Consider the following 72089-nt stretch of genomic DNA (forward strand, 5'->3'; position numbering starts at 1 on the left):
TAAATAATTACAACACCACCTCTGAAAAGTCTCTAACTTCCCTTCTAGATTTTCTGCTTTTATGAGGCAACAAGGAAATCTAGACTAAGTATCTCACTGAATTCTAAATTTCTCTTCCTAGTCACCCCCTGAGAGAGATTTTTTAGAAGTTTTCTATACCTGAGGGCATGAAATAATTTCTTTAAACTAGACTGTAATAGGGAAGCAAAACAAAGAGAATAGTTCCCTGGGCAGATACTAAACTGAAAAATGGGCTATGTGTACAGAACAGTCACAATCTAGATGGCTGACGCCATGCTTTCATACCAGAGGGTAGCTGCATTCAGAAGACTCAGCATGGTCCTATTTCAAGACATTTACCCTGGACAACATTAATAGGCTCATTCCTTGAAAAAACTTTGTTGCTTGTTGTTTGGAGTAAACCAAGGACTCTCTTTAATGGCTTTGCTTTAAATAGCTTGATCAAGGGCATCTACAATAACTTAAAGAAACTAGGACACTTTGAGTTTAAATGAACTGATCTTAAACATGTTTTCCCTTTTCTGTAGCATATGTGTCTAATGGACATAACTCTCCCACTCCACCACTTCCCTGCTTTCCATTCCACCCACCTCTTCCTCACCAAGACAAAGGAACTTTGCATTTACTTCATTTATTCTATCATTTCCCACTTAACTTTTGCAAATTTCCAGATCCTGGCAAATATTCCATATTTTGTATTTTTCATCTTCCTATTTGATTTGTGTTTCTATCCAGATGAGAGTGAGTGATGAGTGAGGATGGAGAGTTATTTCCTTGCACTCTTTTCATGACTCTGGAAGGAGGGAACAGCATATAGTGGTTGCAGGGTGGGGAAAAAAAAAGGCACAAAAGAATAGTTTTGGTTTGAGATGCTGGTAAATACTGAGATTTCCAAAGTGTAATGTCTGGTTTTTTTGTTTGTTTGTTTGTTTTGTTTTTTTTTAAGTTTCATTGTTACCATCCATGGAAGTTCTGAATGATAGACTCTTCATCATCTTAAGTACCTAGAGCTAGTTCTTGCAGCATGTTAGAAAAATCTTTTTTACTTCAGCCTTAGTTCTCTCTTTTTAAAAAATATTTTGTTTATTTATTAGTGAAAGACACAGAGAGAGAGAGAGAGAGAGAGAGGCAGGGACACAGGCAGAGAGAGAAGCAGGCTCCATGCAGGGAGCCTGATGTGGGAGTTGATCCAGGGACTCCAGGAGCACGCCCTGGGCGGAATGCAGGTGCTCAATCTCAATGGTTGAGCCACCCAACGCAGCCTTAGTTCTCTACCAGACTTGGGGTATGCTCCTGTACCCCTAAAATGAATTCTTTTCTAAGTTTTTAGGATTATTTGTATAGTCAAAGAAGACTGAAACAAGGAAATCTCAAAGTAATTAAATTATTTTTCTTAAAAGATTTATGTATTTATTTGAGAGAGAGAGAGAGACAGCACACAGTGAGCTGGGGGGAGGAGCAGAGGGAGAGGAAGAGACACAGACTCTCCACCGAGCTGGGAGCCTGATGAAGGGCTTGATCTCACATCCCTGAGATCACAACCTGAGCCAAAATTAAAAATCAAATGATAGACTGAGCCGTGCAGGCGCCCCTGAAAGTAATTAAATTCTAATGATAGAATGTGAGAACTTGTGGAATGGGGATTTTTAAATAACTGGATTCCTGCAAATCACTTCACATCACTTAGGTAAACACTTACTCTGTCTACATGTAGGTTGATGTCTCAGGTTCCACAGTCCAAACATATAACATAACAAATTTACGTTTAAGGTGTTGACATTGTCCAACACTGGGAAATGTATCAGGCTCCAAGCCTGGAGTTAGAGATTTAAGAATGAATGAGGCATAGTCTCTGTCTTGCATGGATCGAAGCCTAATTAAATTGTAACCAGAGAGGGGAAGGCAACATTTAGTGAAGGTCTAGCTTGTGCTGGGTTCTGCAATATGTCCTCTCACAAAACACCAAAAATCACTAGGTATGATACATATGTGCTATTCTTAATTCCCGTATTCAGATAAAGTATTTAAGACTCAGGGAGATTCAATTACTTGTTTCTAGCTTTATAGCACAATGATGAATGACTTAGGCTAAATTAAGGAAATCCATCGTCTGTGGGCAAAAAAAATATCAAAAGAGAAGAGTTAGGTTTTCAGAAAATCTTTGAAGAAAATGAAAATATTGCTTAAGGTCTTTAAAATCTTCTATTTCCAGATATCAAATATCTATTCCAGATTTATACCTTGGGAATCAGCACATGATACAAACCAGGTTCCTACACTGCCTTCGAGCTGGTTGTTAAACATCTGAAGAGCACAGGTTACAGGCTGCATAGAGTGTTGGATTGATACCTATTTCTAGATATCAAAATGTTCTGCATGTAAAGGCTTAAATGGCTGCATTTATAGTCAAAAACTATGCTTAATTATTGTGGGGAAAAGGAAAATTTGTTTTAAAAATTCAAATCTTATTTTCAAACAATATTTCATATTAAGAATAATATGAACATATGGTTCATAACAATATTCCATCCATATTTCCACAATACTTGGAAAATTAAAAAAAATTTTCCAAGAGGATTAACTTGTGGTTCTTTTGCATAACAAATATAATATTGGATGTGATAACACTGGAAAGCAATTTTCTAAGTAACAGTCAATTAATTAGTAATGTCCAAATATTTAAAGCTATAAGTCAAACTATTACCCTGTTAAGTAAAACATATTTTAGCCTTCTATCTTGACAAATAAGACTTAATATAACAAATAAATTGTATGTATGAAGTTACATTATTAATATAACTGAAAATTGGCAAATATCAAAGATGATTGATTTATTCTGTGCTTGCTTGAATGTTCTGATGATGGGCTAGTAATATTTGGATGAGTGATCACATAAAAACATATACAATCTATAAATTATTATAAGCTTAATGCATAAGAGTTATTTTTTTTTCAGCAAAATCATTAATTTATATAGTTTTTTACTGGAACATTTTGAAATTAATTTGTGTTATTTTTGCTCAGATTATGAAATTTTCTTATGCAAGAATCTGTTGCATTCAAGCTATCAGAGAGGAAGGATTTGACAGGCTAATTAATTTGTCCTTTTAAATCTTGCCCACACTCCAAATCAAGGTCTCTCTCTAACACCATCAGAAACCAAGTACAGAAAACATTATGGTGTTGTCATCTTTTGTTTAGTAGACAGAGGCAAGAGATATGGAGATAGGCTGGCTATCTTAGTCACAAGAAGGGATGATTAGAGTTGCAGTTAGTGGTGTGCTGGAACCAGCTCATATGGGCTTGAGAAAATTCATTCATGGCACCTCTCTCAATTCTGCGATCAGTGACATCACTTTGAGTCTGAAACCTGCCATGGTGGGAGCATTTATACCTTGGGAATCAGCACACGATACAAACCAGGTTCCTACTATGCCTTTGAGCTGGTTGTTAAATATCTAAAGAGCACTGGTTACAAGTTGCATAGAGTATTGGTTTGTGAGTGATAGAGGTGAGCGCGTGCCCTTTAATAAATTTATTTTGTGCTTGGTTTGTGGTATTCAGAGCATTCTGAAACACTTGCCACTCTTGCCTGGGTCTAAGGGCGACTCTGATCTCATTAGGTTGTTCTTAAAGCTGTCATTTCCTGTAATTCTCTAAACCAAAAAAATAATTTTAGGGCGATTATGAGTTTTCCTCTCAAAGGAGACTATAAATTTTATCCATACGCATCCAATAACAAAATAAATCTATGTGTTGGACACCACACTGTGAAATAAATATCCTCTCCTAGTCTAAATTGATATAATTTTCTTAAATCTGTTTCTTCTTTTTCATGGTTACTAGAGAGATTTTATGTTACTGAGCATTGATCCATTAGAAAGTGAAATATTTCTGGATAAAAATCTTAAGGAGGTATGTGTGTGTGTGTTACTAAAATGATATTAATTAACTCTTAGAAAGATGGATTGTAAACTTGAAAAGATTCTTGATTAGAGGAAAGAAAAATACCGATAAAAAGAATATTGTAGGAAAAATAGGACTGGTCAGATTAGCTTTGTTATATTGCCCTTATGTAGTACGTTAAAAAGTGGAAAAGTTCACCATATAACTCTTGTTTTAGATAATATAAAAAAGACAAAATAGCTTGGTTGCCAGGAATCCAGCATGGTAATTAAGGACTGATATATAAAGCATAGAAGGAATTTGTGTAACTACCTAACACAAAGCAGATCTTCCAATGTAGAATTATTTCCATCTTGTTCTTTATATAATAAGTATGCTTAGACCAGAGCCCTGTCAACTCTTATAACATTCTCAACTATTCATACATTTCCCTCCAAGGCAAATAGATTAGTAATTCATACTTGGGCTTCATGAAAATACTATCATAAAAAATATCCTGACATATGTTGACTATCAAAGCTAGGTACTGTATCTTTTCCTCCTAGAATGAATTCAACTCAGTTGATTAAATGTGCTAAATATACCGTAGAGTTTACATTATAAATTAATTTAGTTCAAAATGCTTTTTTGTTTATGAAAATAAGCTGGGATAAAATTATGCTCTATGTTTAAACATTGGATATGAAGTGAATGTGTTCTCAGTTTTGAATTGGAGATTTGTTTTCATAGTTGAGCAGGAAGCTATTACTATTCTATGAGAAGCAGGCAGCTTATGAGGAGTATAGATGCTAAGGAACATAACAGAATATGCATTTGTTCCTTGGTTTCCAGGGTAGGATAATGCAAGGAGCTATGTAGTTGTGAGTTATAATGCCTGTTTACACCTTACTTTCCAATGCCTATTTGCTCAACTTTCTATCATCTCAGTCATTTTGGGGATAAATTACTTGGTCTAGTGACCAGGGACTTCAGGAAGGACTCTATCACTGGCTTCACAGCATCAAGTTCCAATCAGAGCTCCCTATATGGCATCCCTTCCACTCACGGGCACCATTTCTATTTGTCTGCCTACTTTGTCCTTTGTATAGCAATGCCATATTGCTTAGTGTAAATCTCTACCTGATTCTTGAGATGATCATTGTGCAGGGCTCATAACTTTAGCTTTTTCAAAAAGGAGGCACTAGAGTAAAGAGTGACATGTGAAATGAGCTATGATTTAGAAAATTTCATTGCAAGCCTTTTCTAGCCCTAAATATATGATAGGACTGAGGTTGAGAAGGGGTAAAGTACAGCTGCCTTAAGTGGAATAAAAAGAAAAGAGGTAGTGGAGAGAAGGCACAGGGCCAGTGAATAGAGAAAAGAATCATGAAAACAGAACTTAACAAGAAATCTTGGTCTATAGTCAATGTTTCATGACTGAAGAGGTATCATTTAAGATTATAGAAAATTGGGGTACCTGGGTGGTTTAGTCAGTTGAGCGTCAAACTCTTGATTTTGGCTCAGGTCATGATCTCAGGGTCTTGAGATTGAGCCCCATGTTGGGTTCTGTGTTCAGCTTGCTTGTTCCTTCTCTGTTCCTACCTCTGCTTGAGTGCATGCGGGTGCACTCTCTCTCTCATATGAAGAAATAAATGATAAAATAAATAAATAAATAAATAAATAAATAAATAAATAAATCCAATAAATAAATAAATAAATAAATAAATAGAAAGTTCTTTAAACTTTTAGACCTTATTAAAACTATAGAAAACAAATCCGTGTGTAATCTCATACACTACTTCTTATATATCTTAACTCCTTCCTATTTGTCAGTAATAAAATAAGAAAATGTGTTTATCCTGAATATACTATTTACTTATTTATTTAAAGATTTTATTTATTTATTCATGAGAGACACAGAAAGAGACAGAGACACAGGCAGAGGGAGAAGCAGGCTCCCTACAGAGAGCCTGGTGTGGTATTTGATCCCAGCACCCGGGATCACGCCCTGAGCCAAAGGCAGATGCTCAAACACTGAGCCACCCAGGCGTCCCTGATTGTACCACTTATTGATATTTATCTCCTGACATCTTCCAGATAAGATAGGACTGGATAATCTGCTCATGAGGTCCAGGTCTTTGTAGTTGTTTGTAGTGGCTGTTGTAAGGGCACAGTCCAGATCAGTTCTTCCCAAGGGACACTTCATTCCCCCAGGAGCATGGGAAGCTGATGGCTGTCACCTATGTCATTCTGTGAGAATTGCCCCAGGCCAGTGAGAGGTATTCACTGCAGAGCTCACAGCAACTCCTAGCCCTTCACTCAGGGCTCCTGCCTTCCTCCCCAGGGAGCTCATATCCAGTGAAGGTCCAGGCTTTTTTATACCATTGGACAACACAGAAGGGCCACAGCTCCAGAGCTCCGTGTGGATTTGGTCTGGGCCAAATATTTGTTGAGATTCTATCACGTTTCACTTCCCCTCTCTGCCTGATCTCACTTCCTTCACTGCCTCAATACATGGCAATCCTAGAAAACCACCCACACCCAAATCTCTGATTTGGTCTGATTTGCCGGGTGAAAAGTTGCTCTTATATGGTTTGGTGCATTCCTGCTCACTGGGACTGACCTTGTTGTTCTAGTCACCTGCATGGCTGCAGTGGGGCTAAATCCATAAGCTCCTAACATCACAGCTTTTTAAAAAATATACACACATCTATAATCACTGCTCCTAAAGTGTGGCTGTTATATTCAAGGGGCTTTGTCACAGGCTGAGGCAAAACTAGCTCTTCTCCAATCTTTAGGTACATAATATGAACTGTATTTACCCAACCTTATGGTGACTTTCACTTTGGAGCTCTTTATTTTCCTTCTTACCAGCAAACCTTAGATCAGACCATGAGAATCCATTGTAGGAGAAGGTCTAGGGTAATATAGAGCCACCAAAGAATAGATGTTCCAGGTCTTAATCTTTTTCTTCTGGAATGTTCTTTGGGTGTTATTAAGATATACTGAATTCCCCTTCACCATTATCAAGCCTGTGAATTCAAAGTTATTGAAAGAGATGGTCTCCGCTAAGCCACAAATGATCCTGATACACTCTATTCAAATCATCATAACGAAGAGGGAACATTCAAGAGTTGGAGAAGAAACAAAGAAAATTTGCTCTGAGGTAGGAGCGGATTTTTGTATCCATCTAAGCAAAGAACAAGCTTGCAGCATCCTTCACAAAAAATAAAATAAAATAAAATGAAATAGTATATAAGCTCTCCTTTCTATTAACCTTTACTCTAAAGGGACGCCTGGGTGGTTCAGTGGTTGAGCATCTGCCTTTGGCTCAGGATGTGATCCCGGGTCTGGGGATCAAGTCCCACTTCGGGCTCCTTGTGAGGAGCCTGCTTCTCCCTCTGCCTGTGTCTCTGCCTCTCTCTCTGTGTCTCTCATGAATAAATAGAATTAAAAAAAAATTTACTATAGAGACAAAAGATTAAATAAATGTAGTATTAATGATAAGACTTAAATTACTAATAATGGGAATTGCTTTGCTTATCAGTCTTTATTCACTGGAAATCTAAAAGCTTTTCCTTGACAGCTTTAATGAAATGTTTATAAATTTTTCTTTCACAAACAATACACATATTAAGACATATTATTTTTTTTTTCTGAGTCTAGTCCTTTATATAAATGTTTAATAGTTTTCAGATTTTGTGATTCTGGAGTGTTGGTATATCTCTCCCCATCCCCCATCTTTCATTCCTTGTACCACTTGTAATGTCCCTGGGCTTTGCCTGTCAGCTTGCTTAAACAGCTACCTTCTAAGCCCATATAAGCCATTGGACTTAAGTGTAAAGCTTTTTCTTATTTTCTTTTATATATTCTAAGGTTTTAATGTAAAATCTCTACTCCTCTATCATATAATTTATCATTTTTAAAACATTGGTTCTCTCTTTTTGGAATTATCACCCGTAGAAGAAACTTGTAATTTTAAGCAACTTGCCTATACTGGAACATAACTTCTTGTGGATGTCAAAAAAATGTAAAGAAATGAATGAATGTACACTGGTATTTCACAAAGAAGGATTTTTTTTTAAAGATTTTATTTATTTATGATAGAGAGAGAGAGAGAGGCAGAGACACAGGCAGAGGGAGAAGCAGGCTCCATGCAGGGAGCCCCACGTGGGACTTGATCCTGGGACTCCAGGACCACACCCTGGGCCAAAGGCAGGAACCAAACCGCTGAGCTACCCAGGGATCCCCATAAAGAAGGATTTTTAAAAATTATTTATTTATTCATGAGAGATGCATAGAGAGAGGCAGAGACATAGGCAGAGCGAGAAGTAGCTTCCCGCAAGGAGCCGGATATGGGACTCAGTCCTGGATCCCAGGATAATGCCCTGAGCTGAAGGCAGACTCTCAACTGATGAGCCACCCAGGCATTCCAAAGAAGGAATTTTTCAACACATACATGTCTTTTCTCTACTTTGTGTGCATGTTGTTAATTTCGTGTGAAATACTCTTTCCTATTCTGTCTACCTGGCAAAATAAAAACCTGCTTATCTATGACTATTTCTTTGGAGCTTTCCTCACACCCTTTTATTTCCCAGACTTTCTTCATGATTTCTGCATTGTGTAGATGTTATTATGATGGCAGCTTCCTCTTACATTACTTACATATTTTTACTTGTCTTTGGGATTTTACTTGACTCTGGGATTCTTGAAATAAAAATCTATGTTCTAGTCATCTCTGTATTTCCAATATGTAGCCCACTGCAAAGTGTAAATAAGATGATCAGTGAATGGTGGTGAACTCTTGACTAATAGTCTAATGAAGATGGTAATTGAGTCAAGATGGCTTAAATACTCATGACAACAATGGGAAGAAGTCATTCTGAGTTTATTCATAATGAATATCCTTATTTTAAAAAATCCTACTCAGATGCTTATCTGATTGAAAAATAATAATTGCACTGTTATTAATAAACCAATACTTTTGTACTGCATTTATTGTTGCAAACCCCTATCCAAAAATCTGTCTACAGAAAACATTAATTTTGAAAAAGCTACTGAAAGAAAAATGGCAAATTATTGAATGGATAAAATCTAAAAACCCATCCCCCACATGGGACAATATCCCCCCGCCACCCCCAATTTATTGAGATTCAGCTTTATTGTGAATGAACCCTGAATCAAGGATCCATGTCAAGGAGCAGAAAAAGATAAAAGAGCCCATCAAAAAAAGTTCCCTGGCAAGTGGGAGGGAGGGTATAGGTTAGGAGCCCTGGTAAGGAAGGAAATGTTGTTCTGGTCCTAGTGGCCATTTTTGTCAATGATTCGAACATTGAAGGTTGGTAGATTCAGGATAAAACATTTCTGGAGCTATTCCCTAAGAAATTCCACTGCCCTCTTACAAGAGATAGTTGGTAGGTAGTATTGGTCCAGAATGCTGAGAGTCAGGAAGGCACAATAGCCATGGGTTCCAAGGATCCTTGGCCAATACTGCCAGGTAGCCCATGTAGTAGAGTGCTGGACCCTCATGTTCATCATAGCTGGCCAGGAGGAGATTGACACGATATGGGGTCTGACTCCAAAGACAGTCAGGTTTTGGCATGTGAAATTGAAATTAGCTGCTGCTAAGGGAGACCATTCATAACTATTTTGCATCTTACGAAGTTGCACATTTCGCTGAATATATTCTGCAAACTGTACAGGTGTCTCCAGCCTCACCGACACATAGGAGTAAGATTTCTTCACTCCTCTTAAACATCTTGTCGTGATTGTCCTTTATCTGGACAATACTGCTAGTGGCCACCTGGTTGGAGGTGAGAAGGACTTAATCGGAGACTCGGATGAGGTATTCTATAGTGAAGGACAGAGTGTGGGACCCACCAGCTTCTTGGCCTCACAAGTGAGATATGACAAAGGACACTATTATGCTCAGGAAGAGGAATAACATTTATTTTTTTCAGATGTTAATGCATTCCTGTACCTAGAAGTAATAGATTTGTGCATATCGTGGCTCTTGTCTGCTCAAGGCTTAGCTATGCACCATGCTTTGCTTGGCATTCCTGCTCTTTCAAAGGGAGGATAGATTGCAGCAGGAGAATTAGAAGCTAAGAAACTGACAACACATGTTTGTCTTTTTTTTTTTTTAAGATTTTATTTATTTATTCATGAGAGACAGAGAGAGAGAGAGGCAGAGACACAGGCAGAGGGAGAAGCAGGCTCCACGCAGGGAGCCTGACGCGGAACTTGATCCTGGGACCCCTGAGACAAAGGCAGACCCTCAACCACTGAGCCACCCAGGGGTTCCACATGTTTATCTTTCAATGGGATTCTAATCTCTTAAAAAATAAACCTGGGCTTCATCTTTATGATAATTCTTTACATGAGCCACGGGCCAAAGTTTCAATCATACATCCCTTTTTAGTTTTAATGAGACAGTGTCATGTGTTTCATGGTAAAATTCAGGAGATTCTTGCTTAGCTATCAAATTTATTCTAACTGAATGATAGAAATTTATAACTGGAAACAATGTTTGTATCATTAAACTAACTTTCTTATTTTATAAATGAGTAACCAGAAATCTAAAACTATTTAATGGATGACACAGGATTATAGAGATGGAACCAAGGTCAGTGCTCTTTCCACTATACCAAGTCGACTTTATCATGTAAGATTTATTTCCCTTTAAACACCGAGAAAGGCTATATTCTTTAGAAGCTGGTGTCTGAATTTATTAATTATTCATATTATGATCAACATCTTACTTTCCCCTCATGTAGGCAGAGCAATGTTTCCTGAAGATGTCCATATTCTCATTCTTAGAATCTGCGATTATGTATCTTACATGGCCAAAGGTTCTTTGCAGATGAAATTAAAATTATAAACCTTAAGACACAGACTTTATTGGGTGGACTCAATGTTATCCACCAGGCTTTAAAAGTGTAAGAGGAAAAAAAAAATAAAAAATAAAATAAAATAAAATAAAAGTGTAAGAGGAGGACAGAATAGTAACTCAGAGTGATGAGATAGAATAAGAGAAAGGAAGCATTTGAATCCCCAGAAGGGTACCATTGTTGGCTTTGAAGATGAAGGGAGAAAGCCATGAGCCAAGGTATGCAGATAGTCCTCTAGAATTTGTAAAGACAAGGAAACAGATTCTCCCATAAGCCTCCAGAAAGACCAGAGTCTTGCTGAAATCTTTCAGCCTTTTAAGACATGAAGCAAAGGAACCAACCAAGTTGGTTGGTCTGGCCACCACATTTGTGGCAATTTGTTACTATAGCAATAGAAAAATAATATGTTCTTCTTTATTCGTCATCTTCATTTTCATAATCTCTTTATAATCCTCCTCCTCATCAATTGTCATCATTACCATTGTTGCCCACTTTTATTGAGTGTCCCTTAAATACGAAGCCCTGGGCTTAGTGTTTCAGATTCATTGTCTCTGATCTTTCAACAATCCTAGCAGGTAGACATGAACTCATCTTGACAAATAAGGTGACTGAGTCAAGCAATTTGTCATAGGCCACAAAGAAAAGTATAGGATCCTCCTGGAGAGCTACCACTGGATGAAGAATTATTTCAACTTTGTAGATGAGTAAAACCTATAATACTGTATTATTTGTTTCCAATATAATTTCCTTATGAGGGGAAGAGACAAAAAAGATCTTTTAAATTGTTAAAGTGATTCCTAGGCAAGTGATTGTCAGCAGTTTAGCTGTAGAGAAAGAAAAAGTGTGTATATACAGACAAGAAATTTAAAAAATGTTTTAACCATAGATATCCAAATGAACATAGTATTTTGGGTGATCATATTGCATTAGAGTGTACATTGTAGTAAACATTCCATCTACAAGCCTAGAGATGATTGATTATCTTATGTGATTTTGCAAGAAGCTTTGCTTCTTAGATGCAGAGATTTTCTAATGTCTTCATTAATTGATCTAGTATTAAGTTCAAATTAGCTAAGCATCACTATGTGTTTACATTATCTGAATTAATTGGCTGAAAATATGTATTCTGGTCTCCGAGTGTGGAAACAATAAAAAATATGAAGGGAATGGATGCTTATTAACTACCATTTGCTGCTATGTTCTAAATCTGTAGATTGCAGGAAGGCTTGGAGACTGCATGAGTCTGTGCTATGGCATTGTGGTACCAGGTGTAAGGTGCAAGCTGGAACCCAAGAATGCATGACAGTGTTAGTGGAGTTTTGAAAGGGGACTTGGTGAATATTCTAGAAATCAGGGAAACTGTAACAGGAAAAAAGTAAAAGACAGAAAAAAAGGCTTATAGAAACACACCCACACATGCACACACCCGCACAGAGTGATAAAATAGATCTAGAAAAAATAGATCTAGAAAAAAGATAGAAAAAAGACTAGAAATACTTAAAATTGAAGTGTCAGGAAAGGTACTTGTAACTTCAAAAAAAATTTTTTTTAAAACAAGTTTGATGTGTTAGGGTACAGAGTTTAGGATGAGGTAAGTTTAAAAACCAGAAATTTTAAGGTAGTTTTTTATGTCCCACCTCATTTTTAAAGCATTGTCCTTACTTCATATAAAAATATCAAACCAACAGCTAACTAACATTTATGTAGCATTTATTGATAGAAAAGCTTAATTGTTTTGGCCATTAGTTGACACTGTTAGTGAACAAAAGAGCTGGGATTTGGCTTTAATTCTTCCTGATATTCAAGTCTATTTGTTTTGAACCACTACACTGAATTTTTTTTTTTTAACACATGTAGAATGTATCCTTGTATCTGGTCAGGATGATTAAAGACTTTCATTTTTTAAAAAAGATTCTATTTATTTATTCATGAGAGACACACAGAGAGAGGCAGAGACATAGGGAGAGGGAGAAGCATGCTCCCTCTAGGGAGCCTGGTGCAGGATTTGATCCCAGGACCCCAGGATCATGACCTGAGCCAAAGGCAGATGCTGAACCACTGAGCTACTCACTCAGGCATCCCAAGACTTTCATTTTTGTTCCGAAATTCTGGGTCTGGGTCCTTGAAGAACTCAAGAAGAAAAGGAGCATAGGGTCATGCTCTTGCTATCCTCAAGAAAGATGGATAAGATTCATGGTCAGATTCCTTTTTTCAGATTTCTCTTGGAAATCCAGACACCATGTTTTTCAATGTCTACATAAAATAGAAAGTAGGGTAGAGGAGACTGAGAGTTGCCACAAATATCAATTCTTTCATTTGTCTTTAGTAATAGAACATCCAGTGTTAATCTGGATGCCAATGTTTGTACCTTTTGGGCTTTTGTACCCTCCTTTGCTGCTAGGTTTATGTGATTTATGTGATTATGCTTGAGACAAAGAGGAAAGTTGGGTAGAACTTCTAAGAAGGCTCTCAGAAGAAGGAAGCTAGAACATTGGAAGGAATACCACGTTGGTCCTTCTGCTGTTACTTTTTTCTGCTGTCTGGAGCAGGCAGGATGACTAGAGTTCTAGCGGTTATTTTGTACCATGAGGATGAAAGCCAGAATTAGGATGATGGAGCAAAAGGCTAGGTGACTTCTTGGTTACACCAGTACTGGGCTTTCTATACCTGGACTTGAGAGAAATTGAGTTGATGACATTGAGACAATGCTATTTTGGGTTTTCTAAAAGAGTCAAGATAATATAATCCCACCTGAAGACAACTGCTGTATGAATCTGAGTCCTCATAAAAGCAGACAGGATTGGACATGTAAAAGATTTATTGTGATAAAACTCAAGGTCTGTGAAGAAAAAAAGTGGGGAGGAAGCCCTGGAAAGAGAAAGGAAAAGAGCAGGGGCAAGCAGAGTCTCACTCTGCGGGGCAGTTCTACAAAGAATTTGGCCAGAATGAAGCTGTCCATCTGGGAAGGCCTGCTTCCCTCAAGCAAGTGTCTTCCTGAGTATCCCTCACAGTCACAGGCCTGCGGTGTATCCCAGTATTTGGCTTGAAATAGTGAGTGCAATGGTAGGTTCAGAGCTCAGAAACTAGGCATTTGCATCACACTTTCCACAGAAAAACTAGTTGAGGTGCATTTTCATGGCCACCAGAATTATTCAATTTTGATTATGGCTGTTTATGTACTCCTCTTCCTCAAAAATATTCTTAGAGATGGGAGTGGTGGCAAACTGTCTCAAAACCTTTTAATTGGGACAACCCTAGACACTGTCTTGGTGGCATCCTGTTAGTAGCGTTCCTCAATGGTTGGGGTACCTGTTGTAGGCTGAATCCATTTTGGAGGTGAGAGTGAGAAAGCACACATCTGTGGTTTCTCCCAGTTTGGAAAGTAAATGGGAACTCTTTTTTTTTTTTTTTTGGAACTCTTAACATAGATTCAGCCACAGCCAGTCCGAGGCTGGATGGTGGAGAATACTGGTCTCACTCCGGTTACATCGAAGTGTGCCCAAGGCCACAATTCAGATCGACCACCAAAAGCAACATACTGCCTAAAACGTCAGATCCATGAATGCACTACAAAGGCTATAAATGGAAAATGTGCTTTTCCTATTGACTTGCTTGTATAAATAGCTTAGAGATGTTTTCCAAGCGCAAATCCCTAACACTTTAAAATTTTTACTTCACCCAGTGGAAAGAAAATACTCATTAATGGAGCCACAAACTTCAGCTTTTTGGCAGGAATTTTCAGCTCATTACATGGTAATTAATACTAATCTATATGCTAAAAAAGCAAAAAAACCCACCTTTTTTTTTCTTTGTTCCAATTTTTATACTGCTGTTCTGCTAGACAGCCAATAAAGCTAAAACAGAATCCTGTGTGTGTGTGTGTGTGTGTGTGTGTGTCTGTGTGTTTTAAGAGGCTATAATGCAAATGAAAAATTTCATGCTTAGAATGAAGAGAGCTATACATTTTTAGGGTCTTGAAAAAAGTTTTTTTTTTTTTTTTTTTTTAGGATTTTATTTATTCATAGAGAGAAAGTACAAGTAGGGGGAGAGGCACAGGGAGGTGGACAAGCAGACTCCCCGCTGAGCATGTGGGGCTAAATCACAGGACCCCGAGATCATGACCTGAGCTGAAGTCTGACAACTAACTGAACCACCCAGGTGCCCCGTTATTATTTTTTAAATCACTAGGGTCTCTACAATACATTGCAACAACTTTAGACCCAACAACTAATAAAAATAATGCAAATAATAGCAGGAATCCAAAGTCTCTTTTAATTCACTTTTTAGATATGGCTTTATTTGGATTAGATTAATGAATCATGTGATCTCATTGAGATTGCATTTCATATGCTATGTGGTATCAGATATGTCAGGCTCATTGTGGAGTTTAAAAGCATGGTCTCTGATGATTATTCTAAGCTACATCACACAATAAATAAGAAAAAAGTAGCCTGTATCTTAAAAATATGAAATATAGAATGGTTTTTTTTAATGTTTTTATTTGCATTTCTGCACTCATTTTTTTTTTTAAAATACTGTAATAGCTTGGAAGAGAGGAGAGAAAAGATACAGCTTTCATTTCCTTGAGATCTCAGGAAATAACACAGTGATGAATAAAAAAATGATTAAGTAAACAAAATATAATGATAGGAGGAGGATTGGTTGGGAAGGAAATAAGCTTTAAACATCACTATGAATGAGGTACTGGACATTGCATTTATTGTGAATTAAAATTTTGTAGATTTGAAATGATATGACATGCATATTAAAATTTTATTTTATACAACATTGAAATGGTATAAATCCTCCCAAATTAAAAATTCTTGAAAATATTGCATATCAACAAAAGTTAAGGAGTTGGTAAAATGTGTTCTTGCTATTGACATGTTGTCTGGAAACGAAAATATATTTCATCCTGTATTAAGATTACATTTGTTACTGGATAAATTTGCATTATGCAAAGTCTTCAGAAATATGTCTCTTTCAGGCATTGTGACTGTTAATCATTGGGTTTGGGGAACGCCTACCTGAAACTCAGTTATGCCCAGTGAAGCTCCTCAGCCCACTGAAAGAGATGGAGAAGTACATAGATGAGTTGAGTAAGGTAAAATATGAAATGACTGAGGCATGCACAGGATGTTTCCAAAGTACAGAGAAATAGAACTATCATATAGTACAGTAACTTCACTTATGAGAATAAATCCAAAGGAAACAAAAACACTAACTCAAAAAGTGTTGTATGTGTGCACTCACTGCAAGCAATTCTTTTTATTTGAATGGATTTTAAAGCAGTAGGTAGAGTAACAAAGGAATATGAAAATCACAAACTGAACGGACCACTTTATGTATTCAGAGAGGAGCCACCCGTCACCACAAAGGAAATACCAGTGTAAAAATCAGCAATTCGGAGGTTGCAGTATTTAGTATAGTTACTGATCAACCTTGTGCAACCACTACCAACAAAGTGTGTTGTAATGCATCAAAAAACAATAAAATTTTATTCTCTAATGGTTATCAATAAAAGAAGTTCAAACGATGGAAACCAAAAAAAAAAAAAAAAAAAAAAAAAAAAGAAAATCTGCACCATGTTCATAATGTTATTTACAATAGCCAGAACATGGAAACAACCTAAGTGTCTATCAAAGGATGAATGGATAAAGAGATGTGAGATATATATATATTATCTGTGACAACATGGATGGACCTTGGAGGCATTATGCTAAGTGAAATAAGTCAGACAGAGAAAAACAAATACTGTATAATTTCACTCACATGTGGAATCTGAAAAAAACAAAACAAAACAAACATAGAAAAAAAGATCAGACTCATGGTTACCAGAGATAGAGGGTGAGGGAGGGGGATTGGAGGAATGTGGTCAAAAGGAACAAATTTCCAGTTAGAAGATAAATAAGCCAAGGAAGAGAATGTACAACACGAGGACTGCAGCTAACATTGCTGTAGGATATATAGAAAAGTTGTTGAGAGATCAATTCTAGGATCCTTGGGTGGCTTAGTGGTTTAGCCCCTGCCTTTGGCCCAGGGCGCAATCCTGGAGACCAGGGATCGAGTCCCACGTCAGGCTCCCAGCATGGAGCCTGCTTCTCCCTCTGCCTGTGTCTTTGCCTCTCTCTCTCTCTCTCTCTCTCTCTCCCTCTGTGTCTTTCATGAATAAATAAATAAATAAAATCTTAAAAAAAAAAAGATCAATTCTAGGGACACTTGGGTGGTTCAGTTGGTTGTGTCCAACTCTTGGTTTCAGCTCAGGTCATGATCTCAGGGATCATGAGATGGAGTCCTGCGTCAAGCTCTGTGCTTAGTGGGGAGTCTGCAGGAGATTTTCTCTCCCTCCAGTCCTCCCTTTGCTCTCTTTCTCTCTCAAATAATAAATAAATCATCTTTTAAAAAAGGTAAAATCTAAGAATACTCATCACAAGGAAATTTGTTTCTTTTTTTCTTTTTATTATATCTCTATGAGGAGGTGGATGTTAGCTGAATCTATTGTGGTAATCACTTACTAACATATGCAAATAAAACCATCAAGCCTTAAGCTTATACAATGATATATGTTAATTATTTCTCGGTAAAACTGGAAAAAAAAAACCATGGAATGGAGGAGATAGTACTAAGTCAGAGCTCAGAATCTGGGAACCATAACTATAGATATGTTATTTAAATCCATGGGTAAGAATAAGATTTCTCTAGGAATGAGAAAAGAGCTAAAGAGAGAATTTTGGGAAACTTGATCTTGAATGGAAAGAGAAGATACCGTCTTAGAAAGGAGAAGAAATCAAGAACTTGGTAATATCTCAAAAGCTAAGGGGGAAGGAATATTCCAAACAGGAGCTATTGTCTGACAATTTCAAAAGTCACAGGAAGACCAAGTAATACCAGGAGTGAAGAGCATTACCTGGTTTTTAAAATGACAGCATTGGTATTGCTATATCTCCACTTGATGGACGAACAAACATAGACAGGCTCAAAGTTTAATGATAACTTGGTAAGTGCAGAGAGTGACAGAGGATAGATTTAAATTTAGGACTGGGTGACAGCCCACGCTGTTCCATCTGCTACTGTCCAGTCCCATGACAAGACACAGACCTCTCTGCAGACCAGATCTGAGTCTCACTTACTCTTCTAGGTGTCACTCAGCCTACTTATTGGATGAAGTCTTCTTTAAACACAAAACCCATCCTGGGTTCCCATCTCCACTTTCTGCAGTACACCTACTGCTGCACTTTGACTTTGTAAAGAGGTATGCTAGCTTTCTGAATAAGATTTTTTAATTTCTCGAAGCCAGAAAATTATATATATATTTTTTCAAGATTTTATTTATTTATTCATTAGAGACACAGAGAGAGAGAGAGGCAGAGACATAGGCAGAAGGAGAAGCAGGCTCCGAGTGGGAACCCTGATGTGAGACTTGATCCCAGGACCCCAGGATCATGACCTGAGCCAAAGGCAGAGGCTCAACTACTGAGCCACCCATATGCTCCGAGAATTATATTTTAAAGTGTAGCTATACCAAGCCATAATTTGTGACATAATTTCAAAATCCCTATCTCGAGATGGGATTTAGATTATAAAAAAAGAAATCTCACCCCAGGGGATTCTAAGGACTATAGAAAAGGAAAGGATATATATATATATATATATATATAGGCAGAGGGAGAAGCAGGCTCCCTGTGGCAAGCAGATGTAGGACTTGAACCCAGGATCCCAGGATCATGACCCAAGGCAAAGGTAGATGCTCAACTACTGAGTCATCCAGGTGCCCTGGGAAGGGGGAGTTTTAGTCTCCATATGTTACCTGCATATTAAATGAGTTTTGTATTTTCTGCTTAATGACCATTTTCACTGAATCCTTATATTAGGAGAGCCTTCACTGTGATGGTGGTTGTAGAGTGAAACATGATCATTCCCTTAAACATTTCTTTTCAGTAAGTGCTGGGAAGAAATAGCAATTGTTTCTTAAAGCCAGTGACCTGGCTTCAGTAAAAATCACTATTTATAGATGCAAATATAAGAAGTTGTTACTCACATATACTGATCCATTCAAGGTGTATTCTCTCCTCAAGGTATTTATAGTGACTTGGGCAAAAATGAAGGGATTTGAATACATTAAAGTTCCAGAAATCCTTTGCAGTTTCTTATGCAAATACTTTAGCAACTTATAACTGAATCATCAGTGATTTCCTGGAAGTGGGCTTTCTTATCCCCAAAAGCACTTATTGGTATGAATTATTACCACTACCAATTATTGTGTGATTTTAGGAGATAGGTTAGGGTTGAAGGTTCTCACAAGACATTAAAATCATTAATAAGGGAATTCTTTGATGAACTTTCAATGCAGAGTAAAACAGATGTAACCAAAGTCAGCTTCAAGTTTGCAAAGAATTTCTAGAGAAAATTTCTTTTGAAGTTTATTCCTAAAGATGAAGTGGAATAGGATATAATTGTATGGACAAGTGAAAATTCAAATGTAACGGTTTTTCTTCAAGATCTTATTGCTTAGTGAAATTGGCAGGCCATAAAAAGCCTTCTGAGTAAAAATGTTTGAACGTATTATAAGCTCAGAATTATTTATTCTCGGCATCTTTATAGATGAGGAACCTGAGGCCCCAAAGCAAAGAACACTGGGTCATGTAGCAAAGCACTTAGCAAACCACGGAACCTCTACTCCCAAACTAGAGGTCTTGCAGTTAATTAATTTAAACCTCCATGTTCCTCAGGAGATTGGGAATTCTTCCCAGCTTGAAAGGCACCGTTTTTCCATCATCTTCGAGAAGCTCTTTTACTGAAATTGGCAAAATCACTTAGCTACTTGGACTGCCTGGGAAACACAGTGTGAATTTTGATCTTTAAACATTTACTTGGTTTCCCTGGGAAAGGGGGAAAAAGTGACTTTAGCCTTCTGTGTTAGCTGTGGGTATGAATTTAACTCCACAATATGGGGTAAGAGTTATGTCATCTTATCTTGCGATAAAATGAAACTTAATTTGTTACAAGCCTCCATCCTCTCGGGCTGGCAAGAAATTAAATATCAGTCATAATGGGATACTATTCCCCACTGGTGAGAGTTAAGTGAAGGTTTGAAGCATCTTAAGCAATGTAGAACATTCACTGAAGTTCCCTTGATTCCAACCTCCTCCTACCTCTTTCTTGGTCCTTAAGAAACTGTATACCAGGGTGGTTTAGAGAGCAGATATTCCAGAGCCAGACAGCTAGACCTCAAATTTCAGCTCTTATCTTTTTTTAAAATGATTTTTTAATTTATGTGAGAGAGAGCGAGAGCATGGGTGCGGGCAGGGGCTGGGCGGGGGGCAGGAGCACAGGGAGAGAGAAACTCTAAGCAGACTCCATGCTGAGTGTGGAGCCTGACAAGGGGATTAATCTCATGACCCTGAGATGGTAACCTGAGCCTAAAGCAAGAGTCAGACACCTAATTGACCCACCACCCAGGCGCTCCTCAGCTCACATCTTAATAGCAGTTATAATAGGTTGAAAGATAACCCTCAAAATGATATGCCCATGTCCTAACACCCAACCCTGTGAATGTGCCCTTATTTAGAAAAAAGTCTTTACAGATGTCATTAAGTTAAAAATCTTGAGATGAGATCACCCTGCCCTCGATCCAGTGACAAGTGTCCTTAGAAGAGAAGACACAGACCGAGGAGAAGGCCGTATGAAGGCAGAGGCAGAGACTGAAATGATGTGGCCACAAGCCACGGGACTCCTCGGAGTCACCAGAAGCTAGAAGAGGCAAGGAGGGAGGGAGCCTAGTCTTGCTGACACCTTGATTTCATACTTCTGGAGTTGTGATGTGACTGAATTAATTTATGTTGTTTTAAGCCTCCAAATTTGTGATCATTTGTTACAGCAGCCACAGAAAACTAACACAGGGAGGTCACTGTGGGCAAGTCAATTACCTTCTCAGTGTCTGTTTCCTTATGTGTATCACGAGAATATAGTATTAATACTTACTTTATATGTTGTTATGAGAATAAATAAGTCAGTCAACTGCTTAGAATAATATCCCAGAATAGTTAAGAGTCCTGTGAGCATTAGTCTTGTGTTAGTTCATGCAGATCACTAATGATAAGCTCATTTTCCAACGCCGTGTGGATTCTGGAGAACCTGTTTATCTGCCTCTGCTATGCAAAACTTGAGGAAAGGGTGGTTTATGGGCTCCAGGGCTCTATCACCCTGAACCCACTCTCTCTAGGTGCTCCTATAGACCTCCCCATCTGAATATGTGGGATCTTCTTTGGTAACGTGGGAGAGCAAGTAGTAGGTTGGAACTACAAAATTGACATGTTCCCTTATAGTCTATAAAAGCATAATGCTTATCTTTCTTTCCTGGGGCAGAAAAGTTAACATCCATCCGTGTTTTCTTACCAACTGACTAAAGTGTACATATTTAAACATTTTAATTTTTTTTAATCTTTTTAAATTTTTATTTATTTATGATAGTCACAGAGTGAGAGAGAGAGAGAGAGAGAGAGAGAGAGGCAGAGACATAGGCAGAGGGAGAAGCAGGCTCCATGCACCGGGAGCCCGACGTGGGATTCGATCCCGGGTCTCCAGGATCGCGCCCTGGGCCAAAGGCAGGCGCTAAACCGCTGCGCCACCCAGGGATCCCCATTTTTAAACATTTTTAAACAAAAAAAAAGTAGCCAGTGGTGCCTGCATGGCTCAGTTGATTGAGCATCTGACTTTTGATTTTGGTTCAGGTCATGATTTCAGGGTCATGGGATCGAGCCCTGTGTCAGGCTCTGCACTCAGAGCAGATTCTACTAGAAATTCTTTCTCTCCCTCTACCTCTGCCCCTCCCTTGCCTCAATAAATAAATAAATAAATAAATAAATAAATAAATAAATAAAATCTTAAATAAAAACAACAAAGTAGCCATTTTCCTCTAAAACTTGATCATATTTTTGCTTCTGATGGAAAAGGGTGGTTTCTTTCTAATTTGTCTTGCTGTTCTGGATGGTTTATTTAAATTGTTACTTGATTGAGGGCACTGGTTATATCATGCATCTTTGTACACACTGTATTATCCCTTGCACATGGTGAGCACAATCAATATGCAGTAAACGATTGGCTATGGAGCTATTCAATTGTAATGCTTCTGAGCTGGAAGGCATAAAAATCTTCAGAGCTTCAAAAAGAGACTGATTTTGTTCCCTGAAACTTCAAACAGAAAGTACCCTTACCACGAACACGCACAAAATGATTTAAAAAACTTCTCTTGACCATTTAAGTCATCACCAATCCTGCAGGACATTGATTTTACTTATTCAAGTATTCCATCTGCTTGCAATGTTCCTTGCTTCCTTGGCCACCTAGAAACCCCCTATTCAACCTTCATGTCCCAAGTCAAAGGTCATTTTTTCAATAAAGTGTTTTTGGATGTTTCTACTATTGATTCTTGTCCCCGCCATTGTTACGGCGCTCGTCACATGGAATCGTAATCACTTGCACTTCTGTCTTCTAGGCTGCATTCTTGTAGAGGGTACTCTGCTGTTTTCATCTCTGTTCTACTAGGATAGACCATAGTGCTTGATGTAGACTTGCTCAGTGTTTCTTGATTGACAATTGGACAACATCAATGAATGCATAGATATGCAGTGTTCAAATGGGGTTTGCAAGGCCTGCCAATTGATCAATAGCGTTATGACAGATTAGATCAGAGTTAGGGAGATGTTTTATTTTTCTGTGACTGTCTTAGCTTGGTGGACTCCACTCATTTTAGTGAAATGATTCTGCTTTGTTAGCACTGTTTGAGTTACCAACAGCTCATCTTCTCCTTGTACCTTTTCAATTGTTCTGTGACATGGTAGGATCCTCTGATTCCTCTAATTCACTTTACTGATCATTAAATTTCTATACCCCCATTCAAGCATCTTCAGCTGATTCCTTATTCTTATTAAATACTGTCTAAACCTTTTTCATTGTACTGAGTACAAGAATAGAAGCAGGAGACCTCCTAAGGAGCCAAGGAAGATAATAGTGCTTTGGAGTAGGTAGTGGCAGTGGAAAGGAAGAGAAGTGGAACTCTTTGTTATATATTATAGAGGCAGGGCTAGGAGATCATGCCAAGGGATTAGGTATGAAAGAAAGAAAACAATTATGGGAAATTCCTAGGTTTTGGTCTGGGCAACTGGGAGGAAGGTGATACTATTTAATGAGCTGGGGAAGACACAAAGAGAGGTTTTAAAAATAATTTTAATGTGTGCATGTGTTGTGTGCATGCATGTGTGCATGTGTGCGTTGTGAGGTTGAAAATCAAATGAATTAACTTTGGACAAATTAACTTTGCAAAGCATAATAAATTGGACATTAGAGATATCAGGTTGGCAAAGGAACATACCAGTTTAGATCTCAGGTATGATCTCAGAGGTAAATACTGAGTTTGGGGTTCAATAGCACATACATGATCTTCAGTCTGGGCATGTTTGAGATCACTTGGGGAAGGAATGTGGACGGAGAGGAGACAGTCCCTGGACTAATCCCTGGATCAGTTCCAAATGCAAGTGACATTTATTATCAGTTGTTTCTAGTGTGTTTCTTTTGTATTAGTAATCACTTCCAAAACCTGAAACTTCTATTTTATAGGATTCCCAGTCTCAGAGAGTTCAAAAGAATTACACATTCCATATAATTTAGTACTGCTTATTTTGCCAAAAAAAAATTCCGTTAAGATGTGCAGTTATTCCTTGCCATTGCTTTATGAGAGGCCTTAACTTCTTAAGAGACCTGTAATTTTCCTTTTAATTTCTGATGTGAAGAGTCTGTCAATAGATCTTAATCTGTTAATTACTGCAGCTTTATACTGGTTGCAACTTGCTAAAAAACATTTAAATTTGATGCCGTTACTGGAAATGTGCTATATGTCTTTTTACACTTTCCTGTTCTCAGAGCATTTATAAAACCAGCAACCAAAGTTTCTTACTCAGGGAGTAGCACAAATTTGATAAAATAAGGCACGATTTGGGTTTTCAACCCACTATCAACATCCCCCTAAAAGCTGGCATGGTATGGCACAGCAAACCCCAAACTTCTCAACCCCACACTGATTTCTTGTTGAGACATAAAAACTGGAGTTTATAAAAATTGGCTGAATACTACAATGCTCTTATACACATTTATTTGATAGAGACCCTTTAGGGACACACACACACACACACACACACACCCAAAACGCAACACATGCACAAATGGTTAAATGCCCTCTGTTTCCCATGCCTGTTTTCTCCCACTACTGTGTAATAAGTCCATTTACGGGACATCTATGTAAAAGAATATAAACTTAGTCAATATCCTTGACAGCTAAGCCTACTTTGGAATGTCATCACACTCACTGACACCAGCAATGCGTAGGAGAAAAAAGAACTGGCTCTAAGTCTAACTTTTACTCGCAGCTCACACAGAAGATGCTTAATGCCTAGCCATGCCTTCTCCTTGCCCGTAATAAAGGTCTTGCTGGGTTCTTGCCAGTGCTGCTTGGTCCCACTATAAATCTTCTAATGCCACCATAATGCTTTATTTTTCAGGTTTCCTCCTGATCTTCTTCTCACTGTGATTTAGCAGAAAAATCCACACGCTGCCAAATGATCCTATACAATTACAGGATTTATGGGGTGCTAAAACAGCCCTTGGGCAAGGCCATCAAAGGAAAGGAGCTATTCATTTATTCTGTCGTTTGTGGGTCTACAAAAGGAAATGGTCAAAATGGCAACTGTTTATGACCAAATCTAAAGAATTTAAGCAGTTACCCAGGACAGTCTGCCGAGTAGGAGGAAACACAGGACTACACAGAAGTGTGAGGTGTAGCTTACAGTTTTCTCTCGGTGGATGGACTTTCTAAGACATTTGGCGCATTCAAGCCAGGGCACCCTTGTTCTGTAGATGAAGAGCTGTTCTTTTATCCTGTCTCAACTTCTCTACTGGGGAGAAGATGTGAATGAAATGCAGATGTTTAGAAATATAAAAATCTCATTTGCCATGAGTAGTCAGACTGGGAAGAAAGCCAATGGAATCACTAATTCTGTTTTCTATTTGTTTCGTTTCATGAACGCTTTTAGAGATAAGAATGCAAACAATTATTAAAGACTTTTAATAAATGTTAGTTTTTTGGAGCAAAAGTTCCTTTTTAAATAGTTGAATGGAAAAATCTACTATCCTTAACCAAATCTACTGTTGTCTAATTATGTAGATCAGAATCCATGGTGATTAGAAATTATCTTTTTTTAAAAATATGTTTCCATTGAAATGAGAATACTCTGAATAATTTGGCTTGACTTTCATAGTGGTGAGGAAGCTAAGGCTGTCATTTTCCCATTTTCCCTGATTCATCACAATCATGAAGAATTGCATCATGAAAATCAAACATTGCACCAGTTCCACCAACGAGCATGACTCAGGTCTGCCAGTCAGTTTTTTGCTCACCATTATAGCCCCGTGACTTAGTACAAGGTTGAGGGGTGGGTGGCATTATTCTAATCTATTCTGCTCATCTCTGTCCTACTATTCTTTTATGTTGAAAGGTACTGCAAAAGAGTGGACACCCATGTATACCCAGCTGTCTACCATTAAAGCCTGGGATGAGGACATTGTTGGATGGGGTCTCAGGCTACACTGTAAGTCCAGAAAAGTTATGAATAACATTGATGGAGTAAGATTGGAAGAGCCAACAAAGAATAACCCACTCCTTACAATCTTTTTCAGGGGGGACTTTCTTCAGACCAGTTCAAAAAGAACTCTGCCTAGCTTTCTCAACAAAAATCTGTACAGAAGATTATTTAAAGTCTTCACCAATGTCTCCAATGAATAGAATGCTAAACTCCGACTTTTTAATGTCCTATCCTAAGGAAATACCATGTCTGAAAGGCATTCATGTATGTCTTACTGTGACCCTACACATTTCTTCCCAGGCTTTGTGGCTAGTGGTGGAAGGTGGCTGGAGCCAAATGCAGAAAGTCCAGGTGCTAGCTTTGTTCATTCCCAGGATCATTAGTGTCTGCAAAGCCTGTGAGACTGCATAAAGGGGATTGCTTTTCATGTAATTTCTATTATTTAAAAAAAATGTCCTCTTCCGTGCCAGTTCCCAAGCCTAAAATTGAGAGGCCTTTCCAAGGACTTTAGGTGCTTGTTAGAAAAGTAGCTGAAACATGTTCTTTTGTTTCTTAGTTAAGTCAGTGCTGACAAAAAAAAAAAAAAAGACATTAATTCCAACTCTTAGTGAGCAGTACTTAAATCAAGAAGTTGAAAAAGCTACTTGAGCATGGCATGCAGTGATAATAATAGCTCTTACTTTATTAAGCACTGCAGTGTGCTTTACCCCTCAGCAGCAGTCAAGAATTAGGTGTTGTTTACTCCATTTTGTGGACAAGAACATTGAGGCTCGGAGAGGTCAAGTAAATCAACGAGAGTTCTCTGGTTTGTAAACAGCTGAGCTCACATTTGTAACACCCGAGCTTGGGTTCTCTTTAGTAGGACTTCGTGTCTCTTAGGTCTCCTATCTGACCCTAATTCAAATTGAAATTAAAAATTGAACAACAAAAAATCAATCTATCTAGATAAATATAAGTAGACAAGATGGGATTTTCAAATTACAAGACTCTTCAGCCAGGTTTTTGTTTGTTTAATTATCTATATAATTGTCTTAATTTATTACTCAATTCTGCCTGTGTAAAATTTAGACACTGTGAAAGTATTATCCACTTTCCTTAGGGATATTGTGGCTACCTGTGAATTCATAATTTAAGCAGCTAATCGGTATTGGTTAGGGACTTCTGTTCCTCCATTTATACTCTCTGTTGGACATTTTCAGATAACCGATGTTGCAGTCTAAAGGTTTTTTATCAATAAACCAATACATGAGAGTGTATATATTTATATACTTTTTCCCCTTATCTCTCTTTGCTTCCTTCTCTTTCTTCCTTCTTTTTCTTCTTTCTTCTTTCTTTCTTTCTTTCTTTCTTTCTTTCTTTCTTTCTTTCTTTCTTTCTTTCTTCTTTCGTTCTTGTAATGGCTCTTGAAACTTCCTGCTGAACATCAATATTTTCAGGGATTGTTCCAGCTTCCTTTCAGGTCCCTTGGAGAATGCACAAGTTGGCCATGATCTCAGCTGCTCTCCCTCCAAAGATGGTAAAGAGTTTCAGATGAAAGAAGTTCAGACTGTACCTCTGCCAAAGAAAATAAATCCAGTATCTCTCTTATGGGGTTGTTTTGTCAAGCTCCATAAGGGAGACTGTATTAAGATTACATTAAGTTTTCAAATACCACTAGAATTAAAGTAATGATAAACTTTCCCATTGTTTTTGGATCTCATAACCTCTTCAGGTGATATGTGAAAGCATGTCAGAGACTCTTCTGTGGCCACCTCAGTTTCACAGGCACATGCAGACATGTGTCTCTCTCCTTCACCACCCTGACCCCACCATTTGTTACTCTCAGGAACTCTGTCTTTTTAGGACCAGATTGTGCTTTTGGGCTCTAGAGTCAAATGCTCTCAATAGGATTTTGACAAATGTTTTAGATTTACTGTAGAGAAATTTTCATCTACTTAGGATTATCAGTGTTTTAGTTTTCTATTGTAGTTCTTACAACCAGTGGTACTATTATGAAAACATGAAAGTTAAAAGAAAAATTTAGATTTTTAAAACCTGTGTTGTCCAAGAGTCCCATCAAACATCCACAATAAAGCCTTTATAGATATCCCAAGAGGGATTGATGGCTCATATATTTACTTCCATTGTATATTTCATTTTTTATGCATTATTCATCAGTTATATTTATCTATTCTTTTTTTCTCTTTACCAGTAATCTGTACAAAATAATTCAATCAATGCTTTCTGAAGAATATATGTTGAATTAATTTAAGGGGCAAGAATGAGTGGATGCATGTATGTAAAGATAACATGTAAATAATTGATACTATATGGAACAAGAAGTTACTTGCTGGAATTTATCAAAAGTTACTTAATTTTTTAAGAGACAGTAGAACTCTCAATAAATATTAATGTGGGACCAAAAACAGGTTAGCATTAATGCAAATCAAGAATTCCATCAACTTTCAAATGTCTACATCAAAGGAACAGGAACTTGAAAGTTCAAACAGAAATTCCTAGGTTTCTATGGACTTAAATTGTGACACAGATATCATTGGTAGGAGGTGGTTGGTGCTGAAAAGCTATTTAGGTAATTAAAACTTTCTTTGTCTAGTAGCAAGTAAGTTGAAATTTCATGTGTCTGTACTGAGGAACTGCCTGTAATCAGGTCTGGGCTCATGGTCTTCATAGATAAGCTCAGGATTCAAAATTTGAACACAAAATAAAACAAAATCCCCAAAACCTCAAAAGACCTATCAGAGACAAAAAACAAGAGACAAAAGATTTATCTGAGATAGTAAAAAATGTCCTATTATTTTGTAAAGCCTGCTGTGTCTTAAAATTGATAATGATTAGTAAATTTTAACTGTAGAAAAGAAACAACTGTTCATTGGATGCCATTTATGGGTCAAGTACTATGGTCCTTTGCATATTCATAATACTAAAAGTTTATATAAACCTTACTAAGGAACTAAGATTTTCTAACTGCTTTACATATATTCGCTCCTTAATCTTTACCACAATCCTATTAGGGCTCATTATTATCATCCCTATTTCATATTAGAAAAGACTGAGGCATAGAGAAGTGAAAGAACTTCCTAGGGTCACAGAGCTCATAAATGACAGAGCTGAGGTTGTATTAGTTACCTAGGGCTTCTGTACATAGTAACACAAACCAGGTGATTTAAAACAACAGAAACTTAACGCTCACAGTTTGGAGGCTGGAAATTCAAAATCAAGACGTTGGTAGGATTATACTCTCTTTGAAACCTGCCCAGGAGAATCCTTTTTTGTTTCACCTGGCTTCTGATGTCTGCCTGTAATCTTTGTCGTCCTCTGGCTAGTAGGTAGATGCAACATTGCAATCTCTGCCTCCGCCATGGTCACATGACGGTCTCTTCCTGCTGTGTCTGTATCCTTTTTTTATAACAACATTAGTCATATTGGATTAAGGGCTTCACCCAGCTCTAGCATGACCTCCTTTTAACTAATTACATTTGCACCAAACTGATATCCAAATAAGTTCATATTCGGAGGTAACTGGGAGTTAAAATTTCAACAGATCTTTTCGGGTATACAATTCAACACATAACACTCCCCAAATCTACACTCGTTTGTTTGTTTTTTTTGAAATGTTGCACCCTGCTATGTTTTTTTCCATGATGAAAAGTTTTCCATTGCAGTTCTTTACGAAGCTTTGTCATAGATTTTTGTATTCTGAGAAGAGTTTAGGTGGATGAGAATTTTTAAAATATATTTTATCCTTACGTGAAATACAAATGAAGAATACAGTGACTCTATTCTTACTTTGTTATTCTTATAAAAATTTTTCTTAACGATTTTATTAAGTAATTTGAGAGAGAGAGAGAAAGAGAGTAAGAGAGAAAATACACAAGAGCACACACAGAGGGAGAGGGAGAAGCAGACTCCCCCTTAGCAGGGAGCCCAACGCAGGGCTCAATCCCAGGACCCTGAGATCAGGACCCAAGCTGAAGGCAAACAATTAACCAACTGAGCCACCCAGACACCCCTCTTAAAAAAATTTGAATCGATTTTTCCTATTGCTTCTCTCTACATTTAAAAATAGGTACCAAATTAGGCTTTTATTTTTTAATGTCTAAAGGCAGTGGTTATCAAGTGTTTGTCACCTTAGCCCAGCTGGTGATATGGAATACTCCAAAATGAATGATGGCAGCTCACTACAACAGTGACTGACAAGTGGACCAGGGACATGAGAAGTGTCCTAGTCTCTGTAAGGGAAGCATCTTGAGAAGAAGTTTACTCCCTGAGTGATCTTGAATTGTCTCCCTAAGGGGAAGCCCTCCCTGTCACACCCATCCTCTAAACCTGAGAATAATTATTGCCTTAAATTTGGTGCTCTCGTCTAAAAAGCCATTCTCATTTCATGTGAAAAAGTGGAGAAAAATATCCACTTTCCTTCTTACAGCAGTTACCTCTTTCCTTACATTTACATACATGAATTACTTTTCAGCCTAGAAAAATTTTAGGCAAGGGGTGTTAAAATGAAAAATGTTTTCACAAGATTTCAAGAGTCAGCTAAGAATCAGTGAAAAGCAACCTTGAATAAGGAACAAAATAACAATTTCATGCAATGAGCACATCAGAAACACTTTTAATCTAGAAAAATGCTCCAAGCTCTCCAGTGTTCTGTGTGCCTTCTCCTGTATTTTCACAAAATTTTGCATTTAACAGAACCCTATTCTCCACTCTCTCTACTCTTCATCCTTTGATGGTGTTCCTGTTTCTGCCCAGTGCATTATCACAGTAGGCTTGATACTGGAATCCCTTCTCTTCTTTCTATGCTCTCTGTATGCACAGCCTGTTATGCAACCCCCTGGAATCAGACACTCTCTATATGCCAATTTCTCCGAACTCTTTTTCTTCAGTCTTGAGCTATCTCTGGCCACCAGACTAGGTATAGGAAGCTCTCTTCTTGGTATTTCTGCTTGTTCGTTTCTAGGCATTTCAACTTAAATGAAAGCAGCATTCTTGATTTTCACCTTCTCCCACATGGTTTATTCTTCCAGTTTTCCCAACTCAGAAAACGACACACCTGTTTTTACCCAGATGGCAGCAATAGCCTCCTCACTGGACCTCCTGCTTCTAATAATGTTTCCCCTTTAGTCCATTTCTCCCTCAACAGCCAGCCAGGGAGATCTCTGAAAAAATGTAAATCGACGATGTTCTTCCTTTGAGTAAAACCCTCCAGTGAATGATTCTTTTTTTTTTTTTTAAGGTTTTATTTATTTATTCATCAGAGAGAGAGAGAGGGAGAGAGAGAGAGAGAGGCAGACAGAGAAACAGGCTCCATGCCGGGAGCCTGACGTGGGACTCGATCCCGGGTCTCCAGGATCACGCCCTGGGCTGAAGGTGGAGCTAAACCACTGAGCCACCAGGCTGCCCTCTATGAATGATTCTTTATCACACTAACGATAGAACTCAGACTTCTTACCTTGTCTATAAAATCCTAATGGCCTGCCTCTCTTTACCTACATCTTTGACCTCATTTCTACTATATGTCTCTTGTCCACTATTCTGTAGTCCCTCTAACCATATTCATTGAACACTAAGCTTCTTTCTCTTCTAAGCATTTATACTGGGTCTTCTGGATCTTCATCTGGGTGGCTGTCATTCAATCCTCTGCATATAATCTTTCTCAACTCAATGTAGACTTACAGTGACTCTCTACCATGTCACCAGGTTTGGATTCTCTCCAGCACTTCTTAATACCTGATAACTTCTTATTTATTTACTTTTTTTTTTTAAGATTTTATTTATTTATGAGAGAGAGAGAGAGAGAGAGAGAGAGAGAGAGAGGCAGAGACACAGGCAGAGGGAGAAGCAAGCTCCATGCAGGGAGCCCGATGTGGGACTCAATCCTGGGTCTCCAGGATCATGCCCTGGGCCAAAGGCAGGCACTAAACTGCTGAGCCACCCGGGCTGCCCTCTTATTTATTTACTTAAAGGAACATCATACACATTCTAAAATATCAAGTTTTAAGCCTAATACATGCTTTTATAAAATCCCAGAGGGCTATTTGGTAAGGTGTGACAATCTATAATGTCCTAAGCTTTGTGTTTTAAATTTTCTATTTCTTATAAAGTTATAAAATAAATTTTGTTTTTATAGGACTAAACTTTAAAAATTCACTTGGTGTGTGTTTGTTCTTTGTTTGTTTTAGAGAGGGAAGATGGATAAGGCAGAGGGAGAGGAAGAGAGAGAATCTTAAGCAGGCTTCATGCCCGATGTGGAGTCCGAAGCAGGGCTCAATCGCATGACCCTGGGATCATGACCTGAGCCAAAATCAAGAGTCGGCTGCTTAAATGACTGAGTCACCCAGGCAGCCCTCATTTTGTGTTTTAAATCTTCAGATAAAATCAACATATATTTGAATACCTACAGTATATCTTTGTGTTCCTACTATTGCATATCGAGCCCAACAATGGGTTAACTCTAAAATTCATAGAAATGTTTTCTTATCTTTCTTATTTATTTAATTTCATTTTAAAATAAAATTGTACATATATTTAAGGTGTAGATGTGATGATTTAATATACATATGCTCTGTGTCATAGATTTTTGTATTCTGAGAAGAGTTTAGGTGGATAATTAGCCTATCTTCTCACATAGTTACCATTGTGTGTGTGTGTGTGTGTGTGTGAGTTGAGAGCACCTTAAATCTATTCTTAGCAAATTTCCAGTATTCAGTACAGCTTCTGTTCTTTCGTATCCAGCAAGGGAGATTTTAAAAATGGTTGCTCAAAGGATACTTGGCTGGCTGGCTCAGTTGGTTGAGCCTTTGACTCTTGATCTCAGGGTCATGAGTTTGAGCCCTACACTGGCTGTAGCGCTTCCTTAAAAATTTTTTTTAAACGGTTGGCTCAAAAGAGATTAAGGTGTTCTTTAATATTTCATCCCCAAAAGGAATAATTGTTTAAGCGAATCTTTCCCTTTCTTTAAGGCACATCCCATGTGGCAGGCTTGTGTATTTATATACACCAATTACAAAAGATGTAATCACTGAGGTGAAATAAAAAGGCATTTCCAGGCTCTTCCAAATATCCTTGTTAGATTTGCTTCTATAATTACAGATGAGACTCAGGGAAAGGGCATCTAGCAGTGGATGGCCATCATTTCAGAGACGTGCAGAGCGTCCTACTCTATAAATTTTAATTCTGTGTCTGAAAGCAAAGGGGGTATTTATATTTAAAAAAGAAAACACCTGAAAGAATAGTTCAAACTCCTAGACATTAGAAAAGGATATTAAATATTCCAGGGAAAATGATCAATAATGAGGCAGTTAAATACACTGAAAGAAATGCTGCCTCTGAAGCCTCAGGGAAGAAATTGAAACCACATCTAAAACCCACAGGAAAAAAAAAAAGGCACTAGCCGGGGAAAAGCACCTGGCCCCAACAATGCAATGAGTGAGCTCATAAAAGCAGCGGGCAATTATGTAGCTAGTACCCTGTAAAATTTGTCAGTGCACATGGAAAAACAGAGGAATAGCCAGAAGCCTGGTACAAATCAAACAGTAAAGTCTGCTAAATAAGGGAGAACCAAAGAGCAAGCAAGGATCACAGATCAGGCCCGGGAAAGCTTCCTTACTTCCCATCAATCCAGCCACATACCTCAAATGCTTCAATAAACTATTTTAAGCACAAGATGTACAAGATAGTCCCAGGAGGAGAAAGGAGAAGTAGGGCGACATTTTCAGAAAGAAAGCAAAAGTAGCAAATTAACTGCAGCAACAGAGGTGGAATCATCTGGAAGTCTTTGTTATCTTTACATGACTGGGGTTCAAGCCCTCCATCAGGAGGACAATTTTATAATTAAGAAATGGTTTGGAAACTCTACCATCTAGCCCACTCCTCCTCCTCTCCTCATAGAGCCAGTACAGAAGTTCTGGATTATAGAATGCAGAGTGGGAATTAAGGTTGACTTCATGCAGATGATGCCAAGTACACTGTTACATGGGAACCCATCCCTGTGTTGTGAGAAACAAGGAAGGAGTGGCAGAGAGAATGACTAAAAAACTGTGCCTGGCACAATTTATCGATCGATTGGATGAAACTGATTAATTTTCTTTTATTGGGTACTCACTCAACTCATTTCCAAGTTTACATTATTATAATTAATGCTACCATAATTTTGCCCTCGTGTCTGTTTCCCCACATTCAAAAGCCTATCTTAAGGGATAAATTCCAAGAAGTGGAATTTATAGACTGAAAGACATTAAATTTTTTGAAATGTCCTAACTTCTCTCCTAACTAGGTCAGTATCTATTCATAATGCTGCCCACTGCCAAATGTCAGAGTTTTCCTTTTCTCCTGCATTCTTGTAATACTGCATGTAATCATTTGAAAAACTTATTTTTCTTTTAAAAAAATTTTTTTTGACTTATTTATCCATAAGAGACACAGAGAGAGAGGTAGAGGCACAGGCAGAGGGAGAAGCAGGCTCCCTGCAGGGACTCCCACGTGGGACTCAATCCTGAGACCCCAGGATCAGACCTTGAGCAGAAGGCAGATGCTCAATCACTGAGATACCCATGTATCCTGAAAAATGTATTTTTCTTATGCAAAAAAGTATTAACATTTTAAATTTAATTTGCATTTCTTTTCATTACTCTTACATTTATTTTCTATGTCAATTGGCCATTTTTTTTAAATATAGGAGATGTTCTGTTTCTTACTGATTTGAAAGTACTCTTTATAGGTACTTGAAGTAATTGGAAACTTGTTAGAATTTGTGAAGATTTTGGTGGGCCCCTGAAGCAACAATAGCAACATATTATCTGTGATTTAGAAGTGTGCTTCTTGGGAGCTCATTTGGGTTATCACTGCACCATGGGTTATCACTGCACCATTGTACAGTAATAGTGGCTGTTACAATAAAACCCACTGGTTCATAATAGAGTAGTTGAAAATTCCTAAAATCCTTAATTGCAACATTAAAATATTAAATAAATGAACGTAGCTGGCATTTTATTTCCACTGAGGAAATATAGATGTTAGAATTGCAAAAATTTAGAATTATCAAAGAATTAACAAGGAGACTCTGCTTTTTCAGAAATCATCTTCGTGGATAAATAGAAATGAATTTAGATTAGCATATCAAGTCTGAAGTGGAACAAATTTCATCTGCTGATTTCTAAAAAATCATTTTCACAGGTACATCAAAGGTAAAATTCATCATTTAGACAGAATCCTGGATTAGGAAAGGGGAAGACTGACAAAATTGTTTATGTTTTGCCATTCCAATGGAGGGATAAAAATTACCAAAGTTGTCACTTCGGTCATTTGTTTGGTAAATTGTTACCAAAAAAGTTAAGAAAGATCTATTATCTTAAGGATTACTAAAGGGTTAATTGTAGTTTCCTGAGTATCAAAGGCATGATATTTTATTTGAATCTTATTACTGCAGTAAATGTGCAAATAAATGATGCTGATTTGTAAGCATTCTATGTCATTCTAGAGTAACTAGTATGTGGATCAGTGTGTTCTGTGAGGCAAGGTTCACTAAGAGTGTCACAGAAGTGGTGCCCATCAGGCCAAAAGTATAAATGGTAGGATGGGCCAGTGATTGGTAGGATGTGATATTAAAATGCAGCTCTAAGAGAAATGAAGTTATGTTTCTTATCTTAGAGTAGGGTCATTTTCTGAATTCCTTTTGCATGATAAAACAGCTTTCTACTTCAACTTTGCTCGTGGTAGGTATCCAATAACATAGGCTGAATGAATGAGCATATGTGTTCTGATAGGGTCTTTTGGTCCTGCCAAACAGCAGGGAGTTAGATGTGAACACTATGGAGATGGCGACCAAGGCTTAATCATGTCCTATTCATCTTGGCATCACCAGCTCATTCAATAGTCCATGACACATACTTGGTGTTCAGTAAATGTTTCATAAATGACTGACTCAATGAATAAATAAATAGTGGAAATTTCTTGACAAGTGGCATTCATCTGAGGGAAAATAGTCTGGGGAAGGTACCACTGCTGTCGCTCCAATCATAACACATAGAGTGGGAGGATGGTGGACCAAAAGAATCCCTGTTTGCTTTTGGGAAGTCTGAAATCTATTTAGGAAATTAGTATAGATACACCAGAACACTTTAGCATGTTCAAATTTGAGGGAAACTGGTCTGCATGATTACAAAGCTTAAAGAAAATAGATCTTTAAAAGGTGAACTCTCTTATTTTTACTTGGAACAACAGGTTGAAATAGCTCACATTTCCAAACTGTTGTTAAGCAAATTCCAAGGTGTTTTATTTTCAGAAATAATTTTGTGAGTTGTAATTTTTGCAAGGCAAGAATTCAATCAACCTGTTGGTGAGTAAACTGGTTTTTACCTTTCACTCTGTGTGTTTCTGAAAATAACCAGCAAGTCAAGTCGGCCCTAGATAATTCTCCACTCTCCACAGAGGCAGAGAGCTCTTGTTTAGGGGTAGGTGGGTGGGTGGGTGGGGGTGGTGCCAGTCGGATGGTGCCATTGCAGTTGGCATCTGGTGCTAGTCCCAGGAGTGAGGATATGACCCTTTTGCCAATACTGGAAGCTCCCTGGGTCCTAGTCATTAGATGTTAGATGAGATGTTCTGTTGGAGAATCCACCACATGTATGGTTGACAATCTAGTCATGCTGGCCTGTTTAGGGGATTCTCAGTGGTTGAATTTTGTTAAGAGTGGTAAGTGAGGTGTGAAGTGATGGAGGTATTTTGACTCTTTAGGAACAAAATATTTTCTTTCAATTTCATATCAGGTATGAATTCTGTGGCAAAGGAAGCCCAAAATGGTTACTCTCAAGGCATGATTTAACTAATCATGATGTAATTGGTCATGTTCATTCCGACTCCCTAATTTGGGTGATACCCTGAGAAAAATCTCTCACAGTACTATGGTTTAAGAATGACTTTTGTTTTTATTATGTCTTAGAAGGAACCTAATTACTCTCACAGAAAAACAAACAAACAACAAACCTCAATTGTGGAAAGCATAAGAAAGAAAAATAAAATCTCCAATTCGAACTCCCAGGGAACCCCATCTCAGTGTACTTCCGTGTAGACGTTTCATAAGCATCTTATACACGGTATGACCCAACACACTTTAAACATATTGGGCTCCAATTTATGAATGTGGCTTTTATTATATCTTGCTTCTTTTACTATGCTTTATATCCTGGTGTTTTGTAAAAAACATTCTTTTTCTCCCCCAAAACTTGATTTTTATTAACAGCTATCTTAGCGTGGGCTGCTATAAGAAAATAGTATAACACAGGTGGCTAACTGACAATAGAAATTTATTTCTTATAGTTCTGGAGGTTGGAAGTCTGAGATCATGGTGCTGCCATGGTCAAAGTTCTGGTGAGATTCCTCTTCTGGGTTGCAGAATTCTGCAAATTCTGATTCTGAATTCTGATTGTGAATTCTGATTGTGTCCTCACATGGTGAAAAGAGTACTCACGTGTTAGCTCTTGGCCCTCTTGTAAGAGCACAAATTCTGTGTTAGGAAGGACTTTGGGTTTGAGGGGAATAACTACCATGACTTCAAGTGCTTTGTTGAAACCTCAGATGCGAGGCCTTCTGGCCAAGCGTCTGTGATTTCATATTGTTGGAGCCTTTGCTGTATCCCTGGGGGTTGCAGCTTTCTATAAGTTTGCTGTGGCCAAATCAAGAAAGAAGGCATATGCAGATTTCTACAGAAACTATGATTCCGTGAAAGATTTTGAGGAGATGAAGAAGGCTGGTATCTTCCAGAGTGCAAAGTGAATTTGGAATATAAAGAATTTCTTTGGGTTGCATTCCATTGAAGTTTGTCACTGACTATCCTGAGCTATGAAACACGAACACTGGATTATGGAATAGTTTCTCTTGTCAATAAACAACTAAAAAATAAAATAAAACAATAAAAAAAAAAAGCACAAATCCCATTCCTGAGGGCTTCTCTGTCATGACTTAGTCACCTCCCAGAGGTTCCCTGCTCCTGATACCATCACACTAGTGATTAGAGATCAGCGTAAGGAAATGGTGGTGGTGGGAGGTGCACACATTCAGTCCATAACAACTGGATGATTTCATTCTTTGGTTGCACATTTTTAACCCACTCTTCAGTTATTGAATATTTCTCAGGTTTGTAATTTATTATTGCTACAAATAATAATGCGATCATCATGGTACATAAATACTGGTCTCCCTTTCTGCTTGCCCTCTGATAGCTAAATTGTTTTCTAGGTAAATTACATTTAAATTAGTAGGCTGAGGAAGTAGTAATCCCAGAGTACCCTGATCACCACTGGATATTATGATTTATAAATACATTGATTTGTTGGTGGAATTGAAGTATCATCTCGGTCCCTTAATTCATACTTTGAGATTGCTATGAGGTTGTACCTCTTCTCTTTACTTATGATTCCCTTGTATTTCCTCCACTTCTGTGAATTATTTGTCCTTATTCACTGCCTACTTTTCTACTGTGATAGTAATTAATGTTTTTTATGGGTGGCCTTGAGTACTTTATACATTAACTCTTTGTTGTACTTTTGGCAACTATTTCTCCTAACTTTTTCTCTTTGGATTTTCGTTGACTTCGTTTTTGGTATGTGAAGGTTTAAAATGTATTATTCTTTTTCTTTCTGAAAACTCTTATTATTTTTATGCCTCAAGAGTCCTTTCCTATCTAGAAATAAGATATTCATCTATGTTTCCTTTAGACGTTCCTAATTTAATTTTTTAATTTAGTTTTTTCATTTGCATGGTACAAGAAAAGTGTAAAAAGTGACTTAAAATTAATGAACTTTTCTAATCAGTCATTAAATAACTCTATTCTTTTCCTCTCAACTTATTGTGTTTTAAGTGATAAATACTGTTAAATTCTAATTCAAATCTGTGCCTGGGATTCTTGTTTTGTTTTTGTCAGTTTATATCTGTTCTTATATCTGTACAATACTATCTTAATGAAAGATTATGTTTAATTTCTCAGAATTAATCCTTTCTCTAAATGGGTGTTCTTTTTGAGGATTTTCTTTAAAGTATTCACCTGGAGTCTTTTTTTTTTTTTTTCAGAAACAATTTTCTCATGTTCTAAGAACATCAAAATGGCATTTTGATTAGAATTGCATGAGACCCAAAAATTACTGTAAGAAGCATTCATACTTTCTCAATGTTTATTCTTTTCACTCATCTATTTTTTTCACTCTTTACTTACATCTTCATCTTTTAGTAAAACTTTGTAATTTCCTTTGTACAGATCCTGCACATTAAAAAGTTTCTTTTCCTAACTATTTTTGGGTAGTATTGGAATGCAATAGCTATTCTATGGCTGCTAATTTTTATGCTATTACTCAGGAAAATTACTGATACTGGGAATTTTTTGTTAATTTAGCCATTAACATATCTGTAGAGTAAATATTTCAAAACCAAACTATGGCTAGAAATGTTATAGTTTATTTCCCTTTCAATAAGATAAAGTTAATTCGATTTATTGTTTTTAGCCATTCGTGATCTGATTGCCTGATTTTGAATCTCCATCATATGGAAAGTTTCATGGTAGTCACGCAAAAGCTCCCAACCTTTTCCACTCCCAGCATTGTCCCATAGTAGCTCTATGCTGCTCCTGAGTAATAAACTTTTAAATCAGGAACACTTAGCCACCCCCCACAGAATCCCTCTGGCTGTATCTGCCCCATGATTAACAAATATTTAAGCAGGAAAGCATCAAGTGCATGAGATCGTAGAATCTTAGTATACAAAGCATTTTCTGATAACCTCATATATTATGGAAACAGCTCTGGGAAATATGGTGTATGTTGCCCTAGCTTGGCCCAGAATTGCTTTACTGTGATGGGGCTGATGAAATTGATGGTGGATGCAACAAGTTGTTCTAATTCTCCCTGCGCCAGTAGCTAACCTATACATTAACCGTCCTATAGGTTCGCTAGGGATGTTGGCCCTAATCCTGAGAACATCCAAGGAGGTTTTGTGGGAAATCCCTGGGGGCAAAGCTAGGGCTTTGCAGTGACAGAAACCTACATTTTATTCCCAGCTTACTTACTAGCTTGTCGAATTAGTGAGTCTCCAATCTAAGCTGCAATTTGGAATCACCTTGAGAGGTTTTAAAAAAAATTGTTTCCTAGGTTCTGCTCCCAGAATGAGTTCGTTCTGAGTTGAGACCCAGATAGTGGTCTTTTAAAAGCTTCCCAGATGATTCCAATGTGCAGCAAAGGCAGAGATTCTCTGGAAGCTCTGAACCTGTCCTCTCCTCAGATACTACTACATCTAATAGCTTCTCAATAGCTTACAGATATTGTTACCATTAAAAGAAATGAAGACTTGGGATCTAGCACAAAGTCTATACTAAGGTAGGAGAAGGTATCCCCAAAGTGTTAAAGACCTGTACCTTACATCTCTATAAGAGTGAGATGCTATTACTTTTTTAAAAAACAGATTTTGTTTATTTATTCATGAGAGACACACAGAGAGTGACAGAGACAGAGGCAGAGGGAGAAGCTGGCTGCTTGAGGTGAGCCTGATGTGGGACTCCATCCCAGGACCCCAGGATCATGACCTGAGCCAAAGGCAGATGCTCAACCACTGAGCCACCCAGGTGCCTCATGAGATGCTATTACTTTTGAAAGAGAAAAAGCATCAAATGGGATTTCTGAAAGTACATACTCACTCCTACTACCTGTATCTGCTTTCTAGAATTCTCCTCTGTGCATCATTTTCCTGATTATTTCAAAGTGTGATTGAATTCCAGGGTCTCACATTTTTATTTCTTATTCATTGCATTACTAAGAGAAGGCAAGTAGAAAAAATATATCCAGTTTTCAAAATCGTTTCTATTTGGCGAGAAAATACTAAGCTCATATGGGCTTTAGCCATCTATTTAACTCAAATTCCAGCTGATGATGGTTTAAATAAAGGCTCAAATTCCTTACGTTCTCCCTAAGAAACCCGACACAAGTCAACCATGAGATATTTGACTAAGAGATGAAATAAGTCTCTTAAAACTTACCAAGTTCACCAAGTTTCAGGTGAAGGTAGCCTGCTTAAACATTCAACACAAGCACAAGATCTGTGGCTATCCCTTTATTTGTAATAGTCTATATGGCCTCCCAATATTTCAACCCTCCTGCCATTGTGCTTGTTTAGAAAAAAGTCCTGAAATAATTCAAGTGCAAAGGCTATATATATATATATATATATATATATATATATATATTATAATGATAAAAGACATATTGCAGAATTTTTTTTCCATATGGTACTAGCAATTTGGCTTTTAGTAGCAGTTTTTATAACTTGCAGCTCACCACTAAAATGTCAGAACCTGTGAGAATAAAACAACTTCTATTTTAGGTTTTAGATTCATTTGCTCTGATCTCTCAACCAGAAAAACTGACTCTAAAGGCCTCTTTATTCTGAATGAATTTAACTTCTAGTTCACTACTACCTTCTCAGTCTATTAAGGCTCAATGTTCCACTCTCTCTTCTCTTTGTTCACGTACTGACATTTCTTGAACATGTGCCACAAGGGGCAGGCTGTCACCAGTTAACAAACTGACCTTTATGGCAATGGAAACCCATGTAAGGGAAACCATATTTTAAAAGGAAAAATCACATTGCTAGAAGCCCATGTACAAAAGCCAAGCAAAGACTCTTCTGATTTTTAAGCCAATTCAAGCACTTTGAGAGAAAGTGGTGTAGACTAACTTGTTTTGAGAAAATTAACAAATATGACTTGGTGCTGGCTCTTAAATTAGAGACACATTTTATAATCATTGGGTGGTTTAAAAATGCCTGAAAAACTCACTGGGGAAGCATAACTTTCAAGCTTTTTCTCACAGCATCACTTACTTCAGAGATGGTGACATCTTTATGCCAAATTTTATCGTTTATTCAAAAGATAGCTACCTATGGATCGAGGGTTAATAATTTTTCAAGGAAATTAGGGCTTTTATTCCATCAATTTTATTCATGACATATATGTAACAAATTCCCAAGAGTCTACAATCTTATTTTTCAGATTTCAGAAAAACCCCCTACCAGCTACTCTGAATTACCCACAGTCTCAATAACATAACCATGAGCCAGTAAACTTCACGTTCTCATTGATTTTCTACTTTGTGCAAGTGGAACAGGTATAGGTACTGGTGTCTCTGTATCTTTTTGATAAAGTCACAAAGATCTTTCTCCTCCCAGTAATTACTAATCAATTCATCAAGGTGATTAGAATCTTCACAGTACAGTTGACTCCTGAACAAGGTTAGAGGTGCCTAACCCCCATGCAGTTGAATATCCAAGTGTAATTTTTGACTCTCCCAAAACTTAACTACCAATAGCCTACTGCTGCCCAGAAACCCTAATGATAACATCAACAGTTGACTAACACATATTTTTAAAATACATATTATATACTATATCCTTACAATAAAGGAAGCTGGAGAAAAGAAAATGTGACTAAGAAAATCAAAAGGAAGAGAAAATACATTTAAAATACTGTGCTGAAAAAATTTGTGCGTAAGTAGACATGCGTAGTTCAAATCCGTGTTGTTCAAGGATCAATAGTATTCACTGTCTCAGATTGCAGGGTCAGGTTCTCGTTTAACTTTGGAATTAATTCTTTAGAGACGTTTCTGTGCTGAACTCTTTAGAGGCCCTTTCTAACTGGTGCTATGTGGCAAAAGGTGGAAAGAGAAAAAGACACATTCTGTGTTTTTTCTTTCAGTGTGAATCACCACGGCTGTCTTTTCCAATCAGAATTCAGCCATTTTTTATCTCCATCTGATTGCTGCTTTATGTTATGAGGAAATCTCATTCTGTCTACATAAAATTGTTCACCTTATCAGTAAGCTCTGGCAGTGTCGTTCAATACAAGTAGAGCCATTGACTCCAGGGAGCCCTTGAGCAGTTGAAATGTGGCTAGTCTGAACTGAGATGTTCTGTAAGTGTAAAACCAAGTATGAAAGAAAGAAAGCCATCTCAATAACTTTTTATAATAATTACATGCTGAAATAACAACATGTTGAATATACTGAGTTAAATGAAATGCATTATTAAAATTAAATTCATAAATTAAAATAATTTTTAATGTGAATGCTAGAAAAAAATTTTTTAAAGATTTTATTGATTTATTCACGAGAGACAGAGATAGAGAGAGGCAGAGACATAGACAGAGGGAGAAGCAGGCTCCATGCAGGGAGCCCCATGTGGGACTCGATCCCAGGACCACAGGATCATGCCCTGAGCCAAAGGCAGGTGTTCAACCGCTGAGCCACCCAGGCATCCCAATGCTGGAAAATTTTTTTTTAATTTTTTTTTTTTTTTAAATTTATGATAGTCGCACAGAGAGAGAGAGAGAGAGGCAGAGACACAGGCAGAGGGAGAAGCAGGCTCCATGCACTGGGAGCCTGACGTGGGACTCGATCCCGGGTCTCCAGGATCGCACCCTGGGCCAAAGGCAGGCACCAAACCACTGCGCCACCCAGGGATCCCCCAATGCTGGAAAATTTTAAATTGTGTTTATATTTTGCCAATCTGATTATAAAACCAGGCTTTTAACTTAAAAGGCCTTATAAGGCTTAACTGTCTGGTTCTCATCCTGCTTTTTCTCCCACTTATTGTGTGCCTTGGAACAATCATTTAAACTCTATAGATATTAATTATATCTGTTGTGATTGTAGTGAGGGTCAAAATCTAGATGTCCATCTGTAGTAGTATATTTTAGCTAGGTCATTCAGGTGGACTATAGAGGTGGGGAATACTCTCCCCAAAATGTAGAGGTCCCTTTTATTCTGTGTGGGTTATTTTCCTATTATATTTATTGTTAGGTAACTTAATGTGTTTTTTTTTTAAGATTTTATTTATTTATTCATGAGACACACACACACACACACACACACACACACACACACACAGAGGCAGAGACACAGGCAGAGGGAGAAGCAGGCTCCATGCAGGGAGCCTGACATGGGACTCGATCCTGGGACTCCAGGATCACGCCCTGGCTGAAGGCAGGCACTAAACCTCTGAGCTACCCAGGGATCCCCTATAACTTAATGTGTTTAAGGAATTTTACTTCATTTAAGAAAGACTATCATGAGGCTCAGGAACTCTGGGACAAAGACTTGGAGCTTTGTTCATAAGAAAGAGTCAAATGCATGCAAATCTGTTGGATAGACTGGAAAGGTTCCCTGGAAGGAAAGATAGGCCCTTAGGAGAAAACTCCCAAGAATGAAGAAATGATACAGTTGGGTGGGCCAGACTCTATGTGTGAAGAGTGAGGCATAGGAAGATATCTGTGCTCAACCATGACAGCAATCTCCCTTCCTCTTTCCCACCTTACCCTGTCCCCAGAATGCATGTACGATGTGAGAGAAAAATGGCTATATGATAGAGAAAGGGACAAAGCCACTGATGGTGCAAATAGTCCCATTGAGGAAGCTCTATGAAACAGCTGCTCACAAGGTGGTGGCAATCTCTTCTTGAGCTAGTGGGGAGAGAAGCAGTGGACCTTGGAGTCTGAAGCCTCCTGTAGCGGAATGGTTCCAACCCACTTGTGGAGCAGAGCAGTGTAGTCTACTGAACAGAAGGATCTGGAGATCACAGGCAGGGACTCTGTGAATGTGTGAAGCAATGTACCTTTTCTCCCTACCTTACTGAGAAACTGCTATGGCCTAGGGAATATTTGCACCCCTGGAAGATTCATACTGACCGAAGAATAAAGATTTCAAGAAAAAAATAATTGTGAGTGAGTGAGGGACTTGGAAATGTTAAAATTCTGGGATCTCATTACAACTATGATCTGTTTCCATCAAGTACTAGAAAGAGCATGGCCACATCAATATCTTTATTTTTATTTATTTACTTTTTAAAGATTTTATTTATTTATTCATGATAGACACAGAATGAGAGAGAGAGAGAGGCAGAGACAGAGGCAGAGGGAGAAGCAGGCTCCATGCAGGGAGCCCGATGTGGGACTCAATCCCAGGACTCCAGGATCACGCCCTGGGTCAAAGGCAGGCCCTGAACCACTGAGCCACCCAGGGATCCCCGACACATCAATATCTTTAATGCAAGGGCATTTCACAAACAATAAGTTACTAAAAAAAAAAAAGCAAACTCATAACATTATTTCAGTAGATATGTTTTTCTTAGGCATTACGCTAGACACAGAGGCATGGTCTAGTATGGGTGGGATATGTGAACAGATGCTGGGAGTATTGGGACAGGTGCCAAAAACAGCGCTATAGACCTGGTACAGTGGGTAGGAGGGGTGGGGAGAAGTGAGGGAAATCCCTGGAGTAGCAGGAAAAGCTTCTTAAAGAAGATTCCAGATGAGTAGGAGTAATGTAGATGACCTAAACTGACAAGAGCATTTCAAAGAGAATGAACAGTGCATGCTAAGATAAAAAGAAGTCAAAAAGCAGGGTGTTATTAGGGGTATGCAAAGAGATCGCTGGAGCTGATGCCTTGCAAGGTGCCTGACACAGGACACAGCTAGGAAAAAAGAAAACAGCAGCCCGAATGTGGAAGGTTTTGTGTATATTCCCTAAAACATTTCTGACATAATCTTGTAGGTGATGAGATGTCATTGGAGGAATTCAAGCAGGGGAGTTCCTTAATCAGACCGCATTTCTGAGATTGCTCAGAGGGGAGTGTGGAGAGTTCTGCGCCCAGCAACACAGCAGGAAACCTCCAGAACCAGAGAAGGAGAAAGTACCGTGGGAAAGCAGCATGCCCAGGGAAGAGCTCAGACACAGGGGGATGATGAGACGCCTCTTAGGGATGCCTAGAGATGTATTCTCATGAACTTGCAGTAACTGGTAAATTCATTCACGAGCTCACACAACTCTGAAATACCTTGGAAAACAGATGCACAAGAAAAGCATTAGACTGAAGAATCAAAAGAAAACCTGAATGGAAAAAGGTGTTTTTGTTTCTGGATAGGAAAATGCAACATTTAAATATTTTAACATTCACTATAACGATCTTTAAATTCGATGCAGTCTGATTGAAAATTCTACAGGATTTCTTAAAGGAAAGTGATAAGGAAACTTCAAAATTTATTTGAAGAAAAAAATGAGAAAAATAACTCGGAAAATTTTGAAACACAATATTACAAAAATTGCAATAAAGATATAATATTAAAAGTTTATGGTAGTTGTATAAAATAAATAAATTGGAGTAGCACAGGGAGTTTAGCAATAGATTCGTATAAATAGAACTCAGAATGTAATCAATCACTGTGGAATGGATGGAAATACTTCAAGAAATAGTATTGTGACAATTTGGTAAAAGTAACAAAATCTGCCATCTGCCATATTATTGACTAAATAAATGTCAACTGGGGTAAAGACCAATATGTGCATGTGTGTATGTGTGTGCGTGTGTACATATATAGATAATTAGAAGAAAATATATAGGTTTCTGTTTCTTAAGCTAAAAAAATTTGTCTTTCAATAGGGAAAAGGGGCCCAAGAGAAAACATTGGTATAGTTTTCTTTTTTTTTTTTTTATAGATGTTATTTCTTGGGCAGCCTGGGTGGCTCAGCAGTTTAGCGACTCCTTCGGCTCAGGGTGTGATCTTGGAGACCCCGGATCGGGTCCCAAGTCGGGCTCCCTGCATGTAGCCTGCTTCTCCCTCTGCCTGTCTCTCTGGGTCTCTCATGAATAAATGAATAAAATCTTTAAAGAAATATGTGCTATTTCTTTATTCATGACAGACACAGAGAGAGGCAGAGACATAGCAGAGGGAGAAGCAGGCTCCAGGGAGAAGCATCAGGGAGCCTGATGTGGGACTCGATCCCAGGACCCCAGGATCACACCCTAAACCAAAGGCAGATGCTCAACCACTGAGCCACCCAGGTGCCCCTAGATTAGTATAGTTTCCTAAATCAAAGTAAAAAAAAAATTTAATTTCATACAACTATCAACATAATAAATGAAGTTATTTATGGACAGAGTGGACAAAGGAACATTCCAAGAAAGTGGGCAAAGGATATACATTTTTTACAGGAAGGAAAATATAAACGTCCATTTAACGATTGAAGTTGGTGTGCTGCTTCTCAAGAAAATGCAAACTAAAATGCTGAAATGCCATTTTTTGCCATCAGGCTAGCAAAAAGTACAAAATATCAAGTGTTATGAGAGGTGTGGGAAAATAGTTGCTCTCATTCATTTATTATGGGAATGAAAGTGCCCCTTAGAGGACAACTCAGCGCTACCAAATAAAATTTTTTTAAGGTCACATAACCCATATCTAGCATTTTCACTTCCAGATACTTACCAGAGAGAAATCACTTCATATGTGTATAGAGAGATATGTAAAAGAGGATTCTCATGTTATAGCATCGTTTGCAAAGGTAAGAAATTGGAAACAACCCACATGTCCATAGATAGCATGATAGATAAAATAGCTATGATGTATTTCTATAGTGAAATATAGGGTGGAAGCTATAAAGCACTGAAGTAGCAAAATCTTCATACTATTTTGGTGAACAGAAAAAAGGCAGTATCACAGTAATAGTTATGGAACACTGCTATGGTCAGAATGCTTATGCCCCCCACCCCCAATATGTTGAAACCTAACTGGCAAGATGATGGTATTGGAAGGGGGCTGCTTTGGGAGGTAATTGGGTCATGAGTGGTCCAGAAAGATCCCTCACCCCCTTCTGCCATGTGAGAATACAAGGAGAAATTCATGATCTGGAAGACGACTCTCACTCTAACCTGAACATGCTGGCCCCCTGACCTTGGATTTCCAGGCTCCAGGACTGTGAGAAATAAATTTCTGGTGGTTATAAGCCACCAATCTGTGGTATTTTGTTAGAGTAGTCCAAATGGACTAAGACAAATACTACTTATGTAGAAACATAAACACATAAAATACATCTCAAATATATATATTTGAAATGCACAAAAATGGTCTCAAGACACAAGCCAAAACAATAACAAAAAAAGTGGTTTTCTTTGAGGTGGGGAATATGAATGTGTGGGATTCTTTTAAAAAAATTGTGCTTTGCATTGCTGAATGGATATAAAAATGCTGATTTATGATAAGGAACTAAAAGACATTTCCACTTGATAATTACACTTTTTCCTCTCTATGAAACAACATGAAACATAATCTGTTGACTACAGATAAATATTAGTAAGGTGATAAAAGCTTAGAATGGCTTCTGTGGGGCCCAGGACCCCACTTGAGGTTAAAAGCCTTAAGTTTGTAGGGCACCAAACCATAAGGTATTATAATCACACTATCAGCAAGGAGTCATGTACTGGGAAAAATTATAGGTGGGTTAATAAAAGATGTGATGGTTGATAGTGCAGGTTGTAGGGAGGCAAGATTTTGAGAATACAAATAAGAGAATGGTAAAGATCTAAATTACAGGGGTGTTGATGAACTGGAAGAAAAAGAGAATCCAGTAACTACAGGTCTTTTGAAGTTCTCTTCACTAAATTGCCTGCTCTGATTGCCTATTTTCTCTTGGTGATTTGACTTTTTCTTATTGATTTTGTTGGGTATTAACCCTTAGTTATTTGTCTTGAGAATATTCCTGTCTTGAGAATTACAGAGTGAGAAGGTGGAGGAAGATGAGGGTTATGGTCAGAGAACCTGAATCCCAGCCTCAAAGGAATGATTTGCCTAAGTGGAATGAAGATGAAATTCACTGACTTGAGGCACAAGAAGTTCTGTGACCAGGGAGTTGGGTGCTTTGTACATATGAATTCAGAGGTTATTTATGATGAAACTTGGATTATGTCGGAACAGGGGTTGTAAAATGAATGCTAAAGTCTTGGTTAGATTTATTGTTGGTAAATTAGGGGGGATGAGAAACAGAGAGTTTGTCAAGTTCCTTATAGCCAGATGAAATGCATCCTAATGGAGGAGAGGCTTGCATCTAGGTGGAAGCATCATGGCCTGGACAGGAAAATGGGACCCTATGAGAAGGCACAAAGTAACTGGCTTTATAGCTCCATGGGCTTGAGATATGATGGAGAAATAAATCACTTTTATTTGAAAGGTATGCTATGGAACTTGTGTCTCTAAGGCAGAAATAAGTCTCAGTGACTAATTCCTAGAGTCTCTAGTCTCTATATACTTATAATTGTACAGATGAAATTAGGGGTTGAGAAGGGAAAGATGGGTGCTTCACATTTCATTGGCAATCTGTGAATTGTGTGAGGACCTACTGAAACTCCGTCTCGGGTTTTTATCTCTAATATCTTATCAATATATAATTTTGCTTTATTGAACCAGAATTACCTCTTTCATGTCTATGCAAATGCCAGCTCCTCCTTCCGGTTGGAGGTTGAACAAGGTCCACTATGCAATAAACACTTTTCCAGGTTTTGCAGTTGTACATTTTCAGTAAGGTCCTTGTTTCCATGGAGTTTATCTTCTAATGGGGAAAGGGAGTACAGATCAATTTGTCTATGTTAACAAATAGAGACATCAATGGAAAGTTTGAAAAGCACTAAGTGCCACGAAGAGAATGAAACACAGTGATGTGATTGACAAGATGGAACTAGAGGCAGGTTTACTTGAAGCCAATAAAGCTAAAGCCGAAGGGTCCCTCCATTACAAAGACCTTTTCTCAAAGCTTGGAGAGCTCTACAAATGTGTTCACATGGTCATATTTACCAAAGTCAGATATTTTATCCTGTCTCATTCCACCCTGATTCTAAAGAGGGTCTCAAAACTAATTAGGTTTTGGAGTCAACCCTGTATGAGGACTAATTGCATGTATTCATCAAAAGAAGCCCTACTGATAGGGAGAACACAATGACCATAGAGTAGCCATTTGAAGAAACGGGGCCAGAGTTTTCAGGCAGAAGAAATATCAAGGAAAAAGCCCTGTGCAGAACTGAGCTGGAACTAGTGTGTCTGAAGCTAAGTAAGTGAGGTGCAGAATTGTGAGAAATGAGATAGGGAGGTGAGCCAATGGCCCAGCCACATTGGGCTCTGCAGACATTCTAAGGAAGTTGGATTGTATTCCAAATGCAACGTGAAGCTGATGAAAGGTTTTAATGGGTGTCACACAATGTAATTTAACTTTAAAATGCTTATTCTGGCTTCTACCAGGGAGACTGCTACTGGAAGGAATGGAAGCAGGGAGACCAGTCAGCAGGCTAAGGCAGAACTGCAGACAAGAGGGTAGGTCTGCTTGGACGAGGTTACTAGCATTGGAGACAGAGACTCAGGATATGTTTTCAAGGAAAAGTGGGCAGGATTTTCAATTTATTTGCAATGAAGATGAGGGATAGGAAGGCATCAAAGAGAGCTCCTGGGTTCTTTGAACTGATGAGTAGATGGAGAATTATGCCATTTACTCAGAAGGAGAATATTGTGAGTATAGATTTGGGGGAAAGGTGGAACCAAATCCCTTTTCACCATGGTAAGGCTGTGATTACTATTAGTTATTCAAGTCAGCATCAAGGAGGCAGTTAGATATTGAATTTGGACATCAATGGAGAGGCCAAATAAAATTATAATTTGGAATCATTGGCATAGATATCCATCTCATACCAGGAGATTAGATTAAAATACCTACAGATAGTGTCTAGTAGAATCATTCAAATCTCTCCATAATCTGCATTGTTATTTCCCACTATTTATACTATGATTCTTAAAATGAAACTTTTCTTATTTTCTCTATTCTTGCATTTAAACCTGGGGTGCCGGGGTGGCTCAGTCAGTTATAAGTGTCTGCCTGCAACTCAGGTCCTGATCCCAGGGTCCTGGGAAAGAGCTTCCTGTGTCAGGCTCTGGGCCCAGTGGGAGTCTGCTTCTCCCTCTCCCTCTGCAGCTCCCCTCGCTTGTGCACGTTCTCTGTAAAATAAATAAATAAAATCTTTTAAAAAAATTCCTTCCAGTTGGTTTCTTTCCTTCTGCAAACATCCAAATTCTATATATCCTTCAAATTCTAGCTCAAACACCCACTTTGATGTTAGTTTGGCCTGATCTCGCAATCCCCAAAACAAGCACTACTTCCTGTGAATAAACCTGGGACTTTATCTGTACCCTCATTTTCTATTTGGCCTAGAGTGACTTCTAGTACTGTATTTTATCCGAATACTCTCAATAGCCCTTTAATATTCCTAACATTCTTTGCTTCTTGAGTACAGGATCTATATCTCTTTCATGGTCCAGATGATCTGGTGTGCCTTGCACATAATCGACAATCAGGGGAAAAATCATATCTAACTACTATTATTCAATGAAATTAAGTGCAAGTTCTTATTTGGCCTGAGATTTCTATGTATTTGCCATTGTGTAGCTAGAGTCAATATAGCATTTTACCTAAGATTCTAAAATTCCTTTATAATGATTATTTATTAAGTACTCTATCAGGGGAAGATTTTAAGTCTTAAAAATGTTATCCACAGCCAGATATACTATATCATACAGAAACATAAACTGTTTATCTTTTTTATTAATTTAAATATTTAGAAATAGCTGTGTAATTACTGAGTTCATAAAGTTTTAAAAATCACATTTGCTGTGGTGTGGTTTATGGGTACAGTTTGATGAGCTTTGATCTACTTCCTGTTATTATAGATAAGATTTGTCTTCTTTGAATAATGTCATGTAAATAGATTCATGCTGTGTGTACTTTAGTTTCCTGCTTCTTTGCTCAGCATACTATTTTTGAGATTCATCCTTGTTGTTATGTATCTTAGTAAAATTTTCCTTTATATAGCATGGATATATCACATGTCCATGTACTTGTTGGATATTTAGATTGTTTCCACGTTTTGGCTCCTTATTAGTTTTCATGACTATGTGGCACATTGTCCTAACTTAGCAGCTTAAATCAATACACATTTGTTGTCCCATGGAATCCTGGGTCAGGGAATCTGGGCATAGCTCAGCACAGTCCTCTGCAAGCCTGCAATCAAGGTGTCAGCCAGGACTGGATCCTCATCTGAAAGTTTGACTGGGGAAGGATTATCTTCCAAAATCAGGTTTTTCCTAGAGGCTGCAGAAGACCTTGTGGATTGCTTCCTGGAAGCCAGAAATAGAGAACAATGCTTTCTTTAGGGAGAGTCTGCTTCAGGAAGGGGTCTTATATAGCATAATGTAATCAAGGAGGGATATTACATTACTTTCCCATGTTCCTTTGTTTAGAAGCAAATTTCAGGTCCCACCTACACCCAAGAGGAAGGAATTACTCTGGCACATAGCACCAGAGGATGGGGATCACAAGGGACACTGTAAAGTCCATCCTCCACATGGCTATTATGGATAAATTTGCTATGAGTGCTTATGTATAAAATTTGGGGCCAACATATGTTTTTGTTTGCTTTGGATAAATACCCAAGAGTGGAAATGATGGGATATGTGGTGAGTATATTTAACTTTTTAATAAACTGCCAAGCTATTTTTGAGAGTACTTGTACCATATTAAATTCCTACTAAAGCATAGAAGATTATTCTGCATTCTTACCAACATCTGGTAATGTCAGTCCTTTTATTCTTAGCCATTCCGTGGGTGTATAGTGGGATCTCATTTGGGTTGTACTCTGCATTTCCTTAATAACTAATGATGGTGAGCATTTTCTAATGTGTTTATTGTTTATTAAGATACTCCTTTTATGAGAGTCTATTCAAGTCTTATTTTTGGCCTTATTTTTTTGGGTTGTTTGCATTTACATATTCTTGATATAAGCCACATGTCAGAAAAATATACTATGAATATTTGCTTTCAGTCTGCTGTCAAAGAGGAGAAGGTTTTAATCTTGGAATCTATTTTATCATATATATATTTTTAATATTCTGAACTTTCCACATTCCATCTAACTAACCTTTACCTACCCCAAGCTTCCAAAAATTTCTCTAAGTTCTCTCCTCCAGGATTTAAATAAACTTCTATCTTTTATGTTTGGTATATAATCAACTTCAAATTAATTTACGTGTAAGAAGTAAAATAAGAGTAGATTTTATTTTTTTTAAATAAGTATTAGTTGTTTCAACATATTTTTTGATAAGGCTATTGATTTCCCTCTTAATATCTTGGTTCCTTTGGTAAAAAATCAATTGACCATATATGCATGGATTTCTTTATTTCATTCCATTTATCTATATGTCCTTATGATAATACACCACTGTCTTTGTTACTATAACTCTATGGTAAATCTTCAAATCAACTGTTCTAAGTTCTCTGACTGAATTTTTCTCTTTCAAGATACATTGGCTATTCTTGAAGTTCTTTTTAATTAAATAGAAATGTTAAAATAAGTTTGTCCATTTTACCCCAAAAATGCTGCCTTGGATTTTGATTGGGATTGTGTTGAATCTACATATCCATTTGGGAAGAATTGAGATGTTAGCAAGATTCAGTGTTCAAATTCATAAACATATAGCTCTCCATTTATATAGGTCTCTTTAATTTTTCTCAGCAATGTTTTATAGTTTTCAGTATATATGCCCCTGAACACATTTTTTGTTGTTGTTAAGTGTATTCTTAAATTTTTGTGGTTTGTGGACATTATTGTGAATGGTACTTATTTTGAAATATTCAATTGTTTATTGCTTATGTGTAGAAATGCAATTGACTTTTATAAGTTGATTTTTTTTAATCCTGTGAACCTAATAACTGAGATACTATGTTTCATAGCATTTTCATTTTTCGTTTAAAAACTTCTTATAATTTTTACTCATGAAGCTATGTGGGTATGGAACATTATTTGGGGGGGTGTTTAACCCAAATTAATTTTATCCAATAGATATAAAATCTTTAAGATTTTATATTTTTTATGAAATAAGTTTGGTAATTTGTATCTTTCAAGATACTTGTTTATTTCATCAAGTTCACACATATTGACAAAAAATGGTCATAATATATTCTTACAGTCCCATAATGTCTCTAAAATGTGTAGTGATATCTTCACTTCTTGTTGCCTTTACTCGATGTACTGCTGTAGATTCCTAAAGCTGAACTACAGATCATTGCTACTGAACCATTTCTTTTCTAATATAAGTAGGTTATATTTATGGCCCAATGTAAGTTCAGTCACAGTGAATATTCTACATTTTGTATCATTCAGTTTTGGGGTATAATGCTCTGTTAAATGTCTTAGGTCAAGTTAGTTGATGGTGTTGGTTCTGTGTTCTTGAGCCATTTTGATTTCCTCTCTAGTTTCTTTTTTTCAACTTCTGAGGAAAAGAATGCTGAAGTTTCTAACTCTATTTGTATCAGTTCTGTCCAGTTCTTACTGTAACAATTGGAAACTCCATTATTAGGTATTCACATTCAGGACTGCTTTGTCTTCTGGATGAATCAACCCTTTATTTTAATGAAATGTTCATCTTTGTCATTGGTTAACTTGTTCTAAAAATTTACTTTGTCAGATATTAACATCATCACTCTAGCTTTCTTTCTTTCTTTTTTTCTTTAAGATTTTATTTATTCAGACACTGAGTGCAAACAAAGGGAGGGGCCGAGGGAGACAGAGAATCCCAAGCAGTCTCCATGCTCAGTGCTGAGCCAGATACAGGGCTCCACCCTGATATCATGACTTGAGCCAAAATCAAGAGTCAGATGCTTAACCAAGTGCCACCCAGGTACTCCACCATCTAGCTTTTTAATGATAATTGTTTGCAGTGTGATATGTTTTATCATCTTTTAGGGGTTTTTTAAAGTTTTTTTTTTTTTTAAGCTTTTATTTATTCATTCATGAGAGACACAGAGAGAGTCAGAGACACAGACAGAAGGAGAAGCAGGCTCCCCGTGAGGAGCCTGATGTGGGACTCGATCCCAGGACCCCAGGATCATGGTCTGAGCCAAAGGCAAATGCTAAACCACTGAGCCATCCAGGCATACCTCATCTTTTAGTTTTTTTCACCTAGTTGTATCTTTGTGTTTAAAATGAATTTCTCATAAATATTTTTTGCTGGATTTTGCTCTTTTGTCCAATTTGACAGATTCTTTTTCTCTTTTAATTGCAGTTTTAACTATTTACAGTTAAAATTACTACCAGTGTGGTTTGGTTTAAACTACTATTTTTTCTCTATTTGTACTATTTGTTCTTTTTTCTCCATATCTTTTTATTTCTTCCTTTTTTTGATTGAGTATATTTTAGAGTTTCCTTGGTATTTTCACTGATGACTTAGCTCTAACTCTGTTTTATTGCTTTAACACATGACTTTTGCCAGGCTTTATAATATACAATTACATCTTATTACAATCATTTTTAAAAAAGATTTTATTTATTTATTCATGAGAGATGCAGAGAGAGAGAGAGACAGAGACACAGGCAGAGAGAAAAGTAGGCTCCATGCAGGGAGTCTGTTATGGGACTCTATCCCAGGACTCCAGGATCATACCCTGAGCTGAAGGCAGGCGTTAAACTGCCGAGCCACCTGCGCTGCCCTACAATCATTCTTTTTTCCCTGCAATCATTTTTCAAAGAACATAGTACCACTTCAACTATAGCATGAAAATCCTACAACAATATACTTCCATTTCACCCCTACCATCCTTTCTGCTCTGGTTACCACACACATTACTTCTACATATATTATAAACCTCACTGTACATTTATTTTTAAGAAATTGTTTTTTTCAGTGAGTTAAAAATAGGACAAATTCTTTTATATCTACCATTTCTGTCACTCTACATTCCTTTGTATAGATACAAGTATCCCCTGGTATCATTTTCTTTCTGCCTAAAGAACATTTTTTCACATTTCTATCAATGTGGGTCTGCTAGTGATACATTCTTTCTTTTGTTTCTCTGAAAAATAAACTTTTATTTTGGCTTCATAGTTGAAATATTTCTAGGTTAACAATTTTTTTTCTTTCTACACTCTCAAGATGTTATTGCACTATCTTCTGGATTTTATCATTTGTAATAAGAAATCTGCTGTAGGGCTTATACCTGTATGTCATATGCCTCTGCCTCCCCACTATTGCCTTTAAGAGTTTCTCTTTATGACTGTTTTTAGGTAATTTGATGATAATATACCCTCATGTGTCTTTGTTTGTTGTTTGGTTTATACAACTTGGGGCTTATTGAGTGTATTTCAACTGTAGGATTATAACTTTTATCAAATTATGAACATTTTCACCCATGATTTCATCTATTTTTTTCCCATCCCTCCAGTTTTCTTCTCTATTGGGAATCTAATTGCATATATCTTAGATTGCTTGATATTGCTCCAAAAGGCACTAAGATACTGGGTTTCCTTTGGAGGAAGGAGGGGTCAGGTTTTTTTTTTTTTTCTTTTCTTTAAATAGCTTTATTGCTGTGATTATAAACGCAGTGATCTTTTTCTTTTTCTTTTTTAAAAAGATTTTATTTATTTATTCATGAGAGACACACACACAGAGAGGCAGAGACACAGGCAGAGGGAGAAACAGGCTCCATGCAGGGAGCTCTATGTGGGACTCGATCCGAGGACTCCAGAATCACGCCCTGAGCCGAAGGCAGATGTTTAACCACTGAGCCACCCAGGCATCCTACTATGAATTTCATCCAATAAAGGTTTTTTTTTTAAATTATTTTTTATAAGCTTAGTATTCATTTTTCATTTTTTGAGGTTTCATTTGTTCTACCAGGTTCTGTTCTCATCAAGCTCATTTAAAAAAAAAAATCTTTAAGTGCATTTATAGTTGCATTTGTAACATTTGCTTGCTCATTCTATAATCTCTAACATTTCTATATCTATTTCTAATTTTTCCCCTATTTATGAATCATATCTTGTTGCTTCCTCAGATGCCTTCTAATTTTTGATTGCATGCTGAATATTATAATTATACATTTTTGAGTACTAGATTTTGTCGAATATCTTAAAAAAATCTTTTAATATGTTGGAACAGTTAAGTTACTAGAAGATCAGTTTGATTATTTTGAGGCTAGGGCAGTTCTAGAATTTTTGTTACTCTAGGTCTAATTTGTCCCATTACTATGGTTTGATTTTGTGAGGAGTCTACAGAATGTCCTATGTTATCCATCTGGTCTCTCCACTCTGGATGGAGAAAATGTGATTGGTTCCTGGGCTTGTGTGAGCTTTGGGAATTGTTTGGATTACATATTTTTTTGGTAATAGTCTTTCACCAGATGTTGTTCTTTGTCCAGCATTATACAATTTTTCCCTAAGCATGTGCATATTGGCAATCAGCCAGAGTCAGGTGAACATCTTGGGGAACTGTGGAGCTCTTTCTTTGAATAACCCCCTCCTCCTGAATAATAGGACATACAAATTCCAGTCACTTTGACACCTAACTCAAAACTGTCTTAACTCATCATCCTCTACTCAGCTTCCTTCCTTTTGCTACAGTCTGGAAAATATCTCTAAGTAAAAATCTGGTGCAATCATAGGATTCACCTCATTTATTCCCACTCTCTCAAAGAACAGTCCTGTGCCACCTGTTGTCCAATTTCTGAAAATAGGAGTTTAATATGTTTTGTCCAGTTTTTAAATTGGTTATGGTAGAAAGGTGTGTCTATGGAAGCTTTCCGATGCCTGAATTAATGGTTTTGAACTGAGATTTTTTAATGCTAGGACTTCTCTAAACCAAAGTATCTTAATATTCATATGTGTCAGAGACTGTGCTTAACATGTTATGTGTGTTATATCTTTTGGTCTTCTTAAGAATCTTTTCATGTATGCACTATTCTTTTTCCCAGTTTAAAGACTAAAAAACAGGAGAAGTTAAAAATTCCCAAGGTCCCACAGCTAGTAAATGGCACAGGTGGCTCTCAGACACAGCCCTGCCTTATACTAGTCTACAGTCCTAATCAATCCTGTCATGATATGGTGGATTTACTTACTGCCTTGGGCATGCCTTACAAGTGAGAGAAATAAAATTTGTAAATGATTTACATTGAAGACAGCAGGTTATATCCAAGGCTATCCCTCTCTTACTTTCCTTGATTTGTATTTGATATTTTTTTGAGGGGTATAGTATACAAAGAATAATGCTATATCTAAAAGTTAACGATGGTCACATGGAAATTTCTTCTGCACATAAGCCTCATCTTTCACAAGTAACTTCTGGAGAATGGTCATAAACAACTACTGTAAACTATAAGTGTTATGAATGATTAATAAGAAATTTATAGCTGAGAAATTTATAGCTAAAACCAATAAAAAAAAGTTAGAATACAAGAACAACTTAAGCAAACAACAAAAGACACAATGTCAGGTATTGAGTTCAAATAAATCTGGGCAGGCTCTTATTTATTCAAGGAGGTACTTAAATGATCACATGAGTTTGTTTGTTTTTTTTTTTTTTTTCCTTTCTGGCAGTGGAGAATAAAATCCTCCTTTTTCTTCTTAAAATTGTCTTTCTTATTCTCTAGCATCTGATTCTCATAAACATGAGATAGTAATTTTATAGGCCTCTTCTTAGAGGTCAAAATAAAACTTTTCAGTCTGTGGTTTTTAACAAGTAGGGAAGTGGCAGTAAATAGAAGTAGGAGTTTCACTACAGTAGTTCTCTTGATTTCACCATTTTTTCCTCTTTTATTATATTATAATTAAGACCTTATGACAATAGTCTTGTGACTCTTCAACAAAACTATTTAGATTTCATGATATTTTCTAGAAAGAAAAGGAAAGGTGTCATCTCCTGTAGTCTTCATGTAGGTAACCCACCAAGCATAGGGCTGAGGGTCCAGTGAGACCTTTAGAGACAGGATCACAGTTTACAGTTGTAAATGGAAGTTAAGTGTTTTCCCAGCTGGAAACTGTCTGTGTGCAGTTTATGTCACGTGGTCCAATGCAAGGTTTAACTAAATGGTTCTGTCTTCCCGAGGTTTATCTGTGGTCAAGGTATCCTACAAGTAAAATATAAATGGTGTTAAGGTACTTTGAAATGTACCCCACCTGGCTGTAGTCCTAAGAGCTAAATGAAAAAAATATATATATGCCCAAGAGAATAGAAATTCAGCATTTTTGTTATATTTAACAGGTTTTCCTTAAGACACTTGCTCTAATGGTGTTAATGGGCTCTAATGTACCCTTATCTTTGCAAAGTCCTTTAACTTTGTTAAAAAAGTAGACCATTAAGGAAATTAAATGTGAATAGGTGAGGAGAAACTGGGGCAAAGGACCTGACAGCTTTGTCTGTCCATTGCCCAGGATAGGTTTGCTTAAGTATTTTGTTTAAAAAATAACACTAATGCACTATCAAAATCTACTTGAGATAAAACAGATACTTGATTTTCAATTTCTCATATGAAAGTAGGTTTTGGGGTGGGGAGTGGGGGTGAATGGGTGACGGGCACTGAGGGGGGGCACTTGACGGGATGAGCACTGGGTGTTATTCTGTATGCTGGTAAATTGAACACCAATAAAAAATAAATTTATTATTAAAAAAAAAGAAAGTAGGTTTTGTATGAGTTCTGTTATACTTATGTTCTTTCTATGTAATATGCCCTTAATTATATATCTATGTAAATGTTTTATATAACCCAGTTATATAATTAATATTGTATTATCTATTCACATTATTCATATGTTAATTAATTACACAAAGTTCCATATATAAATATATATATTTCTGTCTCCTACTTTCTATAGTATTCGTTGCATATTTATACTTTTTTTTCCCCGTAGTGTGTATTACACACACACACACACACACACACACACAAACACACAGACTCTCTACCTCTATTTTCCATAGCCTATATTCTTATAAGCCACCATGAACAATTTGGGAGAATGAGGCAGTTAATGAGTTAATTAATTAACTAGACAAAAGAACTATATTAAATTACAGCCTAACTGTGTAATACCCTCCTCTTTGCTCACCCTCCTCTTTAATAGATCCATTAACCATAAAAGTGAAGCTCAGAGAGGGAAAGCAAAGAGAGAGACCATATACATCCAAACCAGAGCACAACTGACAGAAAGGGTAAAGGCCAAATAAATTGTGATTGTAATGTTCCTTTAACCCTTTTAATGCCCTAGTGAAGGAAGATTGAGTTCACCAAAAGGTGCTGTTGGAAACCCTGCAGAACTGATCCTGTAATAGTTCTGAGGGGAGCAGAATGCCTTTCAAAGACGAGCTTGTGGGCTACAAGGGCCATTGGCCTGGGAGGGGTTAAGCAACTTTATCTGATCTTCAGCTCCTTTTGCTGAACAATTAATGACCTACAGTCTGGAGAAGTTAAAAGCTAGAAGTGAAGCCAGGGCTCCTCAAGACTCCAGCTGGCATTAAATGACAATGAAGAATTCAGAGGCCAGACAAAGCTGTTATTATGAGCCAGTGGCGAGGAAGAAAATAAAAAATTTTTAAAGGGGCGGGGGTGGGGTGGGGTGGGGGGAGAAGCAAGAATGGAAAACAGAACGTAGGAGCAACTTTTGCTTGGTTTTTTAAGTAAACTAAACCTCAGTTGTTAAATCTTTTTGCCTTTGTTGATAAACTTCTTTGATAAAATTTCAATTGCAAAATACTTTTCATGCTGCTTATGAAAGTGCTGATAAATAAATGTGTCGGTGAAAAGTTTATAATCCTTGTGTCAAAGAGGAAGAGCTTCCTCTGCCCTGTCCTTCTAGCTGGACTTAGAATCAACTTGACGTGAGACAGATGAACAGAAGAAAATCAAATTTAAGAGGCATATGTACGGGGAATCCACACAGATATGGAAATTCCAAAGACAGGCCGGCAACATGAAGCTTAAGAGCTAAGGAGAGGGGTAGGGTCTGAGGATACAGAGGAGAGGAAGACAGCAAGGAGGTGAAAAGAGATGTTTGGGATTGCTCCATTATGCAGATGAGTTCCTTTGGCAAAGGGGGGGCTTCGTAAATACTTCTCTTCCTGTTGCAGGCTCTCCTTTTCTATGTAAATTTAGGCAGTTAAGGGGAGGGCGGGCCCCTACACTTGCAAAAGCAAATACGATGATCAATTATTTTTCATTTAGCTTTTCATTTCAACCAAAAGGCAGTTAGTATTATGGATTAAACTTCTTGGAAATGGTTCTGGCTGTCATTTTAACTGAAAAAGGAATTTTGATTTATTTCCTTGATACGTTTTAGAAAAACATTCTAATCTCACAGCCTTTGATAATAGACTCTGAGAATCACCAAATTGCAAAAGATAAAAACTTGTAACTTTAGGCATTCGTGTTAGACCAATATTATTGAGGGAAATAAAACATCTCCAAAAAACCTTAGAATCATAAACTGCTTATCAGAATTTTATGTGCCAGTATTTTGAGGACTGGAATATGTGTTAAACTAATCTGAAAACTAACAGAAAAAAGTACTGATTGTGAGACTATGGGAACATCTATTACAGACTAGATACAAATGAGTCGAGGGAAACAAAGAACGTCTATTGCTGCAGGTCTAGGACAAGTAGGAATCTCCAAAATAGCCAAAAGAATGGCCTTGGGAGCCCTGTGTTCATCTTCCATCACAATTCACTTACTAAACTCTTAATTACAATTGTCAGTAAACTAGATACACAGCACATAGAGACACTTCTTTCTGGGAGATTTTTGCATGTAAAAACACATAAGAAAATACACAGACAATAGAATTTTTAAAAGACAAGCCAGGCCTTGAGTGAATAGGATGTGAACATTAGATATACATGAATATATACTAAGAGATTCTGTGTGATCACAATTGGAAAGAATTGCCATTGTGGTGTCTTAGGATTGACATGCTAGTTTAGAACTGAAGGCCCATCCAGTGGCAAGGAATAACAGGTTTTGGTTAGAATTCATAAACACAAACTTGAAGCAGAATAATCTCAGTATATTCAAAAGATTTCATCGTTTTAACTCACCATTGTTCGTCCTATTGGTCCAACCTGCTACTTGTATCTCAGGCCTGTTGATTGATAATGCTTGCTTCAAAGATTTTTCTCCCAACATCCTCCCTCACTAGGTTTTTATGTTCTTCCAGGGTAAACATCCCATTGATCCCGTTAAGGTCTGGAACTCTACTCCAGTTTAGTACTTACTGAAAGAGAATCAAGGTATGGTTGCTTCCCTAACTTAAACCTTGAACCTGGGAGTCCCTTGGACAAATTCCCCTTCATAAGCCTGAGGTACCCTAACCATCACCGAAATTGATGATTTTTACATTCCTCCTGGGGGAAGTAGGGTTAGTAATTTTAGGTGTTTGTTTGGTTTTGGTTTTGGTTTACATCGCTGTATAGTCAGTGCCAACATTTCCCCGGAGGCAATTTATTCAATCACTAAATGGTAGAACATGAATGGTTATACATTTCTCTGGAAGATCTTTCTCTCTGACCCTAGCTTATGGCTCCTCACTCTCTGTGAGATAAAGTCAAATTACCTAGTATGGTATAAGTCACCTGGTATCCCAGCTGAAGCCAGGGACGATTTTTGCCCTCTCCTTATCTCTCTCTCTCTCTCTCTTTTATTTAAAGATTTATTTATTTACTTGAGAGAGAGGGCAAGCATGAGGGGAAGGGACAGAAGGAGCAGGAGAGAGAGTCTTAAGCAGACTCTGTGCTGGGTGCAGAGCCTGACATGGGGGCTCAATACAGGGCCCAATCTTATCATTCTGAGATCACAACTTGAGCTGAAACCAAGAGTTGGTCGCTTAACTGACTAAGCTCCCCAGATGCCCCTCCTTATCTTTTTATGATGTATATGTTTTATTAACTGAATTACTACATTTAAATTATTTCCAGGGAAAATAAATTGTTATTTGGTACCTGGTAGAAAATTTAGCCTGGAGAAAGAGGGATTGGCATATATAACTAGGGTCAGGCATAGAATCAATGGTAGTTTAGGTATAGTGTTATGGCTGTTACTTGAACTTCACATCATCTTGCCATCCTAATAACAAAGGTATGTTCTGGGGGAAGGAAACCTACTTTAAAAAGTTAAAAGAACTTGGGATACCTGGGTGGTTCAGTTGGTTAAGTGTTTGACTCTTGATCTCAGCTCAGATTTTGATCTCAGAGTCCTGAGTTCAAGCCCGAGTTGGGCTCTGTGCTGGGCATGGAGCCTACTTAAATAACTTTAACAACTTGAATTCTAAGTAGTATTGCTATGAGTCTTTTCTAAAAGAGCATAACAATAGAGGAAGAGAGGTTCTTTGTCCATTTTGAGTTGGGGTTGTCCGGAGTGACAGTGTGATGGTGGTAGAGTCATTGGTGACAGTGGCTCACACTGAAGAACATGGTGTAGAGGCATGATGGCACTGTGATTTGTGGCAGCCTGGAAGTAAATATCAGTTGTGCGGGTACAATGATAGGAACATACTTATGTAATACCTAGGGGTGTGCAATGGCCATATCCCCAGGGAATTATGAAATGATTTAAAAAAAGAGTTTTATCTGTTTTATTAAACTTGTTTCCTTGGAAACCAGTATTGGATCATACAAATGGTAGGCATTCCAATTATATTTCTTGAATGAATAAATGAATGACAGAGTCAATTAGCCATGGTGTCATAAAAGTGGACTATCACCTAGTAGTTATTTCAAAACGCATATGCCCAGAGTCCTTCCCACATCTTTCTTATTGAGGGTACCTGCGTGACTCAGTTGGTTAAGCATTGGACTTGATTTCAGCTCAGGTCATGATTTCAGGGTTGTGAGATCACTTGGCATAGAACGTGCTTAAGATTTTCTCCTCTTTGTCTGCCCTTCCCAGCCACTTGTGGGTACACACACACATGCGTGCTCTCTCTCTCTCTCTCTCTCAGAGAAACAAAACCAAACCAAACAAAACAAAAAACTTCCTTATCCTCATACAGATCCACTGTCCATCTTTCCCCACCATGCTCTGAACCCTGGGAAGTTGACATTTAATGGATTATAAAACATTTCCTGGACCTCCAGCTTCTGGCTGGATTTTCTCAATGAATAGCTGGAAAAACCAGGAAGAGAGTGAGATTTGGTCATTATCCCTCAGTCTCTCTTCCTGTAATGTTACTCTGCATTGACTAAAGCCATTTGCTGTAGATTAGGCAGCCCCCCCTTTTTTTGTATATATTTTTTTATTGGAGTTCGACTTGCCAACATATAGCATAACACCCAGTGCCCATCCTGTCAAGTGCTCCCTCAGTGCCTGTCACCCAGTAACCCCATCCCCCCGCCCACCTCCCTTTCCACTATCCCTTTTGCATTTCCCAGAGTTAGGAGTCTCTCATGTGCTGTCACCCTCACTGATATTTCCCACTCATTTTCTCTCCTTTCCCCTTTATTCCTTTTTACTATTTTTTATATTCCCCAAATGAATGAGTCCATATAATGTTTGTCCTTCTCCGATTGACTTACTTCACTCAGCATAATACCCTCCAGTTCCATCCACGTTGAAGCAAATGGTGGGTATTTGTCATTTCTAATGGCTGAGTAATATTCCATTATATACAGAGACCACAGCTTCTTAATCCATTCATCTTTCGATGGACACCGAGGCTCCTTCCACAGTTTGGCTATTGTGGACATTGCTTAGGCAGCCCCTTCTATACAGCTAATCAATCTGGGTTCTGGTAAAAACTCTTCCTTTTCCCATTTAGGGTCCTCTTCCCTCTCATATAGTCCTAAGATGCTGGAGTACTGTATTATTTCCTCCTTGTTGGTGTAAACTTGCCCACACCTCAGGAAAGAGTACCTATATTAATTTCTTCTTAAATGACACCATTTTATTTTGCTAATCCTTTTCTGTTGGGATACTGATTGGTATGCCTACTCATTTAGTATTTCTAGTGCTGAGGTTTGGACATAATTTGAAAAATTTCATAGATGAATCTAATGAGCATTCCTGACTGTGAATCACTGATCCAGGCATACCAGACTCACTACAGTCTCCCAACATTCACAACTGCTATGCTGCTGTATATATCATTCATGTTGTTTATGTTGCCTAACCTCACCATACACCTTTTACTTCTTTCCCTGGGGACTCCCACTCCTCCTTAAGGACTCTACTCATGTGGTTCATCTGAAATCCTTTGGGAATCTTGTCTTATTTAGTCATTGTCTATACAGTCTGATCTTTAGTAGGTCATCAATAAATATTACATGATGAATGGATAATGACATTGTTCTAAGTGCTTCAGTAGAGTACAGAGGGCTAAACTGTAATCCCTGCCCTTTCAATAGTGGGAAACTAATACAGAAAACAAAAAAACATAGTTATGCCAGCAGATTGAAGATTTGGCAGGGACTTGAAGTTCAGATTGAGTTTATATTTAATTAAGTAAATAATGGGGCAGACAGGGGACAGATCTGCATATACCATCCAAGTGCAGGTATACTACTGCCTTAGGTTTAGATGAAATAATTTGTTTTTCTTTTTAATGTCTTATTTGATGAAGAGCAATAAACTGCTATGAATATTTCTGGGAGTGCAAGAGCTTTAGCTCTGCATGTGTTATCCTAATACAGATTATGATCATAGTCAGCCTTTGTTGAATCCCATTGAGTTGTACCTTGTACAACACAAACTTGTTACATCTCTTGTTTCAGTTTCTTTGTTTGCTAAGTGGAAATTCTAGAATTTATCTTATAGGGTTGTGAGGATTCCATGAGAAGATTCAGGAAAAACATTAAGTCTTTGTCAATTAGACAGCACTCCCTAGGCATTAACTATTATTATTCTTTTTTAGATGTTTTCCTCTAAAATACACTGCTTTGCTTTCACCTATATGCCAACTCATTTTTGTTTTTACATTGATTCAATGTAAAAATGTAAAATTTTAAACTCAATGTTTTTACAATGACTCATTGACTCAGCTACTACAGCCTCTGTAATAAATTATATAAACAAACTGAAAATGGAGCCCTAACATCTCCTGTGGACATCCATTCCTATTTAGCTTCTTCTGCTGCTTCCTTTCATCCTGGAAGTGCAGGCCTACATTTCTTTTTGAAGAAGAAACTATCTCCTTGCTTTCCATCTTCCGATGCAGACTACACCCCAAGGAAGGCCTTAGGGTGCTGGTAGAGCAAGAGAGCCCTTCTCCTTATACTCATGACACATTAAAGAAGAAGATAGCCACAGAATAAGGTTCAGGTTATAAAGGTTCTCCTCTGAACACAATCCTACACCCAGAAATTTAGAAGGAATCTCCAAAATTTCTATTTCACAATGAAAGGTAGGGAGAATTCACCATTTGCAGAAACCTTCTGAGTAGGAAACCAGCTTAAGATATAATGTAACGTTGTGTTCTCTTTCTGATAATTGGCATCATTTCTCTTGAAACATCTAATAAGAAGCTAATTAGAAATGTCTCTATTTCTAAACTGTAATTCTGGAAATTATAACATGAGATGGAACAATGGCAGAGGTTTTGGTGTCTGATAAGGAATACTGGAAAGAGGAGCTGATTGGTAACAATTTGTCAGTGTTGCTTAGCCAGTACTACTTCAGTATTAAATGGACTAATAAGTTGGAATAAATCTATAATAAACATAGGAGCTGGACATATAAATTCCATAGTAGAACACAATTCTTTCAGCTTTACTATACCCAGATGAAGTGTCCCTGTGTTGTGCTGTTTTGTTTTATTAGCACAGCTTGGTTTTTTAGAGACCAATCTGGATCTACAAAGCTCAAGACCAGATACAAGACAATACTATCCCATCAAGGTATGGGAAAGCATAAGACTTTATCATCTCTTGGTTTTAACCCCCAATTACAACAGCCTCAGACATTGTCTTTTGCTACACTCTCCACTGAGGGCTGATGTTTCTATATAGGGCACACAAAGGTAGTAATAGATGAAAGGAACAGTGCTAGAAGTTTCCAATGGCTTGTAGTATTCAAAGCAACTGTAATCCCTATTTAGTGTATCTCTTCATGCCTACCACAGCATGTGTTTATAATCTTACCCCAGGAGTATATTAATTCTCTCCTTTGTCATATATAGTCCAAAGTGACATGCACTGTCTAAACATTCTTCAGAACATCATGGTTGTCCATTATAATGATGTTGTCACATTGATAGCAATAGATGAGCAAGAATAGTGAGTACGTTGGAGGCTTTGGTGAGACACATGCTCCAACAGATAGGAGATAAACTCAATGAATAGTATGGAATCAACAATAGCAGTAAGATTTTTAGGAGTTCAATGATCAAGGACATGCTAAGACATCTTCACCAAAATAGAGGTCAAAAACTAAATCTTATATTTCCACAAATAAAAAGGAAGCACAATGCTTATAGGGCTTTTCTGGGTTTTTGAAGCAGCATATTCCACATTTGAGAATGTTACTTTAGTACATTTATCATGTGACAAGAAAGGCAAACAGCTTTGGGTGGGGACCATAGCAGAAAAGGATCTGTAGCAAGTCTAGGCAGTGTTACAAGTAGCTCTGCCACTTGGACTAAATGACCAGCAGACCCTAAGCTTTCAGAGTTTCCGTGGTGAGAAAAAATGCCAGATGGACTTTATGGCATTTTTGGTAGATATGGTAGGATAATTAAGATTTAGACCTCTAGGTTCTGGAAAGATCCATGCCATCTGGAAAGTGAGAATACCTTTATATTACATATTAATACCCACAAAAGATTATCTACCAAGTGAGGGCACTAAGTAACTAGGTAGATATAATAACCTGTCATTTGACATAGGTAACCTTTGTCATTAGCCAGCGCTGGACTGGTACAATGAGTTAACCAATGCAGTATAGTTTTGGTGACAGGCGTAAGTGCTACATGTGGGCCCACTGGTATGGGCTTCCATCAATAAGACTGATGTAGCTACTTAGGCTGCTGATGTCATACCTAAAAACATAAGAAAAACACTGAGCCCTTAAAAATCATCCCTTAAGGAAACCAACCAGTCACATGGTCAGAAGTTTATTATAGTGGGTCTCTTATACTCTAGAAGGAGCTGTAAATTATCTTAATTAATTACAATTGATAAATATTTTGGGAATACTTTTCCTTTCCTTCTCATAGGATCTTAGTCAGCAATACTATCTGAAGTCTTTTGGTGAGACCATGGCCATATGAATTATCCGATCCATTGGTTCTATCACATGCTGCATTCCCAGGAACTGCTAAATTAATGAAGTATTGGAATGGCCTGCTGATACACAGTGAGAACTAGTTCAGTGGTAATATTCTTTGAGAATCGAGAGCCATCCTCTAGATCACAATAAATACCTTCAATCATCAACCAGCCATTATATAGTGCTCTGTTTATATTGCATATAACACACAAGCTGGAAAATCAAAGCTTTAAAGCTCAGGCGTGGCCCTGTGTATAAGTTTTCTCTTACTTCCACAGCAAATTATGAAGAACTTAGTGGCTTATGGCAAAATACATTTATTATTTCACAGTTCCATGGACTTAGTCTCTGTAGAGTCTCTCAAGACCAAAATCAAGGTATTAGTAAGCTTGTGCAACTTTCTGGAAGCTCCAGGAATGAATCTACTTCTAAGCTCATGTAAGTTGTTGGTTGAATTCAGTTCTTTGAGGATTGAAATCTTCAGACCTAAGACTGAAGTCCTTGCTTCTTTGCTGGCTGTTAACTGGGGCTGGCCTTTGTTCCTAGAAGATACCTACATTTTTTCTCAAGCTTTCCATGTGGCTGTTCTCTCAGAAATGGCAGGTTGAGTCCCTTTCATACTTTGAATCTCTCCAACTTCTCCTTCTGCTGTATCTTTCTCGCTGCAGTCAGAGAAAATTCTGTTTTTAAGGGCTCATGTAATCATATGATTATGTGTAATCACAGATTGGAGCCACACCAATAATCCAGGGTAATCTCCCTAATCTTAAAGGTATAACTTTAAGGACATTTGCAAAGTGTCTTTTGCTATGTGACATATTCAAAGTTTTGAGGGATTAGGTTGTGGACATCTTTGGGACCATACTGCTTACCATACACTCACTTATTTTATTCTCAGTGACCTTCTTGGGCAATCTGTGCCTCCTTTCATTCTTGTGAGTTTATAGGACCTATTTCTACAGGGGAAAGATTTCTACCAAGGCACAGCAAGATTCCCAACCCATCTTATGGAAATTAGCAATTGATAATAGAGATTGCATTTTAAATGACATTTAAATCATATAAAATGCAGACATTAGAGCATCACAACAAAAGACAAAACAAGTGTAAAATGTGTAGTGCATGAGATCTTGGATTTGCAGGCAAAATTTCCTGTTTTCCAAAGACACAGTTGGGGTAAGGGTGGGCAGGGAACTATTTCTGCATTTCTATTTATTTGGGGAAGGTTGAGAAGAAAGTGTGATCTGATAAGCTCCATAAATGATAGAAGGGAGGGAACCCATCAAGACTGGCCGGCTAAGGCATTCCAGACATAGCTCAGGTCCTGGGAATGCACAGATGAAAGCACTGACGTGCTTTCCTATCTGGGTGAAGGGGATCATTTAGGTGGGGGAGTGTGGGGTAGCCAGGGAGGGTCCTGAGAAACAGAGCTGTGAACTCCAAGATGAAGCACTTAGTCATGATGTATATAGAAGAATTAAAAGCTGCTTTGGGGTTGGGATTTTTTTTCTTTTTTCAGGATGAGTGTAAAATGATCAAAGTGGTGGAAGGAAAAGATAATTTTTGGTGAAATATTTATGACCAATCTAAGGAGAAATGAGCATGGCTGTGTTTTTACTGGGTTATTTCCTAACAGTTTAAATGACTGGAAAAGAGAGAATTGGGTAATTGAGGAAATAAAATGTCAAAACCTCGAGAAGTTACACAAGAAAGAAGAGCAGCTGAAACAGTTAAAAATTTCTCTTCCCCCAAGTCTTATCCAAACTGTTTTTATCCTCAAGACAACTTCTCAGCCTTCACTGTCATAAGATGTCCTTTGTTGCTAAAGAGGATATGTTACTGGGAGTGGGATAACTAAATAATATTTGTAGTAGCATGTTCCAAGGCACCAGACTGCATCAACAATTGTACCAAAAACTCTTTTACAAAACTTAGTGTAACTTCCTTTTGGACATTTTATATTCTTTTTTGAAAATTGGTAGTGTGTATAAAACCCCAAGCCTTCAAGTGCTGAATTAAATAAACTGAAAAGAATAATAACTAACCTTCTATAGCATTAACTATATATCCAGAAGCTTTCTTAAAGCAATTAAGTAACATTATTCTTTATATTTTCATGACAAACCTAGGAAGCGGGTTGTTGTTGTTGTTGTTGTTGTTGTTTTTAATAGAGTTTAAGTAACCTGGGCATGGTTGTAGAGCAGAAAATTAGTGGATTTATATGACTTTACTGTCTATGCTCTAAGTCACAACCCTGAGGATCAGCAATATAAGGCCTGTAGGCAGAAATTGGCCTGCCATTTATTTCTGCAAATAAAGTCTCATGCAAATAGAGCCATGCCTACTTATTTACAAGTTGTCAGTGGTGGCTTTATAGTTGTGTAGTTGTAACAGAGAAGGTGGTGTGGCCTGCAAAGCCAAGCATATCAACTAACGGGCCCTTTGCAGCAAAAAGTTTGCAGATTCCTGGGCCACAGTCACCGTACATTTGCTTTCTGGTAACTGAATTTGAGTTTGACCTCGTAGTAGAGTCTTTGTCTCCATTGAATCAATTTACCTGTTTTATTGGGTGGAGGTAACTGAAGGTAAAACAACTTGCTGAGAATTGTACATATCCATGAGTTCAGGAAAGCATATTGAGACTCTTTTCTCCTTTTAGTCATTACTTCGTTTGGGGGAAGAAAAGTTCTGCCCTGTCTGATTCTAGTTAGAAATAAATCTAACTTTTGCAGAGGAAGCCTATTAGTCGGGGTCTTCAGGGAAACATAATCCATAGGAGATCTATATAAAATGAGATTTATTCTAAGAAATTGGTTCATGTGATTACAGAGACTGAGAAGTCCCAGTCTGCTGTTTGCCAGCTGGAGACCCAGGGGGTATGGTGAGCGGTGTGAGAACCAGGAGAGCAGGTGGTACAGGTTCCAGTCTGAGTGCTGGACAATACCGAGATCCCAGCTTGAAAACTAGCAGAGTGAATTTTCCCTTACCTCACCTCCCCTTCTAAGTCAGGCCCCCAACAGATTGGATGGAGCCCACCTGCCTTGAGGAGGGCAATCTGTTTCACTCAGTTCACCAATTTAAATGTTAGTCTCTCCTGGAAACACCCTCCAGACAGATTCAGAGTAGTATTTAACCAAATATCTGGACACCCCATGTCCCAGTCAAATTGACACATAAAATTAACCACCACAGGAAGAATTCTCTGATCTCTCTAATCCAAATCCAGGTCAGAATAGTCCTCATAGGCTATTACTCACTATGTCACAATAGGGAGCAGAGCTCACAAGCAACATTCAGAATCTGATGAGGAAGGATAATGTATAGGTAATTTATAAAAATAGTGCTTTCAGCGAACACTCTAATGGGGTAATTGGGTGTTGCAGTTCTGGCATAGTGAGGAGATTTTTTTTTTTTTAAGATTTTATTTATTTATTCATGAGAGACACACAGAGACATAGGCAGAGGGAAAAGCAGGCTCCAGTCAGGGAGCCTGATGGTGGACTCCATCCCAGGACCCCTGGATCACAGCCTGAGACAAAGGCAGACTCTCAACCACTGAGCCACCCAGGCGTCCCTAGTGAGGAGACTTTTAACCCAAGTCTTAAAGTGGGGGAGGTGGGTCACCATGAAAGAACATTTCTTAGAGGATATTCTCTTTTTAGCTGATTCCTCATGGAAGACTAGGAGTTAGCTTGGAAAAGATGTTCCAGGGACAAAGAATGGCTTATGCAAGAACCTGGAGATAAAAGAGTGCAGGGGTTTTACAAAATTGCATGTAGCCTAGACTGGAAAAGGAGACAAAGCAATGGATGAGAGAGGAGATGAAAAGTAAGCAGGTACCACATCATGAAAGGTTGTAGCAAAGTGCTTAAACTTTATGGAATAACAGGGGAATGCTATGATCAGATTTGTGCTAGAGTGATGAGTAACTGAATGAATTTGATGTTTTTTTAACAGTAGAGATAAAACTTAAGGTGGCCAAGACCATGCATAAGGCATGGCGGACAGTTCAGGAGCTACCAAAATAATATGGAAGGAGTTGATGGTAAATAGAAAGAAATTGATGTTTCCAGAACTACTGATGTAAAAAAAATATTCTTATTAATATGTCTCTGAGGTTGCAATTGTGGAGGTTGAATCAGATTTATTTTTCATTTCAACAAGTTTTTATTTTATTTTACTTATTTTTTTAAAAGATTTTATTTATTTATTCATGAGAGACACAGAAAGAGAGAGGCAGAGACACAGGCAGAGGGAGAAGCAGGCTCCATGCAGGGAGCCCGATGTGGGACTCGATTCCAGGACTCCAGGATCACTCCCTGGGCAGAAGGCAGGTGCTAAACCACTGAGCCACCCAGAGATCCTCTTATTTTACTTATTTTTAAAGAGAGAGAGCTCTCGGGCAACCCGGGTGGCTCAGCAGTTTACCGTCGCCTTCAGCCCAGTGTGTGATCCTGGATACTGGGGATGGGTCCCGTGTCAGGCTCCCAGCATGGAACCTTCTTCTCCCTCTGCCTGTGTCTCTGCCCACCCCCCCCCACCCTGTGTCTCATGAATAAATAAGTAAAATCTTTAAAAAAAAAAAAAAAAGATAGTTCTCAAGTGGTGGGAGAGGGATGGGGAGAGAATCTCAGGCCAACTCTGCACTGAGCACAGAGCCTGAGCTGGGGCTTGATTCCATGACACTGAGATTGTGACCTGAGCTGAAATCAAAAGTCAAGTGCTAAACCGACTGGGCCACCCAGGTTCCCTTT

General features: G+C 37.8%; 1 pseudogene; it reads right to left on the reverse strand.

Annotated features, from left to right (window-relative positions):
- Nucleotides 1–9129: 9129 nt before the first annotated feature.
- LOC121498618 lies at nt 9130–22237 on the reverse strand (annotated as a pseudogene).
- Nucleotides 22238–72089: the final 49852 nt, after the last annotated feature.

This window comes from Vulpes lagopus, chromosome 9, assembly GCF_018345385.1.
Source record: "Vulpes lagopus strain Blue_001 chromosome 9, ASM1834538v1, whole genome shotgun sequence".
Taxonomy (NCBI): Eukaryota; Metazoa; Chordata; class Mammalia; order Carnivora; family Canidae; genus Vulpes; species Vulpes lagopus.